Raw genomic sequence first — 72089 nt, 5'->3', positions numbered from 1 at the left:
GCGTAATACAAAACTCCGGTTTTGCAGGACGGCGTTGTTAACACTTGCTGAAGATCAAAACAAATCACCTTATGAGTTCTATCTTTCAATGCATTCTCCTGGTCTAGTCTCTTTTCTTCCCTTGCTCCATCCTTCTTTTGTTTGTGCTCCTCGTAATTTTGCAGTTCTACTCTTTTTTCATCTTCGGACAACTTACTAAACTTGACACGTACTTTACACTGATCTTTTTTCGGTTTGTGAATTTTCACATTCATCTCTTTCAATAGCTTCCTGTAAGACGTTCAACCAACTATACGCGTTTTATCCAGACCCTTTTCTTCACAGTAAAGTTTGTAGAGATCGTACAATTTCAAGAGAGAGAGCCGAGGGTCTATGTAATAAACTTGGGATGTAATGGGATTCGACCCGAGGTATTGATGTTATGTTTGATTTCGCAACTTCAATTGTTTCCTGTCCCAATGCATTTTTCGGAACATGCTTATCTCGCAACTCTGAACCAGTAGTTCCATCTATAAGGCCTTTCTGCATCGCGAAGCGGCAAGCTTTGTCACTGACATCCAACGTACGTCGGAAGAACAGTTTGCACACTCGCACCTTCACTCCGTCAATAGTTAGAAAATATTGCACCGAATACTGCCTTCTCGAGGATGTTTTCTTTAGTTCCCTTTCCTTACCAACACGTTTCATATGATTAAAAAGGAAGTCTCTTTGTGTTTTAAGATCACCCATGCTCTAGTATGCGTTATGAACAATGATCCTCTTCTCTTCACTTATAGCAGAACAACTATACATACACTTACATGAGATTTGCTTAACTTTACGAGCACTATGCACTCCACCTGTCACTTTTACATACTCTTCTCCTCGATTACGCTTTTCCTTCGCTAACTGCCTTTTGGATCTGCCGCCTCTGATGGATCTTCTTTGATGTATTGAAATTGAAAAGCTTCTCTCACCCTCCAAATCTTCAGACCATGGCTTCTCACAAGAAGTACTTGCATCTTCGTTACCCGTGCAGAATTCAGGACTTTTATCTGTAAAGTAAATAATAATGCCTAAATGTAACTTCTATCAAACCAAAATAAACGATAATATTTAATACAAAAAATATTTAATTTACCATAATTTTTTTTTTCATAAATGTTGTCTGAGGTTGATTTGACAGCCTAATTATCACATAATACTAAATCCCAAGTCATTTTCGATTAAAATAACACGAATGAAAATTATAATTACCTGAAAAAATATCATTAGACATTGTAATGCGTTTGGGTAAAACCCTATAAGATGTACGTACATTTTACTGGAAGCTGTTAAAATAAGTAAGTGAATGTTGAAACTTCAAACTCGAAAAAAAAAAAAAAAAAAGATTAGTGCATTGCTCCCAGAGGAAAAGGGATCAGAGCTGCAAATTTAAGAAGATCTCATACAAAAAGGTGAAGCATATACGAAGGGCAAGTAATGAAGCATATAACCCACGCACAGACTGTCTGTTTCGATATCACAGCTATGACAGTTTGCAAAACAGGGATATTGTTCTAGGGTAGTAATATGCAAAATTTAAACAAGAAATTCCTATCAACATATGTATAGCCTTGTCATAATTAAAAAAACATCCTGGATTCTTGATAATCCATCATAGTTTTCGGTCTATTTCTTAGCACTCATGCAACAGATTTCTTTCAAATTTTAGCGACACGATAGATAACCATGGCAGTTTATCCTCCAAATGTTGTGCCAATCGATTGAATACGAGTTGAGAAATAGTTCTGAAACTGTGTGAGATTATTGTGGCTCTATCCTACTGTACAGCAGTTTTACTCTCAACATCTTAAAATCATATTATAGATATTTTTTATTAGTACTAATTAAATTTAATGGCACTCCTTTGTTATAAAGATTTTAAAGGGTGTTCTTAATCGATAAACTCTTACTATTATATTCGTAATTTAAAATATTCATCTGTAGAAAAAAATATTAATTTAAAGAAAATATACTATACCTTTTTCAGGCAAATACTCTGGATCCCCATCACTGTCATCTTCCAGCTCTGAACATTCTGAAGCACTATCATCGTCATCGTATGTCAGTAACCGGCAAATATCTTCTTAAGCAATAATTTTGCTTCGCCTGTTCATTTTTATGACTTCCTTGCTCTCCTCCTTTTAACTGTATTGCTTCCTTTCTATTCAGTGCTTTTGAACTCTTTCGCAAAACAAAAGAAAAAACTTATTTGTACGTCACTAACCAAACCTCTTTTAACAATCAAACCCCTAAACAAATCCAAATCAACAATCGTAAACAATCCATGGCGGAATTTGCATACAAAGAGACCAAAAAGATACGATACTCATTGTGGCGTATGATCGAAAGACCAGATCAGGTTGTTTAATACAGAAGGGCGTATGTGTCATTTAAGCCCTTATGCTTTGAACAACTTGCTTTTAAATTTCTTAACGCCCTTATGAAAGTGACCCCCACAGCTGAACGGTTCGCCGTACAGCCACAAAAATTTCCTAGCAGCTAGATACGATTGACATCTATCGGAAGAATTGAAAATCTCAAAATCCCAAAAAATGTAAGTTACGCCCTTATGTATTGAAAGCGACGAGATATAGTTGATGTCAAATTATTCTTTATTAATTTTAGCTGAATTCGTTTAATACAAAACAGATGACAAAAGTGTGTGTTATAATCTATATTTGTCTCTAATCCAGTGGCGGAACGTCAAATTTCGGTGCCCCGCAAAATTTATTTTCAGGGTCCCTTAGGCGTATAAAACAATTTAGTTCTTTCATATCTTTTTCCAACATAGACATTCGAAATCATTCAATGAGTAACACAATGTAAACACAAGCAGTGGCGCACCCAAGATTTCTCTTTTGGGTTCTAAGATTTTTCGGAGTAGCCTACAAAATGCAAATAATTTTGTGTATTTGCCCCCCTCAAATTGTGCTAATTTTCTTAAAAAATTAAATGTTTTGCGGGATACAGACTCTTGGATCACCTCCGTCGGTGCATCCGTGAACAGAAGTAACTAAAAACCAAAAGTCGACTTTGCATTAGGACTATTACCAAATATTTAAAAATTTGATGCAAGATAACGGATTGGTAATATTGTTATACTGTTATAATACAATAAACGTATGAATACGCTGCTGTGATTGACAGAAAAGAAAAATGTGTTACTTATAATAATAATGACCTTTCGATTACAGTTACCCTGAATTATATAGTGTGTGAAAACTAATTGTATTCAAACAAATTTTGAAGTACATTAAATTTAACTCAGACCCACAACCGAAGAGACTGTATTCGTTCTATTTTAACAATTAAATTTCTGTAATCAAGTAAAATAAACAAAAGTTTGTCGACTTGAACAGTAACTAGTACTGACAACTTCCCACCTCAACATTTTTATGATTATAACTTTTAAAATTTTGTCCAGAAGTCGAAAGAAACTCTTTAGAGCATTCACTTGCCTCTAGAGATGCACGCGAGACGAGACGAGACGAGACTTTTCCATTTGTTGGTCTTGTCAGCCTCAAATGTTGGTCTTGTCTCGCGTCTCGTCTCGTCTCGCAAATGTGAAGTCTCGTCTCGCGTCTTGCATAAAATTTTGAGTCTCATCTCGCGTCTCGCGCGAAACTTTCTCGCATGGTCTCGCAGTCTCGCATATATTCTAGGCCAAAATTTTGCAATGTGTTATTCTATGGCTGTTAATGAATGATGATGTGATGTTCTGTCCGAAGGCAGGTATTTGACCTAAAAGTCCCTTGGCAAGATGAATGGCGGTTTGCCATTGCTTTCCATGGGATGAATGTTCATAACATCCTAAGGAAATGGAACCTAGAGTTCAACATGGTATCCAAACTTGTGTCCCCTCCCTCTAAATTAAAAGAAAAGTTGTGCTGGAATTTGATTGCTGGACCATTAATTCTCGTCAAATTAATAGCATAATTTACAGCAAAACCAGCATAAATTGTTGCTGGATCCAACATTGTTTTCCAGCTTAGAGGTCTCCAGCAATATTTTCCAGTATGCCATGCGGGCACATTTTTGCCCCGAATAGACCGATAATTTAAGGTAGGATGTGGCCATTCAAACAGCAAATTGTAGGCATTTTGAAGCCGAAAGTAGGCGGATAGATACATCCTATCCTCACTCTAAATCCCTACTTGTCTGACGGAGGAAATTAATATGTACAGTACGTTACCCAGTGACTATACAGAAGAGTAATTGTACAGTGGGTAATTGGATTAAATATAGGTAACTGCTGCAAATAATAAAATTTAAACTCCGCCCAACTTACCTTGTACTCCGCCTTCCCTCACCAAATTTTAGCTTCATCCGGCTTCATCCTGCCAAATGCTTTTGAGATAAGGGCTGGAGGTCTACTCTTAAGTCACATGCCTGTGGTCTCAAATCAGGGTACCGCAATTTGTTACGGTACTCATCGCGGAATGCTCTCCGTATAAGTGAGGAACTTACCACAAAAAACCTCTCCTTTTTTTTTAAGTAGCTTCATTTATACTTATACGGTTTACTATTACACGCCACAATTAACATATACTAATATACTAACCTAAATAACCGATATACAACATAATTATGTTATATACTAATAACAATTATATCAATGGCTCGCAACCGGAGTGTCGCGGGGAATAGTGATAATTAATTTTCAACACTTTAGACACTGTCACTGTATGCTATGCGCTTACCTTAGTTTCCTTCTTCTGAGGGAAATATATTGTTATATCCTCCTTCCTGCAGCTACTCTTCTGATCTTTGTCGCTGTCGGGGTAGAGAATCGCGTACTCTTTCTTGTGAATATTTTGCAAGTGTTTCTTCAGCCCCGTTGTATTACGAGAATGCATTTTCAATTCTATCTTCTTAGGCTTACATAATTCACAAATAGCCAACTCAGCATTCGTCGCAATTTTAAAGTAATCCTGGAACTTACTTTTACGCCCTGCTGTTTTGGGTGGATCAAGACTCGAACTTGCAGAAACAGTACCTGAATCCGTTTCACTTTCAACTGGGTCCCCATTTGGCTCTTCTAAAATATCGTCGCCACTATCAACATTTACACGTTTTGGTCGTTTCCTTGAAGGGTGATTTTCCATTATAAAGATGTTTTTATACCACCAAAAGCGCTTGTAAACAACAAAAGAACTCCTCACAACACAATACGACCCAATTCTTTCGGTTCGTTCGCGCTTGCAGCAATGTTGCATTATCGCATTTTATCAACTTTCGCTTTCAACTTATATAGTGTTGCCAGATCTAGAAAATAAAATTACTGACAGATATAGGGCCATTCCTACCATCTCCCACCAAACCTATAGGGCCATCCTACGAAACCAGTGTTTGAATTAAACTTCCGAACTAGAGGGGGATGTTTTTCATAAATATATAGAAAGAAAATACTTATTCCATGTAAAAATATCATGTTATTTCCGCCATCTCCCAACATTAATCGCTAGTAGTAATGTGAAAAAGACAAAAACAACGGAAATATCACATTTCGCAGCAATAGGAAGTCTTATTCGCTTTTCAGACCAAAAACAGAAGTTCATGTATTCGTGCACGCCCGCGTGTATGTGTTTGTGTCGCAAAATAAAGTCCTAGATCGATGCTATAATAAATTTCCAATTTATAAAGCTTTTCTTTTTTAATGATGTTTAGAAAATAAAGAAGGCTTTAATTCTGAAAATCAACCTTGAATAATAATAAATTTCATAAAATGTCTATTGCCCCAATCACTTTGTTGTTCCTGGAGGCATTAACGCTCAACTTAGAAAACTCAATAAATGTAAAATCACTAAATATACAATTAAATGTAATTCATAAATGTTGCGAGACTGCGAGAAGTCTCGCGACACTTCTCGTGCGAGACTTAACCGAGTCTCGTCTAGCGTCTCGTCTTGCATGGGGTTTAGTCTCATCTCGCGTCTCGCATAAGATTTTCACTCTCGTCTCGCATTTGCGAGACGAGAATCGAGACAAGACGAGACTTCTCGCGTCTCGCGTGCATCCCTACTTGCCTCTCATCTTTCAAGTTTCGTAACTTTTTTTTTCTCGATAAAATGCTCCAGTTATTTTTTTTATCATCGGTCACTTTTATTACGTGAAAAATAAAATACTAATGAAAAGTGTAAATAACATATAAATAAAAAACAAAATGACATAATAGACATGAAAATATTGCCGATGCCAAATGGACAAATAGACATTAACAAATCGAGCAATAAGCAGTGGGCAGCGATTGTGAGCCAGTTATATTAGGAACTTAAGTTATTTTTTTTTCTCAGAAATGATCAAAAATTCCATTTGTATGTACTGCCTGTCTTTTCTTAGTAGTCGCCCCCTCCTGGATCAATATACAACAAAAGCCTAATTGCTTGAACTTGGATAATGTGTATTTCATTTACGCTGACTCTGCTCAACCCTTAATTGTGGCCACTGAACTGAAGTACTATGCTGGGACACTGTTTATGGCAAGGCGGAATACATTTGAAGACATTTCTTTCTACTGTGATAATGCTACCCAATCCATAAGCAACACGAGCACTCGACTTTATTTTTTGTTGTTGTTGTTGTTGATCCATTCCCATCTAAAAACATATTTGGCAATCTCTAGCAAGGTCACAGAAGGGTTGTTGGATGAGGAACGAAGAGTCTGTCACATTTGTATTTTGTGCATATGGCGGGATTGTGGAAAAAATGCCGCTGTCTTATGTCGTACTGCCGTAGTGTTTATTATATATAACATCTATTGAAAAGTTCATATTTCCCTACATTTTATCTCATATTTGTCAAATCTCCCTTTTTCTCCTCTTAAAAAATATTTCCTTAATCTCCCTGCGCCGCGGGAAATTCGCCTCAAACCAGCATTACTTGTGGGTGTAGCATTGGCATCAATTGATGTACGATGCCATTTCAATTGTAAAGGATTATTTTACAGCCAACCGCGCGAAGATTCGACTTTATTGTCCTTTTGATGTATTTTATCTGTATCTCAGTCTATAATATGAATTAGAAGCTATTTGGAAAATTTTTCATCGTAACATTTTCTGTAATAAATATTCACATTTAAAACACATTTTTTTCCTTTCAGTTTGGCACTTTCTTCAGCTGGCACCTCCCGCGAAGATCCGGGCCTGAGCGTTGCTATATTTAAATGTTTCCAGTAAGCATTTGTTCAGTATTCCCCACCGCGCGGTATTAACCCACGTTCTTATACTAGTTCAAGTTCTACAGCGAGGCGACTTTTTTTAAAGGTCGGAGTGCTTATACTTTTGGAGACACTAAAAAAGTTCCTAACGCCTCAAAAGAGCCCTTAATGCTTTTTAAAAAAATCTGTGAAGTTTATATTTCTGTGGGAATACTTGAACGGGATTTGTTCCTTAACCTGCTGGAGTTCAGAGCTAAGCAGGTAAGATGGACGAACAGCACAGAAGATTTGGGCGCCGAAAACAGGCGTTGTTTGATATCCATCTCATATGATTGCATTTACTTAATTTTCTCCTGCTAAATTTGCCTATCTATTTAATTTTCTCTTCGTAAATGTATTCACTTAATTTTCTAGTAAAGTAAATTTATTATTTTCCTCTTGGAATGTGTTTACACGCACTTCTGCATTAACTGTAACATTGTTCAACAACGAAAATGTAAATTGAACAAAATCAGCTAATTCTTATTGATTTTGTGGTGCTGATCACGAATTTGAAAGTTATTTTCGAATATTAGCTCTACTTTTCGTTTTACAGGCATGTCTAATAATAACGCTTTAAAAATAAATATATTCGCTTCGTTTGGGGTAAAATGTTACACTGATCCGGCAACACTGGAGAAACTATATGAACGCTTGGTTTCATTGTGTTCCTTATCTCAGTAGTGTTCTGCTATTGTTAGAAAAGACAGGTTTAGTGCAGTTATCAGCGTTTTGGGTGTGACGTTTGTATAGTGCAGGACATAAAAATACAACTACAAGTACGCAAAAATACTGGTATTTCGAATGAATATTTTTAAGTAGTTGTCGTAACTATTTCAAGTGACATTTTGAGGATTTCAATAAACAAAAATGCCGCGAAATTGTGTAAACAGTGCGGATAGCTTCTGCTACGTGTGTGGGGAAGTGACATTTTCCTCACAAAAGCAGACTATAACACCACTAATAAGAAAAGCCTGTCAATATTACTTTGGTTGTAAAATTGGAGACCAAGATAAATCTTGGGCATCCCACATTGTGTGTAACACTTGTGCCAGCAATCTAAGAAATTGGATTAATGGGAAGGGGCGCTTAATGCCTTTCGCAGTGCCCATGATTTGGAGGGAGCCAAGCGACCACATCAGAGATTGTTATTTTTGTATGGTTCCTTCCGTCAAGAAGGGAATTTCCACGAAGAAGAAGCGGGCCTTGATCTATCCTAACATTCCTTCTGCAATGCGCCCTGTTCCACATGGAGAAGGACTACCTGTTCCGGACTCACCTAAAGAATACGATCTTTTTTCTGATGATGATTAAGAAGTTGAAGCTCCTGAATCAAGTACTTCGAAGGACCCTACGTTTGTTGTAGAAGAACCTCCATGTGAACCACATAGACTTACTCAAGAGGAACTAAGTGATCTAATCAGAGACTTGGACCTCTCGAAAAGCAAAGCCGAAATTTTAGCGTCACGCTTAAAGCAATGGAATTTATTGCAGGAAGAAGTAAATATTTCAGTGTATCGGAATAGGGAGATGATGTTCACTTCATTTTTTACTATGGAAGACACACTTGTGGCATGTACAGATGTAAATTGTCTCATGAGGGCACTTAAAATTAATTACGAACCTACACTGAGAAAAATCCATTATCCGGACAGCGGTATATTGTACAAATACAAGGATTCGTTATGTTTACTAAGGAAATCTGTACGGAGCGTACTTTATCCATATACTACATAGGTACTGCCTTTTACCCGCTTAGATATTACATCATGTCTCTGCAGGATGTCTGATATCTAACAATCTTCTGTATTTTACATACGTATACGTATGTTAAATACTTCAGCTATACGTTATATACGTCCATCTGTGTGTAAGATCCAGACCGCCTATAGACACTCTTTCTTTCGCCATGGCTGAGGTCATTGAACTACCGTCTTTTGCTTGCGAAACGAGGTTGTTTACAAACGGAACAGAAGAGAGGAAGGAAACCTGGGAAGCCTGGGTAAGTACAATAGTTAACTATTACTTTAGTTAAATATTCCCATTAATTATATATTCTTTTAGTGTAACTTGCTTTAATATAGTACTAAGTAAGTAATGTAGTTTATGACTACAATTCTTACTATTGTAACTCGTAAATGATTGAGGAGAATGGAATGGGTGAATCTGAATTTTGAAAAAACTTTGAATATTAATGTTTTGAAACATATTATGTTTCAAGGTAGCAAAATGAATGTTATGTGTTTATTCATTCCATTTTATATGTGACGATTTATTACTTGGTGCAGATTTACTACAGGACTGCTTAACATAATTGCTAATAAACCGTTTTCAGCGCGGAAATTTCCTTGTGTAGTGAAGATTTAGGATTTAGATTTCTGGGCTTTCGGCATCAATGGCCTTGTTACCCCATATGAGGGATGACTTTCCTCGGCGAGTACACTATCCGGGGAAAGGAAGGGAAGAAAGGATTGGGGAAGGAAGAAAACGGCCTGGGACCTATATGTTAGGTACCACTCCGGCATTTGCCTGCTGTGAATGAGGAAAACCCAAGGAAACCTCATTCAGGATGGCTGGACTTAAAATCTTTTGATACTTTTTCGACCGAGTTCTCCCCCGGGATCGAACCCGGAACCGTTCGCACCGAAGGCGAGAGCGCTAGCGACTACCCTACGCGGGGCCACTTGTGTAGTCTAGAAAACTCATTTTTACTAGGATATTTGCAATTTTTTTTTTTTTTTTTGCTTTTAGTTTAACGCCCCATGATTGTACATCAATGTAAGAGAAAAGGTGACAATGAGATACATGATAATGGTGGAATCAAGAAAATGTAAGGAAACTGGAAAGTCTTAAGAATAACCACACCTACAGTGTTCACCAAAAGGCTATTTGTCGGGAGCAGGAATCGAACCAGGGACCTAACGCGTCAGAGGTAAGCGCTCTACTACAAAGCTTTCTTTTGTTTAAAGAACTTGTTTACATTGAAATATATATATTTTACGAAGATACTAACATATTTTACAGCCTCACTGAAATTAAAAAAAAAAAAAAAAAAGTAGTCAGGGAGAGTTTACTTGTCAGATTTTTATTTTTTAATTTAATTTATTTTTATTTTTATTTATTTTTGCTTTGTTATGTTCCCTAGTTAATTAATGTTTGGGTTACTGAAAATTAAAACCTTTTTAGTATTATTGTTATGTCATCACTTTGGAACCAAAAAAGTTAGATTTTTTTTCTTGTGTTTTCATATAGGAAGTTGGTAAGTTTGTGCCTTAGCATTGGTTTGGTTTCTAGAACGTAATTGAAGGTCATGTTGAGTTGAGTCTTGGCGGGTTTAGAGTTCGTGAAGTGTCAGGCACTGCTTGTGCCCCTGTCTTCTGTCTGTGATGTTTCCTGGCTTTGGGCTGTGAGGTATTTATGTTGAGGAGTACCAACGCAGGCCGCGTGATATACAGGTAGCTTCAACAGCTACGAGTGCCAGATGTTCATCTTTCGTTACGGCGTGACTAATGCAGTATAGTACTAGGTTCAAATTCTATGGGTGGTAAAAATGGTCGTGGTGTGGTAAGAAATACAACGTAATTGTTATTAGTTTATTAGTGTTTCTTCATAGTATAGTTTCACTATTTCTAGAAGGAATTAAGTATTAACGAAGTAATAAATAAGCAAAAGCACACTTTGATTGGCGTTAACTATTTCTCATACTCCATTGAGAATGTTTTGATCCTCAGTTGCGCAAACATCCAGTGTGCGTTTTTTTGTTTGCTTACACTGCCTTATAGATGAGCTCCCTCGTGGCTAAGTGGTTAGTGAACACGCCTTTGGCGTGGGACACCCGGGTTCGATTCCCGGCCGGGGGCCGCGGTGGCTCAGTGGTAGAAGGTTCACCTCTGGTGCTTGGGGTCCCGGGTTCGATCCCAGCCCCGCCAAGTGAACCTTGTGGTGGACAAACACCGTGTGCGTGGGTTTTCTCGGGGTTCTCCCGTTTCCTCCCACTTTCTTCATTCCACTATTTAATTCATTACTCATCACCGTCTCCATTAGCCTAACCATCATAACCGTAGGACATAAAACTCAAAGATTTCATTTCATTTTTTCGATTCCCGGCCGGAGCTTATGTGGTTCGGATTCCACGTTAATCTGTAGGTCCACGTCTCATACAGCCTTGCTGCTGAAAGGAACGTTAAAATCAAATCAGCACTGTTTTACAGATGCAATTGTTCGATTCCGAGTTCGAATGAAGCTTTTTACGGGCAGGGGGCGACTTTTATATATACAATCCAAGGATTTTAGTTATTAGTCAGTGATGCAATATATAGACCTATATATATTACAAAATTGAAAGTGACTATGTTTGTGACTCTTAATCTCTTAAGAGCTGCGGTGGCTCAGTGGTAGAGCGTTCACCTCCGGTACTTGGGGTCCCGGGTTCGATCCCAGCCCCCGTCAAATGAACTTTGTGATGGACAAACACCTTGTGCGTGGGTTTCCTCGGGGTTCTCCCGTTTCCTTCCACTTTCTTCATTCCACCTTTCATTCATTGCTTATCATCAGCGTCTCCTTTAGCCTAACCGGCATAACTGTGGGACGTAAAACTCAAAGGTTTCATTTCATTTTTTCTTAATCTCTTTGGAATCTTGTACTTAGGTTCACAGCGGAAGCGACGAAATAACTCGACTCATCCATTGTAGCTCTCTTCGCAACCAGTTTCCAAAATGTTGGCAATAAGTTTGCGAAACGGGATATGACGACTCCAATTTTGGGTGAAAAGTCGCTATAAAAAATAATAGAGAAATTCATTGTCTATAAGCATTGTTTTAAAGTTGTAGATGTAAACTAAACAATATGTTCTACTCACTGGCGCAAATCCGTGGGGGGGGGGAGGATGACGGATACATGTCCCCTCCAATCTTGGAACTGAGGGGGACTTCTCCCCAATAATCCGATTTGAAATGTGTTTTTTGGGAGAAATTTGATTATTTTTGTCCGATTGCTACAAAGGAACGTGAGATAAAATAGATGTCCCCCAGAATAAGCCTCAAATCTGCAGCCTCCCAACGCTGAAGACAACTCTGATCCTCCACAACATTGTTTTTCAACTTCATAAGTATTTTGGACATCGTCAAAAAAAGTATGGTAACGGTCTTACCCCCCCCCTCCCAATGTTGAAGACAGATTTGCGCCGCTGGTTCTACTCACATCTTTGTAAATAGGGCGCAACCAATCCTTTAATTCAGGGATCATTTTTTTGTAAAAGAAAAAGTGCAGAATAATTAAAAGACCCCAAAGGACAAATATAACAAACATCTTCTTCGCCTTTATTCACGCAATCTATAGCTAATCTTGTTGCTATCGGTAATGATGTATTACGTGTGTTTCTCAACGGAAACTCTGCGAACTAAAGGACATCAAGTTTGTAGTTGTTCTTCGTTAGAGGGCAAGGGTAACATAACAATGCAGGATTGTGGGGCAGTGAGTATGCTGTATTTCCAAACTCTTCATCAGTTGCGCTGATTAAAACAAACAAACAGAAAAAAAAGAACGTAAAAACTGTTTTGAACTAATAATGCTTCTCTACAGATGAACATTTTGTTTGGAGCAGAAAGTCGCTAAATGTGTAAGTAGGTAAATCGTCATTTAAAAATCACCCAAAAAAGTCTCCAATCGGAAAAAAATATTTTTTGTCGCTATCGTAGGGCGACCATACGTCCCGTTTTGACCGGGACAGTCCCGTTTTAGTGGCGTGTCCCGGCCGTCCCGTCAGTAGATGGAAAAAGTAGTATTCGTCCCGTTCTATGTAAATGAAAGAAGTAAGTAACAAACCCAGTATCTTTACTCCTTTTAAAAGTATTAATAATTAATAATAACAAAGAGGCAAAAATTGAACTGAAATTCCCTATATTAAACATACTCTATAGTTCGCAGTACTGCTCGAAAGGCAGCAGAGGTTTTAGCAGTTGGTTGTGTGTTGAACAAATTTCAACGTGTCTTTCCTTTTTCATAAGTACCCGTTCTGTAACAAAGAGAGAGAGGAGGAAATCTGATATCAAGGCACTGATAAGAACAAAGGTAGATCTAAAAGTCTAGGGTTGCAAGAACCTGTCCCGTTTTTAACTGAAAATTTTATGGTCAACCTACGCTATCGTTGAGGTCGAATTCCCCTTATTTAGCGACTTTACCCAAAATTGGCAACATTGACCCCCACCGAACAACCAGGGTTGAATTCAGGGGGTAGCCCGGGGGGAATCTCCCCCCCGAAGAAAATTCATTCCCCCCCGGAGAAACTCCCAAAATTTCAGTCACAAAATGTAGAAATTACTTCACCCAATTATTTGCTTTTCTGTCCGTGTACGTGCAGACGAAATCCGATCTCTCAATATACATATAAATGACGCAGACCCATTCTATATAAATGTTAACATGTAACATCTAAGATAGAATACCAAATAGTGAATAAAACTTGTATTTCTTAACGCTATGACTGAGTTTGGCAGAACATGAAATTGTTAACTGTTGTAGAAAGGTTTGTATTTTAGTAGGTACTATACTCTCGCCCTATATTATATATTAGTAGGTAGCACTAGCACAGGTTGAGATACGAAAGGAAAGATAGGGAAGATCTTTCGATCATTCCATATAATCTCTCATGTCAGCAGACTTCAGTTCTTGAAAATATACAGTTCCTACATTATTTGAAATAGGGCGCCTAAATCCCATTTCTCGCATCGGAAGTAACAGACGTAAATGTGTTTTACGATTGTTAAAGTAAACACATCTTTCTTTAATTAAAAATAATTCAGTTAAAGGGTGAGATTCAGTGGGCGTCATTTAGAGGGATCAGGGAGGAACAGTTATCCCTCCTTGATTAGAGACTTATATAGAATTTATCAATATGATAATAGTATATAAGTGAAAGATTGCTATTGAAGGTGGCCAAGATCCTGCTCAGTGCCGTTCCATGGGGGAGGGGCAAGCGGGGCGACGGCCCCGGGCGCCGAAGTAAGGGGTGAAAAATTCGGGAGGGAAAAAGAAAAAAAGAAGTAAAGAAAAACAGAGGAATGAAATACATGTGGACATATATAAAATGAAAGGAAAAAAGTAATGAAAAGTGCTCAAAATCAAGGAAAAGCAGGGTTTACTTTTTAAAATTTTCCCACCTTTGGCGGCTGGTCTGTCGACCTCACTCATATATACGGGGATGCCGTCGTATACTCTCGCGCCAAGCGCTGATTTTCCACGACACGGCACTAATCCTACTGAAGATTTCGTCAACTAAACTATTGATGTATATGCAGTGAAGAAACCAAGGCTAATATGTTTGATTTAGAATCAGAAGTGTGAGAAAGAATGATAACTTTTTATTAAGATATTCCTAAGTATGTTTGTTTTAGGAGAAAAAATATTTCAGTTAATTTAAATCTTTTTAAAAATTTTTACATTAGTAACAAACAGTAATTACTGAATATAGGAAATAATAAAAATAGTTACTGTAAATAGCAGTTAAAGTTTAGTGTAAACTATTTTTGCCAGTCTTTATTTAATGTTTTAGATGAAATCAAACGATTGTTTTCTTAAAATTATAATCTCATTGAATATTTATCAGCAATTAGTCTCAATATTAGGTAAGATGTGTATGTGAATGGAATTGTTAAATATGCTGCTTTCTTGAAAAAAATACAGAAAAATAACCCTCCCCCGAGCAGTTGACATTCCCCCCCGGGTGTAAATGTCTGAATTCAACACTGCGAACAACACCCCGTTATCTTTAGCCTAGCCAGCATAATAGTGGGACGTAAAACTTAAAGATTTCATTTCGAACAACACTCCCAGAAACCTATTGTTATACCATTCCCAAAACACCCTTTTGTACAGTTCTCCCTATTCGAAAAAAAAATTGTAAATAGCAGTGTTCATATATAAATATGGAACTCAATTTCCCTGAATTTTCCAGGTTTTCCAGGTATTAATTTTTCAATTTCCAGGTCTAGTGGAAGAAACTAATAGTACGAGAACACATAAATTTTAAGAATACTATATTTATATATTTGAGAATGGCCACCCTTCTCCCCAATGAACGATTGCAATTAAATATTGAGTCACAAGAAAATAAATAATTAAAATAAATAAAATTTAAGTTGAAAAATATGAAGTTGAGAAACCTACTAAGGGAATTATATAATACTTTTGTTCCATACTTGAATACATTCAAAATATACAAAAATATTGGCTTGGGGAAGAAAAAAGGGCCCGCGAGATTTTAACTGATTCTTATAGTACTCGACAACAGAAATAAATTACTGAAAGAATTTTCAAAATCGGCGCAGGTAAACATGCAGAAAATCGCATTTTCATGTACCGGTTCAAAATGGGGAAGAAAAGACGACCGCGAGATTTTAATTGATTCTTGTACACGACGAGAGAAATCGATTAGTGAAGGAATTTTCAAAATCGGCGCAGGCAAACATGGAGAAAATGGCATTTTCATGTACCGGTTCAAAATGGGGAAGGAAAAAGGTTCCGCGAGATTTTAACTGATTCTTGTAGTACTCGTCGAGAGAAATCGATTAGTGAAGGAATTTTCAAAATCGGCGCAGGCAAACATAGAGAAAATCTCATTTTCATTTTCCGGTTCAAAGTGGGGAAGAAAAAAGGGCCGCAAGATTTTAACTGATTCTTGTAATACTCGACGAGAGAAATCGACTAGTGAAGGAATTGTCAAAATCGGCGCAGGCAAGCATGAAGAAAATGGCATTTTCATGTATCAGTTCAAAATGGGGAAGAAAAAAGGGCCCGCGAGATTTTAACTGTTTCTTGTAGTACTCGACGAGAGAAATCGATTAGTGAAGGAATTTTCAAAATCGGCGCAGGCAAACATAGAGAAAATCGCATTTTCATGTACCAGTTCAAAATGGGGAAGAAAAAAGGGCCGCAAGATTTTAACTGATTCTTGTAGTACTCGACGAGAGAAATTGACTAGTGAAGAATTGTCAAAATCGGCGCAGGCAAGCATGAAGAAAATGGCATTTTCATGTATCAGTTCAAAATGGGGAAGAAAAAAGGGCCCGCGAGATTTTAACTGTTTCTTGTAGTACTCGACGAGAGAAATCGATTAGTGAAGGAATTTTAAAAATCGGCGCAGGCAAACATGGAGAAAATGGCATTTTCATGTACCGGTTCAAAATGGGGAAGGAAAAAGGTTCCGCGAGTTTGAACCGCTACGATGTATGTTCACGAATGTCCCCGTCTTCTCAAATTTAGTTAATTACTGTGACACTGAAACATGTGACACAGAGTCACATTGTGGATGACTGCAATCGGCAACCACTGCACATATACTCCTCCCGCCCCACAGTTTGATTATTTCGATCCATTCCTCACGTGCTAACGGCATGGTTCAACATCTGCAAGAAAGAGGTAAATGTAACGTTCAATTGGCAATAGCTTTTCACCAAATTAAGCTGCATGAAATCTGATTGCATATTTGACATACTGAGAAAATTCTAGTCCGTGGCCATATGTATCACATATCCCATCAATTCATAAAAATTTTGAACACAAAATTACGGTCGTCCGTGTGACGTACTCCCAAAAGGCCTAATGTGTATCACCCACCCCACATTCAATGAAACCACATCCGTGTAGAATTTAGAAAGGAACTTCTTATGATGTATACAGGATGTCTCAAACGTTCCCTGACATAGGATAACTCTGTTATTATCAGAGTTACAACAAAATGTAAGAGGAAAAACATCTCGAAATATGACGTTTTCAATCTAAAGTGAACACTTTTTAAAAAAAATCGGACGAGATGTTTGTGCTGTATACTCTTTATGCACCCAATTTTAAATGAAAATGCAACGTTGTCATTTACCTGGACCCACAACATAAGTGAATGAAGTTACTGTTTGAAACGGGGGCTGGCCATCGACATGTTAGCGTAAAAGACAGTAACTTCACTCACTTACGTTGTGGGTCCAGGTAAATGGCAATGTTGCATTTTCATTTCACATTGGACGCATAGCGAGTGTACAGCGCAAACGGGTCATCCGATTTTAAAAATTCCTTCACTTTAGAATGAAAACATTATATTTGGAGACGCTTTCCAAAGTAGTATAATTTAGTTTGTTTAAATTTACAATTTAATACAAGTAGATTCGGATTTATATGCGTAGGATTTTGTATGCATCTAACTAATGAATTCTTTATTTTCATGCTTAACTTAGTGACTTGGCTTTGGACTGCAACTGATTATTGTAACCCATTATTGCTTGAGAAGAAACAAGATATCCGAATCTTCATTTGGAGAAATCAAACGTCTATTGGAAAGCTGGGGATTACAATCATTAATTTCTACATTTCAAGGTGCGTAAATTATATATTCTGTGTTTGTTGTTAAATTACTATTACTATTATTGGGTTTAGAATCAATCAAGCACTTCATAATATTTTATGGGGATCAAGATGGGTGCCGGATAGATAAGTATTTGAGCGTCAGGCTCTTATTTCTTTTCAATTTAATATTTAATCAATGATTATTTTTCTCCCTCATTATTCCACCAAATCGTATTCCAAGATCATATATCCATTTTTGATCGATATATCCATATTTTTGATCTCTTTCATATTTCTATATTTTCGATTTTTGATATTGTTTATATTTCGATATTGCTGTATTTTTCGATATTTCGAACAAGTTTCGATAGTTTGTCAATATCGATTATCTATATCTAAATTCGGATATCCCAAAGCCCTATCGAACCCCCTCCGAAATGAAGTTTTTGGCTATGGACCTGATTAGGGATGCGCACGAGACAAGACGAGACAGAATTTTTGTTACGAAATTCGAGACGAGATAGAGCTCTTCCAATAGAAACGGATCCAGTTTTCGAGACGAGACATAACTTTCGCGGCACCTTTTCGAGAGGAGACAATCTCAAATCTTTTCTCTTGCGCATCCCTACACTTGATCATGAGGTATCAAAAAAAAAAAAAGTTAATGAGAAATACCGGTAACATGTAAATACAATATAGGTAGCTAAAACATTTTTGTTTTCATTCTTCAGTAATGCATTATTATTAATCTCAGGGGGGCGCGGTGGCTCAGTGGTAGAGTGTTAACCTCCGGTGTTTGGGGTCCCTGGTTCGATCCCAACTCGCGCCGTGTGGACTTTGTAGTGGACAAACACCGTGCTCGTGGGTTTTCTCGGGGTTCTCCCGTTTCCTCCCACTTTCTTCATTCCACCATTTCACTCATTTCTCATTATCTCCGTCTCCTGTAGCCTAACCGGCATAATCGTGGGACGTTAAACTTAAAGATTTCATTTTTTATTAATCTCTGTATTTTATAGTGTATTCTCAAGCTTAAGGTGATGTATAATTAAATTTTGAATTCAGTTAACTTATTTTGTTTCTCAGATTGTTTTTAAAATGTATGTACAAACGTTTATTTTCATTCTTGAGAGTTTAAAGTGACGTATAGTTATTAAACATAGTATTTAATATTGTACTCTTAACGTGGAAGTGATATACAGTTAACTTTTGAATTCAGTTAACATTTTTCTCTCTGAAATTGCTTTAAAAAGTATGTAGAAACGTTTTTATTTTATTTCTTGAGTGCTAAAAGTGATGCAAAGTTATTAAGCTTACTACTTTATATTGTATTCTTAACCCTAAACTGATACACAGTGCGTTTTTGAATAAATTATGTCAAGTTATTTGAGTGACGAACACTGGTAGAAAATCCTGACTACTACTGGAACATTTTGATTTTAAGGTGACGACTACTGGTGCAAGGATTTTAAAATATTGTTTTTCCTCCAACGGCTACTCCTTTTTTAATTCTAACTACATGGTCATTATAGGAAGGATCAGTGAGTCTTTCCAACTATGGTACAGCTCCGACAGATTCACGATGCTCAGAGAAGAGACAAAATAGTATGTTTTCAACCTTAAAGTGAGAACCACTGGCGTTTTTACCCTGCTATGCAAAAGTAAGTGAGTACTCCAATGGAGTTCCAATGCGGTACTTAATTTCTGCGTTTTAGATATATGGAAATACATGTCTCTAAAATGTAAAGAACTGATTTTTTTTTTACTGAAAACTGCAACTCGGTAAGCCTTATGGATACCGAGGTATGGGAAAATAAACTATAGGTATGTGGGGCTTGCATACTTGACGCTACAATTCGGAAATTGAATTAAAATATGACTAACGGCTATCAAGATGTTGTCAAATAAAGGGAGGACCAACACAGTTAAGGGGTTTTCGTGTTAGATGCTAAAATTTCCGAAATCAGTCATGGAAAGTTAATAAACACCAGTAGCAATTTCATTTTAAAGTAATTAGATATCTTCATGGAGTGTTAGAACATCATGGAGTCTACCAAAATTAAATTTTAAAAGCTTTTGAAAATATAATCTGACATTTGTAAACAGTATTTGAAATATGTGTTTACCCAAAACTTCCAGCTAGTACATCTAACATCTGGAGAAACACTGTGAAATAAAAGCGTACGAGATCTTGAAATTTCGGAAACAATTATTGGTGGCAACAAAATTAAATAAGATGGTACTTCTATGGGTTAAATGAGTACCTCAGTACAATTTCGATCGAAAGATTAGTTCAGTCCTAGGTTTTCTTCAGGCAATTCCAAGGGTTCATCGAGCTGTGCAAAAGAATGAAAATTCGCTGTCAATATCTAAGATAGTAACCAAGATATAAGGAATTATATATTTTATGACGTAAAAATAGAGATCTTTACGGATTTGTACTTTTGGCTCTTTCCTATAAGAAAAAAAATTCAGAAAACTACTGTATATACCTTAATAGACAATTCAGTGGGCGGGGACACAGTAGCTTAGTGGTAGGGTATTTAACTAATCTTTTTTTGCAGAAACTATTGGAGTATTCACTTAACCTGTAGAGATACGATCATACTTAACTCCCTATTTAATTTTAAAATTAAATAAAAGGAAATATTTCAGTGTAGCGACCCACGATTATGCATTTTAGTCTCAGGGAGATTATGATTAAAGCAAGTGAATGTTGTTGACAGAATTGATGGAATGCAAAGGTGGGAGGAAAGAGAGTACCCCGAGAAAACCCACGAATACGATGTGCACTACAAACTGACTTGACCGTGGATCGAACCAAGAACCCAATACACTAGAGGTAAGCACTCTACCCCTAAGCCATCGTGCCCTCGCCCATTTAATTGTCTATTAAGGTATATACGGTTGTTTTCTGAAATTTCTTCTTCTTACAGCAAATACTCAAAAGTACAAATCCATGTGGGTCTCTATTTTTACGACGTCATAAAATGCATAATTCCTTATATCTCGCTTGCTATATTAGATATTGACAAAAAATGTTCACTTTATTTCAGAGGCCGATGAACGCTTGGAATTGTCCAAAGAAAATTTAGAGCTGAATTAATCTTTCGATCGAAATTGTACTGACGAGTCTGAGGTACTCACTTAATCCATATAAGTACCATCTTATTTAACTTTTGTTAGGATCAATAATTGTTTTCTGAAATTTCAAGATCTAATACGCTTTTATTGTATGGTGTCTCTCTAGCTGCTAGATGTACTAGCTGGAACTTTTAGGTAAATACTCATACTCTTTACTCATTCTAATACTCTTTACAAATGTCAAAATATATTTTACAAAACTTTTAAAATTTAATCTTGGTAGACCCCATGATGTTCTTAAACTCCATGGAAATACCTAATTATTTTAAGATGAAATTGCTACTGATGCTTATTAACTTTACATGACCGGTTTCGGAAATTTTACCACCTAACACGAAAACCCCATAACTATATGGATCCTCCCTTTATTTGACAATATCTTGATAGTCATATTTTAATTAATTTTCTAAATTGTACTGTCTAATATGCAAGCTCCACGTACCTATGGTGTCGCTTTTTATTTCACCATATTTCGGTAACTGTTAGGTGTACCTATTTGCGGTTTCGGTAAACACACACCTCTAACGTACTTTAAAACGTTATTAAGATATATTTTAGAATATTTAGAAATGAGAGTTCTGGGAATATCATGGTACCCGAAAACCCCCATCAGGGCGTGTGTGTAGTGTATTTAATTGAAACTACTTTTGAGGTTGTTGTAAGCCCTCGTAATTACGTTTCCGAAACTGCACCATCTAGTACGCAAACTCCACAGTTCTGTAGTGTCGCTCTTTATTTTCCCATATCTCGATATCCATAAGGCTTACCGAGTTGAGGTTTTCGGTAAACAGATGTCAGTTCCTTACATTTTAGAGACATATATTTTCATATATCTAAAAAATACAGACATTAGGTACCCCATGGTAGCCCGAACACCATTGAGGTACCCACTTACTTTTGAATGGTAATACATTTTGAGTTGTTGTTCAGCATCAATAAACACTTCATAGTTTTTCTACGTGCAACCCAAAAGTCCATACCTGACCGAACAGATTTTGTCCATTTAATCTCAAAAATGTTAAGATACTTTGTATTGTTAAGTACAACCAAATTAAGCACACTGAATATAACATTTTAAATATTTTCTGATTTTTGTTGCAGGTATTTCGTGCATCAAACCAGGATTCTGCTTGAAAGACAGTCAAAAGAAGCAGTGTAGGTTGTGGCTAAAAGTACGTCCTTTCTGAAGACAGACTCAGTTGTACTTACATTATTTTGTACGAATATATAACCCTAATAAAGATACTGTACTACAAATTATTTCTTTCTTCCATAAATTATAATAAAATATTATCTCTGTTTAAAGAAAATGATTGTTAATGTTAAGTCATTTTAATTCTTTTTCTCTGTAATAAGAACATTATCCCTAGCAATATTTTTTATCTTTGTGCTATTGCGATTGGGTGAAGTAAAATTCTATACGAAGCACTATTATTTCAGACATGCATTAATAACTAATGTATTGTTCTGTATGTAAGACAATGTGTATACTGAACATGTCTAGCGAAGGTGTTGTTTTAATACAGAATCTATAACTCAGCTTTTCAGTAGTCAACTTTATTGGGAATCCGAAGAAAGAAGTTAAAAAAAAAATGTTGGACTTACAAGCGTGTGTGTGTTCGAATTCTGGACTAATCCAAATTATCCAGAGAAATCATTATATATTTCTTTGTTGCTATTTCAGATGTATCCTTTATCCAAGTCGTATGAAACGGAGACTTCATACATCGCTATACTTTGTATGAACTATGTTCCGTATTTACTTAATCACTTTGTAACTTTCTCTAGTGTTGACAAGGCCGCAGGTGTCAATCGAATAGTTTAGTGTTTCACTCATGTCACCTTGTGACTAAGGTACGTCCTGTCGGTATATATATGGTACTGGGTTCAATTAGCGATAAAATACATTTTTAGCGTTAAACAAATGCAAAAATCTACACGAAATGAGATACCGTGATCTCTGACTTACGGATAACACCAAGCAACTAATGGTACTGAGTGTGATTAAGTTTACTAATTACTATTTGGCTAAAATCAGTGTTCCTTTATCTATAGTTCTTTTCGTGCTTTGAATTGCAAAGTTTGAAATAACGGTTTTAAATTATTGTGTATATATATCTTCCGAGTAATTCTGAGAATCATTGCTCTTTCTTTAAGCAATGTATGAGACTGTTAAATTGCTCTTTCCTTAAAATGTTGCACTAAGAAGGATGCATCCAGGAAAGTCCAAATTTGCAGAATGTCTATAGCAGGGAAGAATAAATATGTTTAGTCGATGGCTGCACAACGCCTCCGCTGTCACCACGTTGTCACACAGCGAATACAGCGAACGTTTAAGAGTATTCTGCACTTACTATTAGGTATCGGCCTGGGAACTTTGGCGCATCTACCCAGTCTCCTTCTTGGTGTTTCATTTTTAATGGCGAGTACTGAGTAGGAATCATATTGTAAGCGAATACGTTTCCGGCTGACACCACACTTTTAATTATTGCGACATTTAAAAAAAAAAAAAGACATACCTGTTAATTAAAATGTACAGAGAAGTTATTTCTGGAAAATTCTATTCAGGCCTCTTGTGGTAACAACTGCACTTTAGTAGAAGATACTATTAAGGAAAAGAATGAGGTAAAATAATCTTTATATCGTACAAGCAATGGATGATAACAGCTTAATAAATGATTGTACGTAAATCTTGTTTGAGTTTGAATATAGGATTGTATAAGGCTGTGCATTTTGCATTATTATTGAGGTGCTGCAACTAACTAACTGCAAACCATATGATAAATTCTTACAGTAATATATCACATATTGATTTACTCTGTATGGAAACGAAAATAGTTTAATATATGGTTAACCTCCTTTGTGCCAGGGGCGGATCCAGAGGGGGGCGATCGGGGCGATCGCCCCCCCCCCACAAGAGGAAACTTTCTTATTTTATATATAAATAAACCCATCCATAACAAGTTTGGAGCTCTTAAAAGTAGCAGTATTACCGCCGACCGGCCCCCCCCCAGAAGTCCGTCCTGGATCCGCCCCTGCTTTGTGCCCATAATTTTAAAATTAACGCTTGTGTCACTTTTCAACACTTGACTTTGCAGTAGCTTTCCAACGAATTAGCAGGAAGCCCAAACTTATAGGACACCCTGCAGGTAAATACATTTCTTTGGACAGTTTCACTGCTCCAAACTAAGATTTGAAAAGTGTAGTATTGTTAATTTTATTATTATTGGCACAAAGGAGATCAACCATATTTTAAGCTATTTTTGTTTTCATACAGAGTAAAACAATATTTGACAACATTACAGTAAGAATGTATCATGCACTTTGCAGTATGTTGCAGCACTTTAATAATGGTGCACTATAAGTACACTCTAGATCCTGCATATGTCCGATCCATACATTACAAGAAGGCAATACGTATTCGATACAGGTAAAATCTGTATATTTCATATGGACAACCTATTAGCTATATACATCCAATCTATACATTACTAGGCTTCGGATTTTTAGGTCCCAAAAAATTCAAATTAGGATTTTAAAAAGTGCATTTTAGGATTTTATAGGTTTTTAAAAACACCCTTTAGGATTTTTAGCGTTATATTACTGAAAACGGAATATTACTACACTTTAAACACTTTGTTATCTATTTCATACTTAAATGGTAACCTTAATTTAGTAAGCTTTATGCTAACCAGTCTTCTGCATAATAAAAATAAAACTTTTCTTACCTTGGACTTTTTTTTGATAGCTGAAATATAGTTTAACATATGCATGGCCTGTCGTACTATAGTAGTAGTAGTAGAAGAGTTTTTTTTTTTTTTGTCAGTTTTCTTATATTTGAAATTTTATACAACACCACAAATATCACTTCACTTTTCTAACAATACACTGAGGAAATACGAATGTTCAAATATTGTTTTTCCGGCACTTTTCATGTTTTCTATAGCGCAAAAAGTAGTCACTTCACTCTCTCTAATGGCACTGAACAACAAAATATTTGGCAAGATTTTCTGTTGTGAACTTTTTCCTGTCGTCTGACAAAATTCTCTTGAATGCAGAAAAACTGCGTTCCACATTACACGATGTAAGAGGCGCATATTTCATACTGGCTAATTCCTCGGGATTCCATAGCAAATTTTCTTGTACATTATCTCCACGAAGAATTTGGCCCACTAGTTGTATCTGTGTGAAATCAGGCCTGCGTTTCAAAACCGCCTCCAACTTGTCCGAAATTTTTGTTCCAACTTCCCCAGATACTTTTTCTCCAATTCAGTGATGGCTTGAGGCAGATGAGAAAAATTGGCTTTAATGTAACTTAGTTGTTGTACAGCAAACTGTGACTTCAGTTTTTTTTTTTTTTTTTTTTTGCAGACGTGATTGAAGCGGCTTCAATCTCGTCGAGCGAATCGATGATCTGAACAATGCTTTCAAAATTATCTGCATAGTACAGTGCTGCTGAGAGCCACGTTCCCCAACGGGACACAACAGGCTGTGGTGGCAGTGGTGTGTTTGGAAGCATAACCTTGAAGGTAGCCACTCTGTTAGGAGTCATCCACTGGAATTTAGTTTTTAATAAACAAGTGTATATACTCTGGTCAGAAGTGTTTATTATTTCTTTAGTGAGTTCCAGAGTCGTGATGGATAGAGTTGCGAGCGTTTCCATCAAGATATTGCAGCCATGGAGAAGAGATATGAGGGAAAGTGGAGTTCTAACATATTGGCCGACTACTGTTGGACTATTGCAATAAGGGATGCTCCAGATGTAACCTACAAAAGGCAAGCCAAGCGAAGACGCTCAAAATAAAATAAGCATAATCCTGTACAAGGGATCACTTGAAACTTTTGTGTACATTGCAGTGTAGTTCTTGCACAAAAAGGTATTTGTACATACTTTTCATGTTTTGATGTTAATACTGATTTTTATTACGGAATTGTTAATGTTTGACTTGACCACGGTACTTTATTTTCTGTATCACTGTGAAACTGGTATTTGCGCAATTTTGAAAAAGGAAGTACAAGGTTATAGAAAGCTATAGGTTAGGGTACTTCTTAACTCCCCAGCTTATCACATCACAGTGAAATAGATAAAAAAGTGAAATGTAGGTTTTTACAAGGATTTTGCTTAAATGTCTATAAATATTAATACATTTGTGTATATATACAGCTACTGTTGTACAAGGGCGTTTTTTTTTCAGAACCTGAGCTAAGAAAATTTTTCTATTATCATTTCCTTTCATATTATGCTTAAATGAATGTAAAAATCGCAATTTCAAAGAATTTACACACTTTCGATCAAAATTTGTTGAACAGTGTAATCTATGTAACTTGCAATAACACTGAATCGTTTAAATTATTGGCTATAGGTTGTCTTTCCTATATGAGTGTAGACCGTCATTTATTACAACACAACGCATAGGTATATATATATATTATTATAATTGATGTATTTCTGAATTGATGTTTTGATATGTTTAAATAATATAGCATTTTATAAACTTACTGTTTATTATTATTATTATTATTATTATTATTATTATATTATTATTATTATTATTATTATTATTATTATTATTATTATTATTATTATTATTATTATTATTATTATGTATTACTCACTAAAGACTGCTCAATATGAAGGTCATTTTCATTATGAAAAAATAAATTTATTCTGTAAAATTTTCAAATCATGCTCAAAATCCTTTAAAGAATGAAGCTGAAAATATTAGTTGACTTTGGATTGCGCAAGGGTGGTTCTGGTTTTAACTCCCCACTTAATGAAATTCTAGTACGTTATTAGTTGAATATGATGTACTAATGTGAAAAGTTAGTCCGTTTCATTTCCTATGATTTGAAACACTGAATTTTCTAACTCAAATAAGAAGGAATTAAAGAAAGACACTGGGCGGAAAGTAGTTTATTAATAAAATAAATCTGAGCATGGAAAGTTCTCTGTATTCTAAGGTGTGTGATTAATTTAAATGAAACAGAATCTAATTTATGCAGAACAATGCTCAGGAATGTTCTTGTGACTGTTATATCTAAGTGAATATAACCAAAACAGGAAGAAAGGGAAGATAATTTGTAGTTTAACCTTATTTATACCGTGGGATATGCTCTTGGTAAAGTGCAATTTAGTGAAATATGGAGCCTCTGAATTTTTGGAACACAGTTGCCATTATAGTGTCAGTTATCATTCCCGGGGTCTGGGTGATTTATAAAACAATAAGTAATGTAAGCACAGAATTAGAATTTACGGGTAAACTTTACAATATACGCTCCAGTTACGCATCCATAAATAGGACCGCTTTAAAAGGGTAGAGTAGATTAAGATAGGGATAAGTAGGCTAGGGGTAGAAGGGTTAGCTTAAGGTTAGGAAGTTTTGACCCATTTTCATAAAATTAATAGTGTGTAATTTCTCGTTTCTGAGTGAGCACACCAGCTGGAGCGGGCGTTGTTAAGTTAACCTGAATTTACTATTTATTAATCAAATACAATACTTTAAAATAGTTTTAAATCCCCATACAAACCGGCAATGTCATGTAGAGAGTAAAACAAATGCACGTCTGGACCGAGAATCTAACACGTAGAAGAATTGTTTGGCATAAAATCTCTTATTTCTTCCATTTATTTTAGGTACGTTCGTACGTAAGAGTAATTCTGTACTTTAAAATCACAACGACGTTTATGAAAACGCAGTTATTGTGGTATTTAAAACTCGAAATAAAGTGATACGTGATTTTAGTTAATTCGTAATTACTTACATGCTACGCAGTTACATCTTGAAAATCATAGTAGATGGCAAATTCTATTGCGTTAATATAATTATATATTTTTCATACTTTCATAGTTGACTTGTATATCCGAGTAAATACTGCTCCATGATGTTTAATTTATTTAAAATGTATCTATATATACCTAGGTATGTAGAAATGAGTGTAACGACTACTGATCTTCCTAGACTACTGAACTAATTTCGTTGATTTTTGACACCTGACTTGAGTTTTACCTAGCTTAGGCTTTTATCATATTACTTTGATTATTAATATTTTTTTTTAGTTTAACGTCTCTTTCATCAGTGAGGCTATATGAGACGGGATCTACTGATTAACGTGGAATCCGAACCACATGAGCTCCCGTCGAGAATCGAACCCAGGTTTCCCACGACAAAGGAGCGTACCATAATTACTTAGTCACGAAGGAGCTCTACTTTGATTAAAATGCGTATCCTATGTGAGAAGCGGGGGTTCAAATTGTATTAGAAAAATTGAGTATCTCACAATCCCTCAACTCAAGCCTGTCCCAGACGGGGCTCTGAAATAAGAATGTGATTCACGATCCTTAACTCACGACCTTACTTAACGATCGTGTGACAAGTGACTTGTCCTTACTCCAAATTGAAATTTTCTGCTGTCCTTATTTGGATTCTAACTTGGAAGAAATAGAAGCAGTTTCTGCTTTGTCCTGGGTGCCGTATTACTATACGGATCCACAGATGGTAAAATGTACGAAAAAAATTGGTGAAGTCTAATTTTTCCATTTTATGTCGAGAACAGAACCCAACAAGCCCCTGCGGGGCTTCTAACCCGTTCCTACTACTACTTATGCTATGGATCCGTATAGTAAGACTGCACGTTCTCCTGGATTTGCATACAACTACCAATCAGAAAAGAGTAGCGCCTAACGACGTTCAACTTTATTTATCACTGTCATTTCAAAACAAGGCTATCTGGGCAAGAGAAGCATCAAATGTATTAAGTCATACGAAAAATATGATTTTTTGTATAATGTGAAGCAAGATTTATACTATTAAAAAACTGCAAGAATAGAGGCCTTAGAGAAGATGTGCAGTGAAGTAAGTTGTGTCTGCCCGAACACTATAGGTTTAAAAAAATGTAATTATATCTTTTAAATGATTAAAAATAGGTGATTTAAGTATATTGTGTAATTTGTATACCAAACGATGTATAAGGTACCTCATCGCCGTATCTATCTACACCATTCTCACATTTATCTCTCCTGATTTCAATAAGGAACCATCCCTGATACAAAACAGGATTGTCATACGTATAGCCAGCACAGCTCCAACTGAAAAACTCTTACCGTTTTGATCACCGCTATCTGCTAACATATTGATGAACTTATCCATCCACACCTCTATTTGATGTTACCTTACGCTCTCCAACATTCCACTTACAGCCTGAGAACCAACGACATTCTACTCCATCACTGGCCATACAGAAGGCCCACCCATTTCTAATGGAAATGAAAGTCATTTAAAAAAATGTATGAGGTGAGTTGAAATAAATGTAGTTTTTGCCACGTCGACATCACGCCGACAGTCAGTCATCGAAGTACGTATAAAAGATCCATTTCTAGTGTCCTTTGCCGCGTACTGATAACCATGGGCGGCGATTAGGGGGGGCAAAGGGGGGCAGTTGCCCCCCCACTTTTTTGAAATGACCTATCAATGTATATAATTTCATTTGGAAATATAAAGTATTTGTATGTATTAATGGTTCATAAAATAAAAATGGTGCCATAAAATATTTGCCGTTCCGTGAGTACGTATTGGTTGTCTTCCCGTACAGGGAAGAAAGCTACATGAATTGCGTTTTAATTGCCACGGAAAATGGCTCAAAAATTAACCTATTGGAGTGCCACAATTCGAGTGTACTTTCATTTCTTCTTACAAGGGCTCGATATGTTAGTCAGTTGCTTTAGAACTAAATGAGATAACATTTCGCAAAAAAGGAAGTTCTTCACAAGCAGTGTTTCTTTCAGAAACAATGTACCGGGGCGCACACTTAGTATTCCGGGGGAGCACTACTGGTACTATTCTATTTATTATTATATTATAGACGTATTATTTTGGTCTCGTTCGGGGGGTGGCATACTCTCAGAGCTTCGGGGTGCCTCCCAAAAGCATGTCTGAAAGAAACACTGTTAACAAATTATTCTTTAATTGCACAAAAATCGACAGTTTCTAAAATGTCTTTTCTTCTTTCTAATGGTAAGGAATATTTTGATTTGATTTTTTTGAGTTTAACATCCCGTTCAGCAGTGAGGCTATATGAGACGTGGACCTAGTGATTAACGTGGAATACAAACCACATGAACTCCCGCCAGGAATCGAACCCGGGTCCCCCACGTCAAAGGCGCGACATTGTTTTGCAGTGTAATATATGAATTTACTGATATATATACAGTATACAATTTAGTGAATTCAACATAATTCTAGGTTTAGGTAGGGATGCACACGAGACGAGTCGAGACAGAATTTTCCTGACAAAATTCGAGTCGAGACACAGCTCTTCCAGTAGAGAAGAATACATTTTTCGAGTCGACACATCACTTTTACAGCACATTTTCGAGACGAAACAGCCTCAAATCTTGTCTCGTGGACATCCCTAGTTTTAGGATTATTTTCCATAACTGGAGTGTGGGGTGATTCTAAGTATTGTTGAGTTTTGATGTATTCCAAGAAAGTGAAAACTGTACCTAATGGCAACGAACATTTTTCGGGAAGTTGCATAAGTATTTCTTTAAATGTCGCAGCATATGCTTGTTGTAATTATTGTTTTTCTAAGAGTAATAACATGTAATAACATGCATGGAATTAAAAATATAAGTTGTTCATTAATTCCCAGTTTCAATATAACTTTTGCGAAACAAGCCTCATTTTTCATTTCTGTTCGATTAATATTATCCTTTCTGTTTGTTTTGCGAAGTTATCAAATAAGCCCCTAATCTGACCACACAATTTTCCAGACAGAATTTTAAGATGTTCATGAGCAAGGAATCAAATCTTTTCTTACACCTTCGTTGTTTAAGAGTACAAAGGGCTAGTATCTACTTGTGTTGCTCTTGTCAATTTACTTAGTAAAATATGAAACGCGATATACGGTATTTTAACTGGAAAATACAGTATCCTAATAGTTATACAACTTTTCGTCAAACAAAATGTTAGAAATAACCAAAAAGCTAACATTGATATACAAATATTGAGATCATGTCTTGCCCCCCCACTTTTGAAGTCCAACCGCCGCCACTGCTGATAACTGTTCTAATTCCATGTCAGTACGGTATCGTTCCGGCAGTTTTCATCGGAAGAACTCTTAGACTCCAGCTCACAGCTCTTCCAAGTTGTTCAAGTGCCAGCCTTGAGAAAGTGGACCATCTAATGAAACAGTTAGTAGAAAGAGGGCATAAATTAGGGACTATAAGCTGGATGCGGAAGAAGTTCAAATCCTTCACATATCAGAGTTTCTGTTGCACATATCTAAACCGATTGCAAAGAGTGTTATCGATTTGGATCAGAGCATGCTTTCACCTTGCTAAGCCCGGATATTAAGATACGTATACAAACAACTGAGTACACTGAGAAATAAATACGTATGTAGCGTACGTAAAAACGCATGTTACATTTCTAAATATTGTAGTTTTTGTACTTAACGTGCAGCAAACGTATAACTGAAAACACGTGTTTTATAATACTTTCCCTATGTGTTCCATCTATAGGTACTTTCTGTATGAAACAATATAGGCGGTCGGGATCTCACATACAAATGGACGTATATAACATATAGCTGACAAATATAACATACATATATGTATGCAATATGCGGAAGATTGTTAGATGTCATACATCCTTCAATGGCATGATGCAACATCTAACACGGGAGGGTCCCACAAGTTGTCGCTAAAATCTGAATGCCGCATAGCACATCTGATAGAGAATCATGAGAAATGAACATAAGCAAAATTTAAGGTTCTATGGACTAGAAGAATAGAAGCTAGGGGGCTTCAAATTTTGAAAATCAAAAACAAAATATATCATGCAATTATGTACGTTTAAAGTAAATATCTTCAAAACCGTGAAAGCAATCAAAACAAAAGTTGCACAATATAATGAGAACAAAATGCCCTATAGAAAACCACAAATAGGGTTGTCATAGGTCAAGCAGTGTTGCCAACTGTAAAGACCTAGTGCGTACGTCATTTAAATTTTGATATGCAAATGACGTATCAAAATTTTTGCATATCAAAATGGAAATTATATGTAAATTTGTAATCACATATATATTATATCAAATAATTTGAATATTTTATCATGCTAATTAAATGTTAAAAGCCAACAGTAGGTATATTCTTTGTATTAAATTTATATTAATTTCATGGAAATAGATGGAAGAACTTCAAGTACTAAGTTTTTTTTCTGGAGAACGTTTCTAAATTTTCAACCTAAAGTTCAGCGAACTCATAGCCTCCAGCGGAACACCCACATACAGCAGCTGAGAGAGTACAACTGTTTCCAGCTCACTACAACTTTCAAGACCAGAGATTAGACTATTCTGAGATAGTTGTACAGAAAACTACAATTGTATGTCCAGGACTAGTGGATGAGAGATGGGTTGGCAACTCTCCCATATAGCGCCGTTCAGACGTGAACAGGGCTTTTGTATCCTAGTCGCACATTGGTGTTGGTTTTTGGGAACAATAAGGTGTCAGAAACGAACTCGATGACGTATTTTCGCACCTTACCCGCGTCCCCCGCCACGGCTCAAGACGGATCTATCGTCAGCCACGGCGCGGAGTAATATGTTTTTGAAAATGTGAGTTGGCTTTGGGAAATTTGATTTTATTTAAATTTGAAAGGTTCTTGGATGCAACCGATTATAAATTATGTTTATTTAATACGGTATGTCCCATGTCCGAAAGTATCACGTACTCTTTTAGTACGCTTTGAAAGTACTATTTCCAGGCAGTTTCTTGAACCCGTTGAGCGGTGTTCGTCTGCAAAGATGGAGGAGGCTTTCTGCCACCAATGCATCCGGAAGACAAATATGTTAATTATCCCCACATAAGGTAATGACAGTCATGTATTATAATATATTTATCAAGTAAAGTGTGTAATATTATTAATGTAATGTTTAATTTTGCAGCATATATGTTAAATAAGCAGGGGTGAGTGTAATTAAGTTAAAGTTTGTATTGTGATTACACCCCGCTTCAGGCAGGGTTTGTTTACAGATGGCACCACCTGTCACATGAGTGCTTGATGGAAAGGGGAACGTGTATTTTTTTAATATGTTTTGTTTGTTTAATTGTTTTCGTAGTCTTCCGATGCATAACCTATGTAGTGTTGTATATCAATATAATCGTTATAGTTCAAAGTAATATGTAAACTATCTGAAACTCACCAGAGCGTGAATATAAACGATATATTAGTGCATAAAGTTGTGACCTATTTAGGAATTCGGTAGTTACCGTAAGAGAGAGGGAACGTTGACCCATAAGAAAATCGGTAGACAAAAAGTGAGTATGTTTTTCTAGTTCTGGCGAGCCTAATAACTACGGTTGCCAGGGAGGTCACACTTCACTTCGCTTAGAGAGACGAGACCCTTCGGGTCTGTTCATATGACACTTCGTTTGAGTTCTTGTCATAAGACATTTCGGTTAGAGCATCAAGACTAGACACTTCGCTTCGCTTCGAGTCTTTGGACACTTCGTTCTTAGTGTGCGAAACTTGACTTCGCTTCTTGACATTTTGTTTCAAGTCTTTGCTAGTGTATAGCCACTACGATGAAATGTGTATAATCGTACTTAGATAGCAACAGGGGAAATATCACCTATATATGACCCCATCGGGAGTGTGATTTTTCAAAAGTAACTTTCTTTATTTACATCACCGTACATATAGTTAGGGGTGTTATTTACACACCAAAACCAACTATTGAGTGAGAACATGTACGCACTCAGTGGAAATTATTAACGTGTGTTGGTGGACAAACAGTGTGGCTCACCTATACAATGAGCACACTTCCAACCAGTTTGTTTTTTTTTTATAATACAGCGATGTTAGTCAATCTGTCATCGGAAGAAACATTTATTTTTTGTTTAACCTGTGCATCTCAAGTTATTGCACCATGAACAGTGTTTTTTTAACCTGTAAAATTTAAATAGTGGGACTTTTTGCACCACAGAACCCAGAGTCCAGTAAGATGTGACGAGCCAATGTCACCTTTACTGTGATCGTGATGACAGTTACTCTCTACATTTAAGAGAGAGATGCCAATGCAAAGATCTACGGAGGCAGCGTGATCTTCACGACCGAACGTCGAAAAAACCGTACTATGTGGGAAGAGGTACGTCACGCATATACGGAAGAATGCGTGCGGACTGGAGATACCAGACAGCAGTGAAGACTGGAATCCTTGAGGACATTTTCTATGAAGACAACTAACTTAACACGCGTGGACTAGAACTGTTGATATGAGTAAATACAGTAGCTACTGCGAAATAAGTATCATTTTTTTTACTGCGAAGTAAGTATAATTTTTTTTAATTGTATACAGTGTTTATGTCAAAAAGTAGTGTACAAAGTTTAATTCCGCCAAGGATCCATTAAATCGTTATCAAAATTACTTTTACGTCCGATTTATACTGGAATCCCTGAATATATCCTGAAGGGTCACTTGCTGCTTGGTGAGTACTAAAATATATAAAATGTTTTGTAACTTCTGTTTTTCAGGCGGACTTCGTCCGGCGGCTTCATTAAACTTAACTGCAAATAGTATTCCTTGGTAATGTGTATTCTGTTGGTGTCACTAGACTCAGTCTCATGTTACATGAGCCACTACTATTTGTGTAGTCCATGAGTCACTTCGAGAGCGTATAATCAGGGTAGGACACATGAACTATGAGACCTGTGTAGATCTCAAAATCGGAACTTTCTTTAACATTCTAACAATAGCATAGATCTACATAGGAGCATTTTGGATTATCTATCTAATTGAATTTTGTTATTAAAGATTCTCAACATTTTTTTATTATTCAGTCTCTACCGCAACTAAAAAAGTTCATAGTTCATAGGACCCACGCTGACAGACAGTCTTCCCTGGTGTGACGTAAGACTGCTGTCAAATGAAGAGAGAGAGAGACATACCTCACCATCGCTGGTACGCCTTCCTCTTCTCTCTAGAGGGCCTCAGCCTAATTTACATTTTGACACTTCATGTCATATGCAAATTTCAGCACACCTGTGCTTTAGAGGTCATTTTACATTTGGCACCCGAGCCTGAGGCTCACCTCTCTATTTACAATTTTTGGCGCCTGACCTTTAGGGGCTAAGCATACGCTAACAGCGTAAGCCGAAAAGGGTATCTACCTTGATACACCAAGAGAAGTACAAGGGTAGAGCAGTAACTTTTCATTTTTTTCTTTATCTCTTATGTCGCGCGAAAGTTTTGATATTCAGTCCCCTTGGTATCCAAGAACCTTGTTACAGTGGTATATTTGTTTTTGAAAGTGTGTTTATTATGAGTAAAAATTGTTTCATGTGTATTTGCATAAAATTAGGGGGGAAAGATTTTGTATTTGATAACCAATAGGCAAATTAGAGTTTGTTTTGCTATTGATTAAATGCCGGTAACGAGAGCTCAGTCGCGTAAGATGGAAGAGGAATTTAGGTCAGATGAATACGCTCAGCGTATTGAGCTAGATGCAGATATAGCTAGCAATAATGTTACCGTCAATATTACAGATAATGAAAATGAGATAGATAATTTGCATAGTGAAACAGGCGTAGAAAGAGTCACTGAACATGTAGCAGGTTCAGGAACCGGTGACAGTCACCTACGTTCCGGTGACGTCCATGAGAAAGAAAACAGTGACCCAGCTGATGGACAGTGTTGCCAACCTGTCCAGGAACACACAGCTGAGGCAACAGACAGGGAAAGCGAAGTAGTACCTACCGGAAGTCAAGTAGCTGAGACCGGAAGTGGGCAGTCCGGAGCTCAATTCGTCACGACTGCTGACTTATCGAGGTTACTAAATGGGTTATTAGATTCTATTTCGGCTAAGATTGAGCAATCTAGTGCGTTGGTTGCTGAACAACATAGAGCTAGTAACCAGTCTGCGTGTGAAAAACTGGAGAAATCTTTAGTAACGAGATTAGATTCTTTTGTTGAAGAGAACAATAAAAGGTTTGAACAATTGAACGAGTCAATTGCTTCAGTCAATCGGAGACTTGACACCTCCAACATGGAGCTGCAGACAAAGCTCGTGTGTACAAGTCAGAGGATACAGGCTTCATTAGAGCAAGTTAGTGATAGGGTACAGTCTAATGAAGTCTCGATTGCATCCTGTAGCAGTGAGATCCGCAAAGTTGAACAGTCAGTGAAAGATGCTCAAAGTTCACTGACAGTTCAAATCAGCGATGTAGAGAATCGATCTAAGGATCTCGGTGATAGGATAGGCGACCTCTCCACCAAACAAACGGACATAGATCAGGCAGTAGAGAGCATGCACTTGAGAATGGAGAGAGTCGACCGTAGCATAGAGGACATTGTAGGCAGTCAGGCTGAAATAAGAGCTGAACTTCAGACAGTGCAAAGTGAATTTGCACTGAGATCTGAATCCACAGCACAGCTGGGAGACAAAATAAAGGACCTCCGAGACGAAATGTCTCGTGAGATACAGAAAGTGAAACAGAGTTCACGACTCGAGATAGAGACGCTACTAACTGCACGAGACGGGTTGTCGTCTCGTTCAAGCGAGAACGAGACACAACAAACTGAGGAGAGAGTAGTTGTCGAAAATGGTCCCAGCACGAGCTATTTGTTAGCCCCGCCTGTACTGTTGTCGAGTAATAGTAGGGAACCTGTGCCATCAACTTCACGTGTGAGAGGACACGGAAGCGTTCACACAGTTCAAAGTAGTGGCGAAGCTGCCCAACTTGCCACTGCAATGAACTCGTTCATGCACAGAGACCTGAAGCTACCGACATACAATGGGAATGAGGACGAATCAGCTACCCATAATTATCTAGTAGATTTAGATAATTATTTTGAATTAACTGGAGTAGCGCCAGAGCACAGACTGAGCTTGTTAACACGCTCGTTAAGAGGAATTAGTTTACAATGGTACAAAGTAATGCAACACAAGATCACCAATTATGCTAGTTTCATAGAGGAATTTAAGAAAAATTACTTAAGCTCCGATCGTCCAGCATCCTTGCGTGCAACCCTGCTAATGAGTCACTATGACCCCCGAATTTTCAGACAGCCGAGTGAGTACCTTCTCACTCAGCTGCAGAGAAATGCTGTTTTGGACCCTCCCTTGTCCGAACAAAACCTTTGGAAATTACTACCGAGACAGCTCCCCCAGTTTATCTGTAGGTGTTTGATTAGTGCCAAGCCACAAAACATCTCAGAGCTGCTCGCGTTAGTAAATGAAGTTCAGTTAACGCACAGGAGAACGGTAATCACCAGCAGCGACGAAACATAAACATGATTGAAGTGACAGAAAACAATCAATCAGCAGGGGGGAACTTCAATCGTAACACGAGACGTAACAGAGTACAGCAGGGGCCGTATACTAGAAATAGTAGGGGCAGGCTACAACGGTCTAATGAGAATAGTGAGCCTAGTAGTAATCCTCGAAATGAATCCCGAGAGAATCGGTTCAGAGGCAATGGAACTAGTTCGTACCGAGGTACAAGTGGTAGCAACAGAGGCAATAGAAATAGGCCTAACCACCAGATGAGAAATAGTAGAGATGAACAAATACAAGTTCTCGAAGAGTACGATACACGAGACGAGACTAGGGCAAGTACTTCGAGACAAGTACAGTCTGACAACAATGGGCGTGTCCTGAATGTTTCTCGTAACTGAGGACATTCGGCACACATTTGGAATCCCATTAGCGTGGAATCTCAGGATAGCGATTACACACCAATGAGGTCGAATGATGTAACTGAATGTGTGCTGGAAATTTCGAGTAATGAAATAGATGAAAATGAGACAGTGGTCAAGGAAGTAAATGTAAATGCTAGTGACAATTGTAATCAGTGCCAGGAAATTATTGAGAAAAATCATTTTAAGGAAAATTTAGTTAATTTTGATACAAATAGTGAGAAATTAGAATTGAGATTGAGAAATGGAAATGTAATAGTGTTGAATCGAACTGAATATGATCAAGCGAATGCTATTTTTGATAATTTATTAGATACTAGTGAAGACCTAGTTGTTAGAAATAACGTGATAACTTTACCAGAAATTGAAGTTATCGTGTTCGCTCAATCGGTACTTGGCTTGTTGGACTCAGGTTCGAGCATCAACGCGATCAGTAGTGAATTGTGGCAAACAGTACAGAATAGTAACCCCAGACCTGCGTTCCTTAGAACGAATAACATGAAAGTAACGCCAGCATTCGGAAGTAGTGTTGCTAAGATTCTTGGTCAAATTTTATTGCAAGTAACGATCAATGGAGAAGAGTTTGAAACTGTGTCATTAGTAGTGCAAGGGTTGAATAGAAAGTTGATTCTTGGTTCTCAGTTCTTTGCTGAGACTGACGCTGTGTTAGACTATGGGAGAGGGGTGTTCAGTTCGAAGAAGCCAGTAGAAGTAGATGTAAGTTTCAAAGACGTCGAAATAACAAATGAAGATCTAGTGCTAAGAAATATTGAGGAGATTTTTAGTTTTGACGATCTCGAAGGCGGAGATCCAAGTTACGGTTATTCACTTGTAACAGGTAGACAAGTTGGCACTCATGAGATGGGTACGGAGATAGGAAAAAATAGGCTAATTGAGAGCAACCCACCCGTAAAGTCGCAGGTTAGAGGATACCCGACGCCCACAGAGTTGGCCAGAACCGTGTTTTCACCAGAAGAGTGGAAAAGTTTTCAAACACGCGCGAGTGAGCGTGATATTAAAGAGCACGTAGATGGCTACACTGATCTCACTGATTTTCAGAGAGCAGAACTCACCTCCCTCCTCATAAGACATAAACAGCTGTTTGATGAGAAACCCGGTTGCATTAGAGGTTATGAACATGAAATACATCTAACTGACACAAAACCGATTCGTTCGAAAATGTTCCCGTTTGCACATTGTTATCAGAATCAGGTCAGGAATGAGATTAATCGTTTTCTAGCATGGGGAATCGTGAAAAAGGCTGCCACGCCTTATAGCAATTCACTAGTAGTAGTACCAAAGAAGAATGGGAAGTTACGCCTATGTATCGACGGGCGCCCTCTTTCGCGGGTCACTTTGGCAGAAACGGACCAACCAATCCCCGCCATTGATGTTTTACAAGAGTTGAGCGACAAAAATATTTTTTCAGTTTTCGATGCAGTCGATTTTTTCTTTCAAGTACGTGTAAAAGAGGAATTTCAGAAGTATCTTGGATCTGTGCACGAAGGCATTTCGTATTGCTTCGTCAGATTACCATTTGGTACGAAGACGTCCCTGTCTTCCTGTATAAGGGCACTTGATTTAGTTCTAGGAGATGGTGTAAAGAGCTTTTGTCAAACGTACGTAGATGACCTAGCGGTAGGCTCATACAATTTTACACAGCATTTAGACCATCTAGACCAAGTTTTCACTAGGCTGGAAACTGGCGGAATAACGCTCAGATTGAAGAAATGTGTTTTTGCACGCACACATGTCAAACTTTTAGGTTTTGAATTGTCTGCTGAAGAAATCAGAAAAGACAGGGAAAAGATAGAGAAAGTAGTAAATTTTAGACCTCCAAAGACGGTGAAGGAAGTTAGACAGTTGATAGGTTTCCTCCAACATTATCGTCCCTTCAGTAATCGTTATTCTGAGGTGCTAATTCCACTATTTGATCTTCTAAAGAAGAATACTAAGTTTAAATGGGAAAAAGTGCATGATGATGCCTTAGTCAAAATAAAAGAGATTTTTCAAGAAGAAATCGTGTTAAAAAAACCACTTCCAGATAAAGAGTTCATTTTAGAAGTGGATGCAAGTGATAGGAGTTGTAATAGTATCCTATATCAGATAGACGACAATGGTGAAGACAGGATCATTGGGATGTCTTCAAAAGTTTTCAATAGTGCCCAGAGGGCGTATTCGATAACTGAGAAGGAACTTCTGAGTTTAGTAGAGGGTGTCGCTAAATTCAAATATTATTTGATAGGAAGGAAATTTAAAGTTCGCAGCGATCACTTATCATTGAAGTTCATTCTGCATTGTCGATTGACGAATCAACGTATCACACGTTGGGCCTTAGGGCTCGCGAATTTAAATTTTTCATTCGAATTTGTTCGCTCACGCGACAATAAAGCGGATTTTCATTCACGCTACCCAGCGCAGACTAGTAACGTGACAAATTTTGATAGTAAGCCAGTGTTACGCGAGACATTAATGTCATTGCTAGAGGAAGTTCCGTGTGAACTTCGGAAGTTAATTGCAGTGTTGCCAGAACTGCAATCGTCAGATGCCTTTTACGGTCCTCTGAAGAAGGCGACACAGAGTGCCGAAACGTCAAAGAAGATCAAAAGTCAATATCACGAGTATATTTTGTTTAGTGGAAGGTTATGTAAGAGAGATAAGGATGGTGTAAAGATTTGTATCCCAGAACTTTTGGTTCGACCACTTCTGCAGTACCACCACGATGAAAGTGGGCACCTATCCGCTTCGAAGCTGATACCACAGCTTGTCGAAACATACACTTGGCCAAAGATGAGAGAGCAGATAAGAAAATACTGCGGGTCATGTGTCATCTGTCAGAAGGCTACTGCCCCACACACCTACATGTGTAGGCCACTAAACTCCATTATTCCTGAGAAGCCTGGTGTGTTCATTGCAGCTGATTTCTGTGGACCACTAGTGCGAGGTATTGGTGGTGTCCAATACATCCTTGTGTTTGTTGATGTTTTCTCCAAATTAATTGGTCTTTTTGCATGTCGTCGCGCAACCACTCACACGGCCTTACAGAAATTGAAACAGTTTCTCAAACTGTGTCCGCGAGCTGAAATTCTATTGACGGACCACGGTTCTCAGTTCTGTAGTAATCAGTGGAAGAGAGAAATTCAGGCCTTAGGACTGAAGCATTACATGTCTACTGCCTATTACCCTCAAGCGGAACCTGCAGAGACAGTAGTGAAGAGTACAACCAGGATGTTGAGAAAGTATTGCCATAACAATCAACGTTATTGGCCAAGACACTTAAGTAAAGTAGAAAGAGGCTTAAATAGTGCTAAACATCTTAGTACAGGGTTCTCAGCTTATGAGCTGCATCTGGGAGTTTCGTCCACTGCTGACGTTGCCAGAATATTTGAAATACCCGAAGTTGAACGGCCAGTAGATAAGGATTACTTCGTAGAAGTAGCACACAAGAATTTAAAGAAGAATGCAGCAGCCAGGAAGAAATACTTCGATTCTCATCATACTTTAGTAGAATATGATGTAGGACAGTTAGTGCTAGCACGTGTATTCCCGAAATCTGATGCTTTGGCCGGAATTTCGAAAAAAAATATTACTAATGTATTCTGGACCCTGGTTGATCCTCTCTAAAACTGACAAGAATGTGTATACTCTCGCTGACCCACAGACTAAAGTGGCAGTGATGAAAAGAAACGCTTACTTGCTTAAGCGGTACAGAGAAAGAGAACCTGAAAGTCAGAGAAAAATTCCAGCAACTGAAGAAGAGAATGCTGAAACAACGAAGAAGAACTGAGCTCTTCGTGTTATATTCATGTAAATAGTTTTTTACGTGTAACATTAATAGTTTAATCTTTTTGTGTATGTATTATGCTATTATATTATTATGGGAACAAATTTCTTTAATGTTTTTATAATGTATTAATTAGTATTGTTGTGTTAAAATATTTTCAATTACGTCCGCACTCATTGTTATATATTGTTGTGTAATGAAGTATTTCGATAAGCTTTGATAGCTAAAGTATCTTTTACTCTCAAAACATATCGAAAGGGGGGAATTTGTAAAGACCTAGTGCGTACGTCATTTAAATTTTGATATGCAAATGACGTATCAAAATTTTTGCATATCAAAATGGAAATTATATGTAAATTTGTAATCACATATATATTATATCAAATAATTTGAATATTATATCATGCTAATTAAATGTTAAAAGCCAACAGTAGGTATATTCTTTGTATTAAATTTATATTAATTTCATGGAAATAGATGGAAGAACTTCAAGTACTAAGTTTTTTTTTCTGGAGAACGTTTCTAAATTTTCAACCTAAAGTTCAGCGAACTCATAGCCTCCAGCGGAACACCCACATACAGCAGCTGAGAGAGTACAACTGTTTCCAGCTTACTACAATTTTCAAGACCAGAGATTGGACTATTCTGACATAGTTGTACAGAAAACTACAATTGTATGTCCAGGACTAGTGGATGAGAGATGGGTTGGCTACTCTTCCATATAGCGCCGTTCAGACGTGAACAGGGCTTTTGTATCCTAGTCGCACATTGGTGTTGGTTTTTGGGAACAATAAGGTGTCAGAAACGAACTCGATGACGTATTTTCGCACCTTACCCGCGTCCCCCGCCACGGCTCAAGACGGATCTATCGTCAGCCACGGCGCGGAGTAATATGTTTTTGAAAATGTGAGTTGGCTTTGGGAAATTTGATTTTATTTAAATTTGAAAGGTTCTTGGACGCAACCGATTATAAATTATGTTTATTTAATACGGTATGTCCCATGTCCGAAAGTATCACGTACTCTTTTAGTACGCTTTGAAAATACTATTTCCAGGCAGTTTCTTGAACCCGTTGAGCGGTGTTCGTCTGCAAAGATGGAGGAGGCTTTCTGTCACCAATGCATCCGGAAGACAAATATGTTAATTATCCCCACATAAGGTAATGACAGTCATGTATTATAATATATTTATCAAGTAAAGTGTATAATATTATTAATGTAATGTTTAATTTTGCAGCATATATGTTAAATAAGCAGGGGTGAGTGTAATTAAGTTAAAGTTTGTATTGTGATTACACCCCGCTTCAGGCAGGGTTTGTTTACAGATGGCACCACCTGTCACATGAGTGCTTGATGGAAAGGGGAACGTGTATTTTTTTTAATATGTTTTGTTTGTTTAATTGTTTTCGTAGTCTTGCGATGCATAACCTATGTAGTGTTGTATATCAATATAATCGTTATAGTTCAAAGTAATATGTAAACTATCTGAAACTCACCAGAGCGTGAATATAAACGATATATTAGTGCATAAAGTTGTGACCTATTTAGGAATTCGGTAGTTACCGTAAGAGAGAGGGAACGTTGACCCATAAGAAAATCGGTAGACAAAAAGTGAGTCTATGTTTTTCTAGTTCTGGCGAGCCTAATAACTACGGTTGCCAGGGAGGTCACACTTCACTTCGCTTAGAGAGACGAGACCCTTCGGGTCTGTTCATATGACACTTCGTTTGAGTTCTTGTCATAAGACATTTCGGTTAGAGCATCAAGACTAGACACTTCGCTTCGCTTCGAGTCTTTGGACACTTCGTTCTTAGTGTGCGAAACTTGACTTCGCTTCTTGACATTTTGTTTCAAGTCTTTGCTAGTGTATAGCCACTACGATGAAATGTGTATAATCGTACTTAGATAGCAACAGGAGAAATATCACCTATATATGACCCCATCGGGAGTGTGATTTTTCAAAAGTAACTTTCTTTATTTACATCACCGTACATATAGTTAGGGGTGTTATTTACACACCAAAACCAACTATTGAGTGAGAACATGTACGCACTCAGTGGAAATTATTAACGTGTGTTGGTGGACAAACAGTGTGGCTCACCTATACAATGAGCACACTTCCAACCAGTTTGTTTTTTTTTATAATACAGCGATGTTAGTCAATCTGTCATCGGAAGAAACATTTATTTTTTGTTTAACCTGTGCATCTCAAGTTATTGCACCATGAACAGTGTTTTTTTAACCTGTAAAATTTAAATAGTGGGACTTTTTGCACCACACAACCCAGAGTACAGAAAGGTGTGACGAGCCAATGTCACCTTTACTGTGATCGTGATGACAATTACTCTCTACATTTAAGAGAGAGATGCCAATGCAGAGATCTACGGAGGCAGCGTGATCTTCACGACCGAACGTCGAAAAAACCGTACTATGTGGGAAGAGGTACGTCACGCATATACGGAAGAATGCGTGCGGACTGGAGATACCAGACAGCAGTGAAGACTGGAATCCTTGAGGACATTTTCTATGAAGACAACTAACTTAACACGCGTGGACTAGAACTGTTGATATGAGTAAATACAGTAGCTACTGCGAAATAAGTATCATTTTTTTTAATTGTGTACAGTGTTTATGTCAAAAAGTAGTGTACAAAGTTTAATTCCGCCAAGGATCCATTAAATCGTTATCAAAATTACTTTTACGTCCGATTTATACTGGAATCCCTGAATATATCCTGAAGGGTCACTTGCTGCTTGGTGAGTACTAAAATATATAAAATGTTTTGTAACTTCTGTTTTTCAGGCGGACTTCGTCCGGCGGCTTCATTAAACTTAACTGCAAATAGTATTCCTTGGTAATGTGTATTCTGTTGGTGTCACTAGACTCAGTCTCATGTTACATGAGCCACTACTATTTGTGTAGTCCATGAGTCACTTCGAGAGCGTATAATCAGGGTAGGACACATGAACTATGAGACCTGTGTAGATCTCAAAATCGGAACTTTCTTTAACATTTCTAACAATAGCATAGATCTACATAGGAGCATTTTGGATTATCTATCTAATTGAATTTTGTTATTAAAGATTCTCAACATTTTTTTTATTATTCAGTCTCTACCGCAACTAAAAAAGTTCATAGTTCATAGGACCCACGCTGACAGACAGTCTTCCCTGGTGTGACGTAAGACTGCTGTCAAATGAAGAGAGAGAGAGACATACCTCACCATCGCTGGTACGCCTTCCTCTTCTCTCTAGAGGGCCTCAGCCTAATTTACATTTTGACACTTCATGTCATATGCAAATTTCAGCACACCTGTGCTTTAGAGGTCATTTTACATTTGGCACCCGAGCCTGAGGCTCACCTCTCTATTTACACAACTCAGCATAAAATATTTTGTTTGAAATATCACCATATACAAATAAGCACAGATTTAAAATACACTATTATCACTAAATGTAACAGTGAAGTGTAGTGGTACAGTGTTGCACGCTATTTGAGCTGCATATGCTGAAAATGTAAAATATAGAGAAATCTGATATGTGGCAACAAAGGGTAATAAAGAAATGCACCAAAAACAAGTGAGGATTTTGCATTATACTTCTGTAGCCCCGATGAATAAACAGACAACTCATGATACACGCGAGGAAAGGAACACGTGTTTTCTAGTTCTGTAAACTGGTTCTCGATTACCTTATCAAGGGTGCGAATTACCGGGGGGATGAGGGGACTTTCCTCCTCAATCACATCCTGTTCCCCCCAAACCATGCTAAGTATAACGCCAACTTTCATTGATTTTTATCATTTCTTGTAAGTTTAATCTGCTAGTCGTATTTCGAAATGAGCGATGTAAACTATTTAGTTTTGGTCATTTCTAATTTCCACACTATTTTCATCGTTGCTTAGTTGAACCATATTATTATGACTACAGTTATTACTTGCAACCGTATCCTTATAGAATCCAGTTCGTCGTCGTTCGTGAGTTTGAGTGTATTATAAAGGTAACCAACAAAGTTCTGTCGCTTTTTCACCCACTACCTTCGAACATCGATATGTTATCTAAGACGTACCATGATCAAAAGTAGTCCCCATTAGCATCGATAACCTTCTGCCAACGTTCTGGAAGGCCATGGATTCCATAGCAGTAGAACCTGGTGGGCCGTGAAGCGAAGAACGTATCAAGTGGATTTTCACCTCTACTAGTGATTTGAACTGGCAGCGTCCTGGAAGGTGATTGTCCAAGGAATGAAACAGGTAATAATCGGACGGTGCAATGTCCGGGGAGTATGACGGATGCAATAGTGTTTCCTATCCAAGGCGTAGAATTGTATCCCGGATCATCCTAGCCGCATGTCCTGTAACAGAAGGATCCCTTTGCGATTCGGAAGTGCTGGCTCCAGAGTTTTCAGGTTTTCTTGAACATGGCTCAACTGCTGACAATACACAGTTGCATTGATGCTTTGATCAACTGGTAGCAGTTCCCGGCGCACGATGCCGCGAGCAGTACACCAAACACACAGGAGGACTTTCTTCTCGTGCAATGCTGGTTTAGGCTGCTTTGAAAGCTGTTCATGGAATGCTAACCAATGATGACGGCGCCGTGGAGCTTCATACAGGACTCATTTCTCATCACATGTCAACACCCTGTCCAGAAATGGCTCCTTCCTCAGACTAGACAGCAAAGAAACAGGTATCTGCTCGCGTTGCCTTCTGGCCCGGAGTTAAATCATGTGGAACCCATTGACCCAACTTGTAGTGCTTCCCAAGTTGATGGAGGTGCTGCCGAATGGTTTCTTCACTCACACTGAATTGTAGTCGCAGTTCCTCACATGTTTGGCTACGGTTCGCCTCAATTGCTGCCTGAAGATCTTCAGTTTGTACATATGTTGGTTTTCCGGCATGTGGTGTGTCTTCGAGTGTTTCGTCACCGTCCTTAAACTTGTTAAACCACTACTACACTGTCCACGTAGTCACGGTACACTGAACAAAGGCCTGACATATCTTCCGCCCCGCCGGAGCGGAGTCTGATCCCAGTTTGAACTCGTACAGCATATACACTCTTATGACGCTCTGTGGAGGTCCCATGTTCACTCTGTCCTTACGCAAGTTCACTGTGTAACTGAAGTGGCACAACCAGGTAGTATGCTGTATATACCCACACTAACAACTGACCTTCGCCTTATCTTCATTCGCATTCAAGTCATGGTGTGAGGGCTAATTGAACACAGACCTCCACAGAAGCAACAGAACTTTCTTGGTTACCTTTATAATTACACGTAACAGTTACATATGGATTTATAAATGCTCTTAGCGGTTGACCAAGAATTAACAAATAGCTTCTTCCACCATACTTGGCGGTCGGATATGTCATATTCATCCTGTACATTTGTATCGATTATCATCTTGTTTTAATTTTTGTTATATTTCATTTTAGTTTTTAAGTTTCCATAATATTCATAATATCCAATAAATAGAACAAGTGGACTTCATTGAACTTAAATGGACTATTATTGCCTGAACATCACTGCCTTTTACGGAAATGAACTTTTGAAACTGTACTCAAACTCTACGTTCGGCCTATATATTCTCTCGTGGCTGTATGTTGACGTACTGAGTACATGCTGAGAATGTGTCGCAATGTAGTGAGCAGACGCAATGAGAGCAGTGAGTGAGTAAGCGCGTAAGATTTGTTTCAGCATTTGCTAATACGACTGATTCTCCGTGTCATTTATTGTCCGTGTCTATATAAGCACTTCAACTGGAGTGGGCTTTTTAAACTTAACCCTTCATTTTTCCATCTTTCTTTTCGCTGTACAGTTTGCTGTCCACCCCAATAATGTTATCTGGAAAACTTCAATGCAATGTTTATACTTCATTTGATAAAGTGGCACAAAGTGAATCAACTCAGCTGTAATCTAACAAGAAAGTAATTGTAAGTGTTGACTTCCTGAGCTCCGTCACAGAATTGATTTAAAAAAAAACAATAATTGAGAGCGCAGCATTAGCGGGAATTAGAAGCACAAGCTCGAAATTTGAATTGAGAGTTTTTATATATTTGGCCTTCGATTTGGCCTGATATATTTGCAGAAATCGGGACCAGCAACAATGCATTTCTCGTATGATAGGTTAATACGTACGTAAATTTTGTTTTTAAAGTAAGGTTTACTTTTACAAGGCCATGTGTAATAACGCAAAGTAGAAGATTTCAATTTGAGCAAAAAATTAACACAGTTGTGATCATGGCTGTCGCTCGGGCCAAATTATTAAGTAAATTAAATAAACCTTAGAGAGCTACGGGCACAAGAGCGAGTACAACATTAAACATGTTCAGAAAGGTTAGGTGTGGTGTGTGCATATCAGACAATATATACTGGTACTTAGTTATTGTCGGTAGATTTATTGCATTAATAAATCCCTTATTTATTACAGATGTCATATCATATTTATGAATGTTTGGTGGTGGGGGTGAGGCATTATTGTCTCATTTTGAATTATTGCACCTTCAGACTCTCGTCTTGTTGGCCTATTTTTATCCCCCCAATATAAATTATCTAATTGGCACACTGACCTTATCAATATTTGGAAGACTACCTTCTTGGTTTCTGTCTTTCATGTTAAGTGACATATTCTTTTACTTCCTCTCCTACATATTATATGATTATTTTTGTACACCGTATAATATTACCATATTCACATTGGAAATATAATTATTTTATTACTACCTCATTTCGTTACCGTATTGATGTTCCTGGTCCTCTTGTTAAGGCATCCACTGGAGCTTCGTCAATACGTGCAGGTGGTCTTCTGGTGTGTGGTCTTCTTGCGGGCTAGTATCCTCGTCTTTATACAGTTTAAACCACCTTTCTGCTGTAGAAATACATTATCAGTACACCTTCAGTAGTACAGATCACTCTGTCCGCTACCGTAGTGACGTGCCTCTTTTTCTAGTTATGTCCAAGGAGAGCACGAATTACGACAGCTTCATCCATGAAACTCAAATTGATGGAATTTGTACTGACCACATGAAAGCGCTGGGAGTTGCGCGATAAAATACGTTCGTTGGTCCAAGAGATCAAGGTTATAGTGATCACTTTACCATATTTCTATATCTCACCATAGATGGTTGTATGGGTTCGGCAAAAACCATTTATTTCGACTCAACCTGATATTTGATTCATATAAATTTAGTTGCTGCAACCAATCTCATTTTGACTATGAATGCAGAGCAAAAATAATGTTTATTGTATTCTTCGGTCTTACACCTATTTTGATGTGTTGCTCTATGCATTATTTCTACTATAGTATACGGCGGGGTGAAGGCTTAGGCGGAACGAAGGCGGGGTGAAGGCTTAGGAAAGGCTTAGTTATCGCAATTGCAGGGTAGAGGTCTGTATGGGCCGGAATTTTTAGCCTGGGCCCGCCCCGTGAATTTATAATGTGAGGCCCGATCTGAGTCCAAAATATGTTTTAGCACTTAGACCTGAGCCCAGTCCGAGCTCGTATGATAATCAAATGAGCCCGAAATAAGCCCGAATTACAGAAACTTCATAATTTACACAAAATTGAATTTAATTTATATCAATTAGAAGTTTAATTTTGCAGTTGTGCTTTAAAATTTCTGCAGAAATAATGGTGCAAACTTCCAATAATAAATATCGTTGTACCGTATATTTATAAAGTTAGGCCCGAAAAGGCTCGAAAAATATGATTGTATATTTAAAAATTTACGGCCCAATCCCAGCCTATGCCCGAAGTGATATATGCTTTGTAGGCCCGAGTCCGGCCCGTGCAGACCTCTATTGCAGGGTCAACATTTGGACAATTTATTGGTTGGTAGTAGTAGAGATGTTCCCAATATAAATAACAATTATTAGTAAATATTCTGAATGAACTATTGTTATTTTAGGAAGGAAAGGAAGACAACAGTGAAGGAGAACACTGTAGAGTGTGCTCTGTACGTGGTCCCCATAGTCACTGAACTCATACTATAGCTAAGGAAAGTGGATATTCGTGTTTTTTGAAACAGGTAAGTGGTGAGTTACTTTTCTTTTGAAAGTTCTGTAATTTAGACTGTTTCTTATTCTATGATAATTTAATATACTGGTTTGTAATGCGAAAAGCATAGTGGACGGAAACATCTTTATTGTGACAAGTAATCACAAGTGCTCTTAATGGAATTATGTAAGTTTCAGTTCCGTATGGTTTACAAATTAGAGTCACGGATTTTCAAAGAAAGGTAGGTGACAAGGCTCTGTATTGGATCAGTGTCAAGGTCTGTGGACCCTACTGTTCGGGTCGACGGACCTTGGGATCTGTGTAATATTGTATACTCACATTCCCGCATACTTCTCACTCAGTGCTTGGGAGTTATTTACAAGATTGGTTAAACGAAGAGGTGATGAGAAATCATGATTGTCACGTACTCATAATTATGGTTATGATTCTAAGGTAAACACTTAAAAAAAAAAAAAAAAAGAACAGAAATAAACTGTTAGCACCCGATGTATCAAATGTTGTTTCCAATTGGGAATAAGGAGAATTTTGCAGCATATTTTTTCTAATTTTGGGTCTTTATTCCACAATTAGTTCCCAACCCCTTTTTTGTTCCCTTTCTTCTTTTGCTGCTACTTTTTAAACTTTTATTCCAATTTCTCCGTAATTATGGGATGAGTGCGCTGTTTCTTTTGCGAGAATTTTGTTAATTTAAAGCATTGTGCTTTCTCTGGATCCAAACAACGCAGGTGCAATTTCCAAGACGCGCCAACTTCTCGAGAAGATTCATGATTTGCAAATTGAGTTGTTTCGTATCTACGGTTACAAACTTGTGACTTGTACAGTGACGGTTGCCATTAGAGACCTGGAACAACAACGCTTAAAAAAGAACAGCGGGCTTATTTACTTCCGTGAGGCAACAGTTAAACGGATTTGCAAATGAAAGCTTGAGATTTGTTTTCAGAAGAATCCGAAAGTTGTCGAATTTGCAACTTCCTGAGAGTTGTCATTCCGAGTGAATACAAAGTTTGACTCACGACCTCTTTGGATGTGGAAAGAAGCTTTTGCAACCAGAAAGATAATCTCTCTGGAAATAGAACGGGCTTACATGTAAAGCTTAGGTGTGTTTATGCTGTATTGGAAAATATGGCTTCATATTTTGTAAAAGAAGTGCGTAGTTTAAATTGTTGTCAATTAGATTAAAATAGATAAAAAAAATCAGTCATCAAAATAGTAGAAGGAAATATCACCTGTTTCTCTCCTACTTTCATATCAAAACCACCTCTAAAAATCCTAACCTTTCTCATAACGGTCAGGAATACCAAATACTTCACGTGATATTGAGGAGAGCGAGCACACTGTTGCGGCATTACATGTTGGAAATTATAAATAGCAGATCTTAAATACTGAGCGGATGTTCCAACATCTCTCAAGTAAAATAGGTTCAGAAAAGGATCTGTCTCCTGAGACACATGTAGCAGAACGTTATGATACCGGAGGATCATGTCAATACATCACACCAAGCATAAAATACAAATCAAAATCATCTTATTACTACTACATATAGTCCAGGCATTTTATATATAGCTAATATACCTTGAAGTTGGAAAAAAATTCCCATAAAGTTGGATTTTTCAGAATAATTTCCTTTGTTAATGTAGTTTGACATATCAAATGTCCCCTACTCTCCGACACGTGCTTTCTCTCAAAATGGCGGACAAAGATGGCGGCCATGAAATTTCAACTTGACGACTTTGGGCGACAATAACTTTGTTCTTTATGTCATTTTGGATACGTATCAAGTTTATATACATACAGCAAAGGCTGAAATTAAATGTTTATCATACATATCATGTCAAAATTCAATTTTAATAGGTTTAAATTTGTTATATGTATAAAAAAGTCATACCAAATATCACTTTTTAAAGTTTGGAGGCAATTAAGACAAATTAGAAAAGAAGAAAATCGTTTGAATAAAAGTTGAAGGTAATTTTATGAGCTTTAAAATGAGGTATTTACTTTGCCTCTACGTAACGTGATGAAGATTCTATATAGGATTTATTATATACCTTTTTATGTACCTTATGTATACCTTATTAAGAAACGAAAAAGTTTTCCATATCTTCAATTTCGTTATCAGAAGCAATTCATAAGCAATTTCTGAATTTTCACACTCAATTCCGAGACAATTTTTACACATTTGAGAATATTGCAGACCATCAGAACGACACTCACATTTAGTTGAACGTTTTTGTTTGCACTAGTCTTGAAAGTACATTTGATCAAAGTAAGAAGTTCAGGTGGTGCAGCTTCTAGATTAGTTGGAATGGGATGTAATTGTCCTCGTTTTAGAGTCCATCCCCAGTCGAGTGGACCAAGACGATTCCCTAGCTGAAGATGTGATGGGAAAAATACCATTAAACTTACTGAAGATGTGCTGGAGATCAACCCTCTACAGCCCTTCAGTCACATAGTCTACGTTTTGAAATCTCAAGCTGATCTGCGAGTATTTGTCGTATGAATTAGCACCTTTTCCGCTAGCTTTCTTCGATGAACTCTCAATGAGAAAAAAACACAAAAGTCAAAGTTGTTCGATGTAATTGAAGATATCGTGGCCTGTGTAAACTGTCCTACTAACTAGAAGTTGTCGTTGATAGTGGATTTTTACTGCATCAAGTGGTTTGGCCTTCAACAACATCAGCAGCTGCTATTACGTACGACAACCTTTGTGAGAGATATGTCGAATATGTACAAAAGCACTTCTCTTCATCAGCAACTATTATTGTTTTTTATGGATATGATTCCACAAGCACAAAAACACTAGAAAAGAGAACGCCGGTCATTGAAAAAGACAAAAAAGACATCGGCTTCCATTGCTTGTCTACCAGAATTGAAATTAACCGTGAAACAGTATGAATTTCTAAAAACTCCAAAAACAAGATCATATTTATTGCTATATTGACAGACTATATGATCAAGACAGGAACTAAAGTAAAGCAAGCAGAAGGTGATGCTGATCTCTTAATAGTATCAGCTGCATATGATATTTCCCGTAAATATCAGAAAGTTGTTACTGTTGTAGGCACACACGTAGATTTACTTGTTATCCTGCTGGCCAGGACAGTACCTGAAACTCCAGTTTTCTTCTTTATGCCAAACTCCAGCCCCAGACCAAATAAATGTTTTGACATGTCAGCGATTCAGAATAAACTTGGGACACTGAAGGACGGCATTCTTTCCATCCACACCATGACAGGCTGTGATTGAACGTCAGCTCTGTACAAGAAAGGAAAGAAAAGTCCATTTAAACTACTTCAGAAGAACTCTGAACTTTTGGAATCGGTAAAAGCATTCAATGAGCCCAACGCGTAGTGTGAAACCATACTCAAAGTCGGGAAACAGTTTCTCGTAAGCTTATATGAAGGAAACTCTCATGACGGCCTAAACAAACTTCGTCGTGTTCTCTTTTCAGAACCAGTGTCTCGGCAATCTACTGTATTTCAGCGAATTTCCAGCTAGCAACGCTACCTCCAGCAGAGGCTGCTGTTTGTCAACACTCGCTGATGGTTTACTACCAAGTACAGAGGGCTAGGGAATCATCGTGATCCACTCGACTGGGGATGGACTCTAAAACGAGAACAGTTACGTCCCATTCCAACTAGTTTAGAAGCTGCAACACTTGAACTTCTTATTTTGATCACAAGTACTTGCAAGATTACTGCAAACAAAAACTGTTCAACTAATAATGTGAATGTTGTTCTGCTGCTTTGCAATGTTCTCAAATGTGTAAAAACTGTCTCGGGATTGAGTGTGAAGATACAGAAATTGCTTACGAACCTGAGAACGAAATTGAAAGTGTAGAAAAATTTTCGTTTCTTAGCAATGTATACACTGATCACCAGTTGAATTAGAGACACTTGCCTAATATCATGTAGCGCTACGTTTCGCCCTGATCATAACGTCTACCCGCCGTGACATGGACTGCACGAGGCGCCTCAAAAGTGTTGTTGTGGCATCTCGATCCATATCTGGTGCAAAGTCTCCCACAGAGCCCGCAGGCTGGTCGGAAGAGGTTCTACATCCCGAATGCGTCGTTCCATGGCGTTCCAGATGTGTTCGATAGGATTGAGATCCGCTGACTGTGATGGTCAGGGAAATGTTGCTAGATCAGGTGAATGCTCATCAAACCAGTCTGGTGCCATTCTATAGCAGTGTACCGACGCATTGTCATGCTGAAAGAAGAGGTCACCATCAGGATGTTGCAGCCGATCAAGTGACAAGACATGATCATACAGAAGATTGCAGTATCCTTCATCTGTGAGGGACCGTCTCACACGTGTTAGGGGACCCATTTCAGTCCACGTAAACATCCTAGATGAGAATACCACCACCGCCGTACTGCACAGTTACCTACCGGCACGATGGATCCATTGCCTCGTGCAGTTTGCGACGCACCTGTATCCGTCCATCGGAATGTACCACTGTAAAACGTGACTCATTTGTCCAGGCAACCTTTTTCTACATTTGCACGGTCCAGTGGCAGAGTTCCTTTGCCCATATTAGACGTTGTTGCCTGTGTTGTGCGGTTAGAAGGGGTACTCGCGTCTGCCGATGGCTTCTTTTCCTCATGGCGAGTAGGTAGTTGTAGATTGCGTTGCTGCTAACACGGCATTGTTGTTCTGCATTAAGCCCCTGCACTGAACCTCCCCGCGATTTGACACACTGTGGCCCGTCTATCGGCTGTTACGATGCGGGCCAGTCGTCGTCTCCTCTTGTCGTCGACACGCCTGTGACCGCGGCAGTTTGCCCGTGAGGGTGCAGTTTTACCGGAAACCAGGTACTCACGATACACCCTTGACACAGTTGCCTTTCAAAATCTGTGTCGTAGCCACTTCCGAAATCTAGCTACCCAGTCGTCTGCCCCCTACGATTTGATCATAGTCAAATGCACTTAGGTCCGTCTTGCCCATCACATACTGCACTGATACGGACACAGAGAGATGAAGCACACGGCAGCAATACAAGCGCAATGCGTTTCATTCACATGAATTGGTGGAGCCTCTGCAGGGCGGTATCTGCAACTGTCCTGCTGTTTCTAATTCAACTGATGATCACTGTACCTAGGTACATAAGGTACATAATAAAGTATATAATAAATTATATAAAATCTACATCAAGTTAGGTAAAGGCAAAGTAAATACCTCATTTTAAAGCTCATAAAATTACCTTTAACTTTTATTCAAACGATTTTCTTCTTTTCTAATTTGTCTTCTAATATAATTGCCTCCAAACTTTAAAAAGTGATATTTGGAATGACTTTTTTTATACATATAACAAATTTAAACCTATCAAAATTGAAATTTGACATGATGTGTATCATAAAAATTTAATGTCAGTCTTTGCTGTATGTATATAAGCTTGATACGTATTCAAAATGTCATATAAAGAACAGTTATTGTCACCCAAAGTCAACAAGTTGAAATTTCATGGTCGCCACCTTTGTCCGCCATTTTGAGAGAAAGCACGTGACGGAGAGTAGGGGACTTTTGATATGCCAAAGTACATTAACAAAGGAAATTATTCTGAAAAATTCAGCTTTATGGGAATTTTTTCTCAACTTTTTCCTAAAATGTCTGGACTAATAGGGAAAAGACCACAGGATATTTTATTCGCAGTAAAATAGAACCAATCTATAATTCTGAAGATACATCTTTACAGCAAATTCGACAAGAACATCACAGAGGTCAACAAAAATTAGTAGCACAAATTCAGGATTCACATGGATTTCTCCATAGCGAAAATGAAGTTACGAGTTGTTTCTATGAGCTCGTCAGTGCAATGCATACTGTAGTACTGTTCTTCATTTTCAGAAGGTGAAGTTGAAGCTGCTATTTTAGCTGCCGAATACAATAACTCTGTTGCTGTAGATTCGCTTCCAGCAGAATATTACATAACTATCAAAGACATTTTCGTGATATTTTTCTGCCGCTTTTCTATCTGCAGATTTCTCAAAAGCCTATGATTGATCAGTCATGAATATCACTTCAAAGTTCTGCTCTATTGTGGCCTGGGTGAGAAATTTGTTCAGATGGTGAAAGCTCTGTATCGTGAGAGTACGGTGAAGGTAATAGTGAATGATGAACTATTAAAACAAATTCACATCTACAGAGGATTAACACAGATATGTCCATTATCTTCCATTTTGTTTAGTTTAGCAGTTGCTCCCATGATGTTCAAAGTTCAAATTTCACTAATGGAAATGCGAATTTAAACTGCGTAAATGCCATTACAATCTTGTATTGATGATACTCATTTTGTAATTACTTCACAAATAAAACTGAATGCGGTTGTTAGCCATCTTACCAAACAGCAATTATTCCTTGAGCAGAGCTATACGAGACGTTCAATGCATCAGCAACATTTTGAACTGTGTCCTCTGTGACTGATGTTTGACTGGCCGCTTCTCAGTTTATCTGCAGTTTCTTTTTCTCCGTTTTCAAACTTCTCCAACAAACGACACACACATTGCTGATGTTAATTAGAGCTCCCCATAAAGAATTTTTCAAGAGATTATGGATTTCCTTAAGTGGACAACCTTTTTTTGCCACAAATTCTTTGACGACTCTTTCTTTTAGCTTCAGATCCATAGTTCTAATCAGTAAATCTGAAAAAGAAAAGGCTACATTAATAGAGTAAGGTTATCTCCATAGTATCATACATAGATAATTTAGTAGCTGAAATAGAAACAAAATTATAGCAAGAAGCATTACTTCTTGATACATTCTCGTACTTTTTCGATATAGTAAGCTGCATTAAAAATATACACTTTGTGAAAAACAAATTGTATGTTTTTTTAACGTATAGTCATTACTATAATATAGAACTTCTTCTATATTTTAATATTAATTTTTTTTGACGTCTACAACTTTGATTTATTAAAGTTTGAAAAATATTATAATTTACAGTAAAACAGTAAGTAAAAACAACAAAAAATAAGGAACCAGACATGAACAATTTTACGCACAGAACCCACTTTGCATTAAGTCCGGTGGCAAAACTACAAAAGATTACATTCCTTGAACAGTGCACAATTTACATTTTACAGAATATCAAAAAAATTAATATTAATTATCTAATATAAGATATAATTGCTCTAAACATATTGTAAGGATATTCATGCTAATCCTCTCATGGAAATTATAACATTGAAATCATCATTATTGACGATGAGTACTTGTAGCTCTTTTATTTGACATTATGTTCATTGACAACTACCATTTTTAATTTTAATTTTAAACGATTAATTTGAAAATAATTTTAATTTTAATTGTTACTTTTTCTGTCATTAATTATTATTAACTTGATTTTTTCATAGCCTTAAATTTCAATTTTAAACCGTTAAATTTTTCATTAAATTTTCAAACTATGGACTTTATGTAGTGATTTTACGTACAGTATGTATTTTGCTTTACATGTTCTTCTTTAACTTTTAATGAGCTTTCTCGTAGCTATGGGAATAGCTTACCCACCTTTGGTATAGGGGATCCGGGATAGATACCAGTCGAGACTCATGTGGTTCGGATTCCATGTTAAGCTATAGGTCCACGTCTCATATATTGTCTCGCTGCTAAACGGGACGCTAAATTCAAATCAACCCAAATCGGATTTAATTCACAATGTTTCAATCATATCTTCTTGCCCGACGTCATACCATTGCGTGGCTTTCGCCCCTTCGTAGTGATTACTCGTCGTAGCTCTTGCTTGTATTGATTTTCTAGTCGTGACTATTTCCCGAAAGTCCAAGGTTGAAGAGAAATCTTTGCTTCTATGAATCACGAAAGAAAAATAATAAAATCGAAGAAGATTTTGAAATTTGTTTTCCTTCATCTTTAACTGAATCAAAACAGCCCATCGTAATCGAAAAATAGTATATATATATATATATATATATATATATATATATATATATATATATATATATATATATATATATATATATATATATATATGTGTGTGTGTGTGTGTGTGTGTGTTATATATATATGTGTGTGTGTAAAGGGCTATATATTATATACATTATATTTGAAATAAGAGAAAAACAACAAGTTTTATAGCTGCTGCTGCTTATATGTAGTTTATTTCCTGTAAGTTGGATTGCATGACGTCCTTACTGTTTTGTTCATTTATTTGATGGATGAAAGTCTTTCAATAAAGGAAAAGGTCGCCATGTTAAAGGAAATATAGCTTGTATGATGCATGAACGGATATATCTTTTGATGTTATCTTTCTACATGTGTTTCGTTCTTCCACAGATGCAGAAGCTATTTTATTGTATTTTTCTAATCTTTCAGAGAATTATATTCCAATTTCAATGTTTTTGTTGTATTCTTTATGTATGCAAGTGCTTCTGTTGCTATTCTATATAGTTTTAATTCATGTGAAAGGGTCTTTCCTAATAAGATAGTGAAATCGGCCCTTGATCTAAATTGGGTCGCTATTGACCCAAAAGGTTACCCCTGACCTAAAACTACCTCAAAAAAAAAATTTGACACCCCACCCTCTCTCCTTACCGAATTATCGTATCATACATGCTCAAAATTGAATATTTTTAAATTTTGGTGGGGGTGATCGAAAAATGTTGAAATTTTCACAGGTTGTAGATACTATTTAGATGTAAATGTGCAATTTTTTTCAAAATCATCAATGAGTATTTTCCTTATTTTTTTGCGTGTTGAAAATTATAAAAAATTGCAGGAAAAAATTTTGGGGGTGAAACGTCGCTGATTTTTTGGTTAAAAATTTGTTATACCCTTAGGTACAACATATATTTTTTCGGGGCCTGAAAGTGATGGCAACATTGTCAAAAATAAATAAAACTTAAAAGAAACGTGTTTTTTTTGCGTCGGCTGAGCGTATCCATCATTGCTTGCTTCACTGGTCTCATACAGTGGCGCTCTCTACCGGTAGCGCTCTCTACCCCGAGCTTGTGCAAGAGTAGTTGAAGTGGAAGCACTGTTACGGAGATATCTTTGGTGTTTCTATTCCGAAATAAACCCAATCGAAGCAGCCGAAGAACAACAGAAGCAGAAGGGACGCAAAAGAAAGGAAAATTGTCAACTTTGGCAAAGGATTGTTTGAAGGGAACCTCACTTTCAGGGCAATAAAATGGTGGAAAAACTGTGCAAAAAAACTCGTTTGTTTACAGTTTTATTTATTTTTGACAATGTTGCCATCACTTTCAGGCCCCGAAAAAAATATATGTTGTACCTAAGGGTATAACAAATTTTTAACCAAAAAATCAGCGACGTTACCCCTCCAAATGTTTTCCTACATTTTTTGAAATTTTCAACACGCAAAAAAAAAAAAAAAAAAAAAAAAAAAATACGCATCGTTGGTTTTGAAAAAAATGCACATTTACATCTAAATAGTATCTACAATCTGTGAAATTTCAACATTTTTCGATCACACCCACCAAAATTAAAAAATATTCAATTTTGAGCATGTATGATACGATAATTCGGTAAGGGGAGGGGGTGGGGGTCAAAAATATTTTTGAGATAGTTTTAGGTCAAGGGTAACTTTTTGGGTCAATAGCGACCCAATTTAGATCAAGGGCCGATTTCACTATCTTATTAGGAAAGACCCTTTGTACACATTCCGAACCAGATGTGTGACAAATATTTCCTAAAAATTCTCACAACAATGCATAATTGTGATCAAAATAAATGAAATTCTCACGCTAGCAAGTTGCTCGATGATTTATTTCATAATCCTTAATTACAAAGATCTGAATTTCATACTAGCAAAGAGTGAAGAATGTTCTGTTTTAACTTTGATTAATAATTTGCAATTAGTTATTGGAAAGCTGTAAAGAAAAGACAATAAAAGAAAAAAAAACTTTCAGAAGTTCTCTTTAAATACCATGGACAATCGTTCGACCAATCACAAATAAAGGTTTGTTCAGGTTTTCCAGTTTTGGCCAATCAAAACTAAGTTTTTGTTTGCACCTTATAGTGTGTCCTTTACCATGTATGGTAGTAATTGTCCTTTCACTTTTGTATAAATTATTCCGATATTTGCGCATTCACAATAGTTGCTGTTCCAAAGTAGTGTGAGAAAGAATTATAGTGCTTAATCTTCCTATTTTCGAAGTTCCAATGGGTAATCAATTGTTTATTGACTGCAGTAGTTTAACTTTCAACCGTAATTCTAGATCCCTGTTAATAGTGCAGAATTTGAATGCAGAAAATATTATGGATTAGAAAGTGTAACTATTCACTCTCCTGTAATTGATTTTGTGCCTTTGAGCAAGACCAACTCTTTTAAGGCAAAAACCACGAGAACATTCTTTCAGGGAAGAGAAGAAATTCAAGAGCGAGCAATAACCACGATGGACAAAAACCACGGAGCCCGTCATACAACAATGAAATTTTGCACAGTGACGGGTGACAATATAATATTTCATCGTTACTTTCACATATTTTTACTTGAGTCTATAGCCCTCAACCTTTTTCGATTAACGACATAGAACACCCACGACATCGCTATATACTTATTTGATTTTTTATTAATAAAATACAGTATAAATTATGATAGTGAAAGCCTGTAAGTTTCTATAAAGTACTGAATCTATTATAAGTACTGATCATTGTTGTCATAACTTATATTGTCTCAGAATTTATTTCAACTAATTTTTAAATACTTCAAGACTTTTTTTAAAAAAAGAACTAACATTTAGGGACAAACAGTATGAGACTGCGCGACACACCGGAATGGGAACCATTGATTTAAGTTACTATCTCTCTCTCTTTAATTATATATTGCTCTAACTATATATATATCCTATTGCGTTATGCAACCAAAAATGCTCTGGCAGTGGTTTATATATAGTATAACATACAGGATAGCTTCGTAAATTACGTTTCAGATTATGAAAGTATGATAGGCTTCAATAACCGGTTGAATGTGAAATCATCTTATAATAAATAGTGAAAAATAATGTCTAAAAGAAGTAATATAATTAATGGTTTTTACAAAATACACAAAGAAGGAGATTCTTAAAGAATATGAAAGCACTGGGCACGATTGATTACAAAGGATTATAGCGGACCACTTAGAGCACCTAATGTTTTTTTTTTTTTTTTTAATCTTAGTCCATTTCAGCGTTTTGCCCCAAAAAAAGTTCCTTTTTTGTGCAATTTTTGAATCTCTTCCTGTGGCATAATATAGTGTCGAAAGACTCCCGAGTGTCAACAAGCATTTAGAAATTGAAAAGTAATGTAATAACTTTGTAATAGGAAATGTAATAGGAATTTAGCAGAAAACATATAGGTAGATAGTTGGTCTATTAGTTTATTATACATATACAGGGTGCTGCATTCTTTTGTAATAAAACTGTAGTTATATACCGAGATATCAGCGAGTTGTTTGAGATATACCCAACTTGTGAACTCAAATCGGAAAAATATTAAATGTAGAATATAAAGTTATTAAGTTGTAACGTTTTATAGACCATGAATTTTAAATGTATGAGATATCATATGTATAGTAAACTTCAATTTGCACGTGTGAGCCGCTCAATATTGACAAGTAAAAATATAGAAACTTTCTTTAAAGTGTTTCCCGACCTTTTTTGGCTCACGACACCATATTCTGATCGTCCATGACATCGCAATACACTTTTTTGATGTTTTATTAATAATAATATAAATTATAATAGGGTAACCTTAGAAGTTTCTGTAAAATAGTAACTTTATGTAGTACTGAGCATTGTTGCTAGCGCTGTGGCATTGACAGGTACAGTCTATTAAGATTCATTTTAACTAATTATTAAATGCTTCATCATCTTTAAATTCGAAAATTTCGTTACACATCAGATGGATTCGCTACTTTAGAAAATTTCATTTATTTATTTCGTCTTGTTTTACATTAAGAGGTTAAGCCTTATCTACCATTAGGAAGCCTTATCTACCATTTAAGAATGATCAATATTCTAAGAAAATATTTTACGATAACAAAATTAGAAAGTAAAAAAATACAAAATTGTTATAAGTATTTTAAATATATGCTTTAAAGAGACAGACGCTCACTCGCTTTCGCTCTTTCTCTCTTACAAACATACACACACAAACTCAACAGAAATATTAGGCCCAATAGTGCTACACTGTGAGGCTTATATAGTATAATGTATATTTACTTTTTAAAATACGTAATTTAAGTGTTATATGCATGTGCTCTTACAACTAATTGACGAGCTGCTCTATTGACTTTTCTGCCTCTGTGTACATTCAATCCTGCTTCACAATAAATTGTAAACTGCTCTTTTGAAAGGTGTTACAGAACTTGACTCACGTATCGAGGTTGGCAAAGCATTCCAATTTCTACAGGCTGATATTATGCATGATTTCGAAAAAGTTTATCTATGGAAAGGAATTGCAAGCTGCCTGTTAAAACGTTATCTTGGGTCCTTAAAATCGCTTTAAAAAATTAAGTGTTTTAGTAAATAAGAAGGTTCTGTACAAGTAAATGTTTAATAGTGCAATTTACGCCGTTGTTGCATTTTCAGCTATTGAAGCTTTTCAAAGAATGGTGAAACATGGTCAGAGAATTTTACATTAAAAATAGAACGTGTGCAAGCATTTCGCACCCGCTGCAAACGGTTTTGGAAATGTATATCAGCGTCAGTTAGGGTCTTTTTAAATTACCCGTCTTTATCATTCGTTAATTTCTAACGTTATACAGTATGCAGCAAAATAAACAGTACTGAAATTCGCGTGCAAATGGCGCGCGGGCGCAATGTGATATGAGCTGTGAGCGCCACATTGTATGCTTAGCTGTGAGTGGACTAGCGGAATGCACTTGGAGCAAAGTTAATGTAACTCACAACAGAGGAGAAGGTGTTTATTTTAGAGCACTATTTCCGCTCATACGGTGTAGACCAGCATCTCACTGTAGGAGATGAATGGAGATGCCTGCATGTGGGGTATACTAAAAGAACCAATTTTCCGAATAGATAATACCCTACCACTGTGCTGGAGTTAAGAGAGAAGATTCGATCACTTGTTTTGTTGTTCCAGCAAGCCGTGTTCACTAACGTGTTCATCGATCTACAGAACCGCTACGAAGAATGTTAGACGTAATGGTCAACATTTTGAACACGTGATGGACAGGCCCGATTCCTCTAAAACTTAAAATTTGTGTTGAGTAACAATTAGTTGGCATCCTTTTGACATGTCTTATGTTTCATTACATTATACAAAAAATAAATAAATAAATGTCAACGATATGATTTCAGTACTGTTTGTTTTGCCGCATATTGTAATTGTCCTCCTTTTCTCTTTTCTTGGTCAAACTTCATCCTTCCTTTCCTTCAGAACCTAATCAGTAATTATTACTTCTTTTCTTACATGAAGCACGAAGAGGTGACATTTCCAAGAAGCTGAAACATGTAAAACTGAAAAGAGTTATTAATTTTATCTTTAAAACATTTCCACGACTTATTCATCTGTAAAGTGGATATGGAGTAGTATACACACCAGTGAGTGCAAACGAATACAAATTCTCCGTCCATATTCTCCGAAACCTTTCACTATTTTATGTAAAGAAATAAAGAATGATCTCATTCTACTATGGCTTTTATTTTATAATTATCTTATAATAATTTGCAATTTCTTTGATTGTTTTATTTGTATCATCTGTCGTAAATATGAACAATATTATAGAATTTCATTTATTTATTTATTTACGGAAGACACTGTAAATTACATTCAAATCAAATAAGACATGTAAATAATAGAAAGGCATTCTCTGGGATCTAAATTAATGGAATCTGCGTAAAGTGGGATCTGAATTACACATACTCCCTTTACAAATCAAACTAAAATTTTCTCCTTCAGAATTGGAATTGCAGACCCATCTCTATCAAAACACTTGAAGGACATTTCACACACACACAGATATATATATATATATATATATATATATATATATATATATATATATATATATATATATATATATATATGGGTGATTCATTATGTATTGAACTTTGAACTCTAAGGTGTACTCATGGTCAAGACCAAAGCCAAGCATCCGACATCCGAGTACACATCACCTATTTTCATGAATCTTTGAGTTATTTTTCGCACTATGAAATTGGTTTCATATTTTAGTTCGAGATGTTAAGGAGGAAAATTGAGAAAAGCAATTTGAAAAATACACCTGAAAATCAAATAATATTTACAAATCAAAAGGAATTACCGCACACAGTGTTTATCTTAGTGATTAATTTAAACCATAAATACAAACAGAGAAAACTCCTTGTCACTAAAACTAAAAAAAAAAAAAAAAAAAAAAAAAAACAGTTAGACTTTTCCCAGACAAAGACCATAAGATGAGAAGAAATTCTTGCTGAGTGAGTACACAGTTGTTCAGTTTGTTTCTTACAATTAGAAAGGAAATTTACAGAAATCATTCAGAACGTTGTTTTTGTAAGATATTTATTTTTCAAATTATAAGGTGATTACTACATATTTTATTTGGGAAGGGGCGTTCAATTGACTTCAGTGGTGCTTCTTTCTCAAACTGGAAGTCGTCTGGAAACATTGATCATTCTTTTAATGTTAATTGTTATACTAAAGGAATTAAATAAATGAAACATTCGCAAGTTGATATTAATATAACTCTGTTATCTAGATGTAATCTTCAAAGTTGTATTTCTCTTTTAGAAGCTCTATATTTTCTAGGCAATGATTGCAGTAAACAAATCTATATATTCTTTAGATACAAATAAAGATATACATATTATATATATAGATAGATAAGCTGAGAATCCACAGAAAGAGTTACATATGCAACAACCAAATGAAATCTTCATAAGTTAAAAAAAATGTAATGGAAGTGAGACATTATGAACAACTTCTTCAAAATATGATATAACAAAAATGGTAAAACGAAATACATGTATGATTTGTACTTTACGAATTTCTGTCTGGATAATGAATATATTTACAAAGCAACTATTTATTTTATTGTACGTATTTCAAACCATTGTTCTGTTATCGTATATATATATATATATATATATATATATATATATATATATATATATATATATATATATATATATATATATATATATATATCAAGGGTACGTGAGTGGTTTCATTTTCCATGTTTGTTACACATACAACATCTCAGTTAATAATATATGATTGATTCCCTTATTTTTTATTATTTCAATTGAAATTCTTTCAAGAGAATTGAACGTAAATGGAAATACAATAGCGTACATTTTCTTTAATGTTACATTTTATGATGCTGTGATGAGATTTATATCCATTACTGGGGTATTGTACTTTAAAAGCTGTGCATAGCTGGTCATGTCTTCAAAATATAAATATATTGCTATCAATGCTTTTACTTCAATAGATTTTCCCCTCAGTTTGGGAAACCTCTTGGGATTGTAATTGAAAATATTTCAACATCATATTAACAAGGTATGTACCAGTTTGTTCTTTTGTATTAAATCAGTTTCAAATACTCCAATTATCTTAATTAATGAATTTTGGCTGTAATTCGAACTTATGCAATTATAATATATATAAATTATACCGTATTTAAAAGAACATGTTATAAGATATTAAATACTCATTTTTTGTTTGTTTTTAAAGGGTATGAAAGGTAGGCTTTAATCTATGTTGAAAGTAAGATAATTTGCACTACAAACCATTTAAAAAAAACAACAGAAAATCCCATTAAGTATATGCCAAAAGGATGGAAAAGCAGTTACGTTGTGCAGATGTTTAAAAACAAAGGAGATGTGCTAGAGAGTCGAATAGTCGGAGAGATTGAGATTGAGATTGAGATTGAGAGCCGAATAGCTGGAGTTTAGTGTACTTGACTTTTGGATATAGCGCAAATAGTAGTCTTGATAGATTAATTTAGTAAAAAGACCAGTGGTGGCCCCTGTCTAAATCCACATTACTCGAGCGGCGCAAAACGAATTGAACATTCTCCTGGAGTCTCCCAAGCATATAGTATTCTGGTGAACTGCAGGATATCTCTATATCCTATTTGATTGGGATATGCAAAATTAGAGTAGGAATTTGGTACTTTTACTTTGACACGTATCAGTGGCCATAAAACATACTGGCTTTTTTCATACCAGAGAATAGGAAGCCAAAATACGATTTTCACGAGATCTATTTCAGTGTAACTATTTAAATTCGGTTACAGAGAAGCCCAAACAATTTAAAATATTAATGAAAGTAAGGGCCAATGGAAGCGAACATACAATCTTAACTTGGTTCCGAAAATTCTGTCGTGGTGACTTACTCTTGGGAGAGAAGAATGATCATTATCGCCCTTCGTTGGCTGGAGATTATTAATTGAAGCTAATCACCGAAGCAAATCTGCGGACAAGGACACGAGAGGTTACAGAAAAACTAAGTGTTGATCATTCGGCTGTAGCATGGCATTTGGAGAAACTAAAGAAGTGAAAGGTGGACAAATTAACCGAGAACGAAAGACATCGACGCTCTGAACCTGCTCTACACTGCTGCTACTTCTGCGCTACGAAAGCGATCCATTTCTCGAACATATTGACACAGCATATTTCGAAAGCATATTTCGAAAACTAAATCTTGTATACAGCAACTTGTATACGGCAATCTTGTATACTTAGTTTGTCAATTTTTGAGAGAAGTCATACATGACCAGTCAACCTGTAAGGTTGCCGTATTTTCAAATATGAAAAACGAGAGAATTTTGAGCAAATTATTTTTATGGCATATTTTCCGAAACCTTTAACTTTCTTTTCTTAGAAACAATACTACCGTAGTAATCTGTATATGCTTTCTGTTTCAAGTTAGAGAAATTTAAAATTAATTTTACATCGCTATTACTGTATTCAAGTTACTTCTTTCGTCTCTCCACTGAACATTGAACCGAAAAAGATATTTTTGAACCTGCATTTACAATTGAGATTTTTATTCATTGTCTTCAACAGAGAATATATTCTCCAATTACAGAAGTCCTGAACAAAATATTTTACAATCTTGTTATTATGATAGACTTAAATTAAGAAATAATAATATGAATATAGATAAAGATTATACAATAAATTTTCTAACAATTTATTAAAAGTGGAATAACTACAGTAGCAAAAAATACATAAAATTAATACATTTGTAAATAAATTTGTAAGTATTCTTTATGGGAAATTATAAAACATTTTGTCGTAACAATTGAAAATAGATTTGAAATGGCATACAACAATTTCTGTGATAAATATTATAAGTTTTGCACTTTCGAACCAATGGCGAATGTTTTAATGCTCCGTTCTAGATGTATTATATAATTATAAGTATCCATGTCGAGTATGTGTCATTTTTGCATTAAATTTGAATAGATTCAAAAACGAACTATCATCATATATACCTCTAACCAGTTTGAATAAAAATATTTGGTCATTTATTTTTTGTCTAATGGATAATTTGGTATAACATAATTCATTTAACAAGCGTTGGTATGACATTCTGTCTTAAAGCTGAAAATTGATACTGCTGGAAATAAGAAAACGTATCTGAATTGATTCTATTTTATTTGAGTGGAACAACATCAAAGTTTTCCATATTAAGGATCCGTATTCCAACTTACTTCTTATTAAACTATTAAATAAAGCTTTAATAGAATCAATTGTTTTCTAGTTTGCTGCATTTCTGATAACAAACCCTGTTTTACTATATAATCCAAGTGATTGTTAAATGATAATTTTGAATCTAATATTACTTCCAAGTCCTTAACGTAATTTACCTTCTGAAGTAATTGTTTATTAATAGTATATTGAAGTTCCAGATTATCCTTAACATTACTAAATACAATATAATTACATTTATTGACATTAAACTGAAGCGTATTTCTTACCAACCAGTTATACTGTTGATCATTATCTTGTTGAAGACTTGACTCTCTTTGAGGTTGTTCATTTCGATAAATAATTTAATATCGGCGTACATTAGACAGTTAACATATTTAACCGTATTAAATATATTATTAATATACAATATAAAAGCAGAGGTTCTAGATTGGATCCTTGAGGTACTACGGTATTACATCTATATTTGAAGAACTTAAATTGTTTGTAAATTACTTATTGCTTTTGATTCATAATGTATGATCAAAAGCTTTATATATTGTGAATATTATCCAAATTTATCAAGTTTATCTATTAATATAGTATAATCAATCTTATCAAATGTTTTGGAAAGGTCAAAGTAGACTGAATAGATAGATGAACACCTATGAAAAACAGTATATATATACTGAACGTAATTAATTAAATTTGTCATTGTAGACCTGCCAGGGTAAAACCCATGTTGAAACTCTGAAATATATGGTTTGAGATGCTTTAGAATTTGATCAAATAATATATGTTCAAATATTTTTGCTGGTGCACATAATATTGCTATGTGTCGATAATTTTCGGTTATTTTACTATCTCCAAATTTCAAAACACGACATGCTCTCCTTGTTTTCCATTATGTATTAAGTTAATAATCATATTAAAGAAAGCGAATAATGGATTCATAAATAGTTCATAGCATGCCTTAAATATGTAAGAAGGTAATCCAGGTCCACCAGCCTTTCTTTGGGGTAAGTGTTTTTTATAGCAATTTCATATTCACTAAAAGATATAGTGTTGAAAGTTAAACTATACGAAACAAACATATTATCACTAGTGGGTAATTCCATAGTATTGGAAGAGGTTTCATATGCAGATTGAAAGAATGGGCATACCCATCAGTTATGCTTTTACCAGTTTCCAATATGCTATTTTGCTATTTTAGTATACTATTATTATGTCTCACTTTTCCCTTTTTGTTTTGAACTAAATTCCAAAAAGAGTGGATATCAGATCTAACGTTTTGCTGAATTTACTTTACAAAATCAGAACATGCAACATTTATCATTTTCTGTAATTTTCTATTGGTCTCTGCGAATATAAATTTATTACATTCAGAAAATTTTGATTTTTCTATAATATTCTTTTAATTTTAATTTATATAAATATAATGTTCTTTGTGAACCAACATGGATATTTCTTTTGAGCATTTGGAACAGTTACATCAAATATTGAGTTCAAAATCTGATAAAAGTTATGAACTGCGTTCTCTATATTACTACAGGTACAATATTAAAGTTAGCTTCACTTAGCAGTTTATATAATTGCCTAAAATCCATTTTTCAAAATTTCGTTTAATAGCATAGTCATTTTTTATGTAGTTAATTACTCTTTTTGCCTAATCTCTATAATAAATGGAAGATAGTGTTTATTCGGTTTAATCATTGGATTATATTCTTTGAGGATGTCAATTCTTTCTTCAAAGTTCGATAAAACTAAGTCAAGAGTTCTATGATTACACTCCTAAAATCATTAATTGAGCACAAACCAAAAATATTATAAAAAGAAAATCTGATAGTGCCTTCTGACAAGGCCCTCCTGTAGTAAGATCATAGTTAAAATCAGTGATTAAAGGAAGATTAAAATTTCCTATTGTAATTACATTGTCATTAAACAATTATAATTTGTTTCAAATAAATTTTAAAAAATAAGTAACTTTCAATTTTAGATATTGGACAAAAATAAATTCCAAAAATGTATGTTTTCCTCTTTTATTGCAATGAGTACTCCACTTTTCTTTTATTTAATCTATCAATACGATAGACTTTATAAGAATCAGTAAATAGTTCATTATTCATAACTCCATCGTACAACCATGTTCGTTTGTCATATTCACAAGACAAACTATTCAGATAAAAACTCATTCATTTTAGTACTCAAACCGTTTACATTTTGATAAGAAATAGCTATTATGATAATACATCTATTATTTATTTAAAACATCCTTAAGTTTTTAAATATCAATACATTTCTATCATTCTCCCTTTTTTAGTTTTATCGTATCTGTGTTTTTTATTGTCAAGTAGAATAGTTATTGATAATACTTGCTAGCATTACGGTGAGTGCACGTTAAGAGGGATAAAGAAACGCATGAGAAAAATGGTTAAAAGGATGTATCGCAGAAATAAATAAATAAAATTAACATTTAATATTTAAATACTTCAGGAAAGGAGGGTTTGAACCTTCGAGCCAAGAACCCGAATATACATTCGCTATTTAGATGTCTATACTATGTAAGGGATCCCGAGTACTTACTCTCTAAATCTAGTCTTAGAAAAATCGGCATTGCTCTGCCATGTATGGATCTCAATAAGTAATATGCTATGATTATTAATAATAATAACAATAAATGTGAAAAGACTCGGTATCTGCGCCAGCTAATATATGTCGCTATCTGGGCTGTTGCGTGTTAACTGTGCAGACAATTTGCCGCTTTAAAACTATCGTAATGATGTAACTTCAGCTTAACGATCATATTGTTTCAGTTAAGTATTTTAAAGTAATGATTAGGAAGTCCAAAAATTGCACAAGTATGGTACATAGTTTGAGATGGTGGTGGACAAAGTTAAGAAATAAATTAAGCACGAGTTTAGCCTATAGTGTATGATGGGCCCCAAACCTATGGCGGAACAACTAGTTACTATTATTTAGGTTAGTTAGTTTAGAGTTTAGTGTCCCTTTCAGGACTGAGGCTATATGAGACGTGGACCTAATGCTTTAATGTATGATTCGAACCACATAAACATCTAGCAGGACTCGAACCTGCACCGAAAGCTCGCACGCTGACCATATAGGTACGAGGAAGCTCATCATTATTATAACTAGTCCTATGAATAAGATTTTTATAAAATCGAAATATACATTATAATTGTGACATCTCACAGGTATGATATAATTAAATTGCCAGTCTTTTCTTATTACATAACTGCTCTTGTCTTACTTTGAGATGGATTTTCTTTCATCAAATATAACGTCTCAATTAAGGAGTGGTAAGGAAAGCGTCCCTTGCAACTGACAATCTAATCTTTTTAAGCGTTTTGTTTTTTGAAAAAGTAGTCTTCTTTTATTACGTTTTTGAAAATAACCTTTGACTACTGTTTACGAACACGTCATGTAAGTATTGATCACAGTATGTTAGCAACGAACTATGGGTGTGTTCTTTTGTAACTTGTCCCTCCTCCAAGTTACCAAATCGATTTTATTCTCTAACAAAAATATCAGTAGACCTATCGCAGCTGTAATTCAAGTGCTTTACGTTCTAATTAATGATTCGTGACACACATTTTTATAAAAAGAAAAATAACCTTGGGGAAGGAGATATCAAGGTCGATACAATTATTGTTTAATGTAAATTGTATGTTTTCGGGAGAATTGATTGAGGGAAGATAGCTAGCTATTGTGAAATATTGTATAAAATAATGAGCTTCTACGATCGAAATAAAGCTAGTAAACAAATGAATGTCACAGTGTTCCCACAAGTCACTTAGGTCACGGGTATTGTTGAAGTCACCCGGGTCTGAATCTCTCTTCTATAATCCGGATCCGACCCAGGCAGACCCGAAAGGTAACGTGACATGCACTCCTACCTGGAATTGAATCTGGGACTCCTATAGTAGACACACCGGAAAGATGTAAACAAATACTTGTTTTTGATTCTCCAAAACTTAAAAAAAAATGTAAACAAATCTTTCTCTCTGATTGGTCAAACGCCTGTCCACGGAATTTAAAGGGAACTTCAATACCCTATTTCCTTCTATGGGATATTTTCTTTGTTTTAACAGTTTTCCAATAATTAATTACCAATGGTTACAATTTTTAAAATATAATATCCTTTTTCTTTGTTAGTAACATATTGAGATATATATGTAATCAAGAATTGTATAATTAATCAAAGGGCAACTTGACAGCGGAGCGATTTACAAAAAAAAAAAATCACGAATTTCAGTCATTCATTTTGTTTTGGATTCAGAAAGATTCACGGAGTTCAACTTTAGACTTAGGTATGAACCTCGTGACTTTCAGGTATGAACCATGAGTAGAAAATCATTTAGGGCAAAACTCACGCAACCTTACCACCACAAGAACCATTTGCCACGATGTGGGATCAAACTAGGGAATTACAACATATATGCAAAAAAGAATATTTTAATTAAAACACATATGCATCAAAAGAATATTTTAATGTTCTAGCAACAATATAGGAAAAAAATAACTAAACGTTAGCTAGGATATAACATTTTTTCTACCAAAATGCGAAAGACTTCCATAATATACTTGTAGCTCTATATTCGTAAAATATTTCAAATAATTACCTGTGTTTATAAACAATCCTGAAAATATTCGTATTGTCACAAACTTACTAGATATCCACTTAAGAATGCATGTAGAAATAAACAAGTAACGGTGTCATGTGTACCACGTGAAGGATTTATCCTTTTTGGCGTGACATTTTCTCAATTAATATTCAAAGTCATTTCTGGTTTTAGTAGACAAAGTAGACTGGAGGTGGAGTGGGTATTCTTGAAACGCTTAATTGATTGCAGAAAATCGTTCCTAGCTATATGTTACCATTTTTACTCTACAGCGATCAATTTTAAATCCGGAAAAGGTTGATTTCTCTTACTTCCGATCTGAGTAAAGAGATTAGGATGGACATACGCGTAAAATGTATTCTTGAAACGCTTAATTGATTACAGAAAACAGTTTCTCGCTACCTGTTCCCATTTTTACTCTATAGCGATAATGTTAAAACTGGAAGTGGTTGAATACAGTTATGGTTTGAGTACATAGTTAACAGAGAGGATGGTACTTACTCTTAGAATGCTAATGGTATTCCAAAGAATGCCAATGGTATATCATTTCCACCAACAGACTCGATTTCTAGCTTTCGGCCCGCTGTACACTGGCTAAAATTGGTAATGATTCATCAAGTTATTCTTTAGATGTTTTGTCTCTCGGACGAACATA

General features: G+C 36.1%; 1 long non-coding RNA gene across 1 annotated transcript; it reads left to right on the top strand.

Annotated features, from left to right (window-relative positions):
- The first annotated feature begins 26509 nt into the window (after positions 1–26509).
- On the top strand, positions 26510–62785 carry LOC145666735 (uncharacterized). The gene is made up of 3 exons (XR_014127811.1): positions 26510–26923; positions 49074–49193; positions 62572–62785. It is a non-coding gene; the product is annotated as an uncharacterized LOC145666735 (long non-coding RNA).
- Positions 62786–72089: the final 9304 nt, after the last annotated feature.

Source organism: Thermobia domestica, chromosome 1 (assembly GCF_964235325.1).
Source record: "Thermobia domestica chromosome 1, izTheDome1.hap1.1, whole genome shotgun sequence".
NCBI lineage: Eukaryota > Metazoa > Arthropoda > Insecta > Zygentoma > Lepismatidae > Thermobia > Thermobia domestica.
This window is presented reverse-complemented; position numbering and strand designations above follow the sequence as displayed.